Here is a 72,089-nt window from a genome sequence, read left to right on the forward strand (position 1 = left end):
GGAGTCGAAACCGCAAGACGAATATATAATGCCACTTGATAATTACAGTTCATAATCAGGGAAAATGAAGGATATTTTCCAGAAAAAGATTTTCCTTTGGTGGTTTTTTTTTTTTTTTTTTTTTTTGCTCGGTAGACTCAAATATATACGATGATTTGCAGTATATTATATATAGACGTGTGCACGTTGTGCACATAATCACGTGGCCTGTTGTGTCGTTCATTTAAACCCTTTTTGTTTAGGGTGTGTGTGTGTGTCTTTTGGTATATACGTTTGGAAAAGTATAGACAGACACGCATCATTTGAATCATCAATTGGCGCCCTGCCGCTATTTTTCCCTAATTTTTAAAAAAATACGTTAAGAGGAAGATCATCGTGGATTTTTGCCTTTAACACAAAAAAAAGGAAAGGGATGCTCCTATTCAAGCGTTTAATTGCCAGGTATTAACTGAGCCTATTCAAATATTGCTTCAAAAACGAAAATATAAAGCCGAAGCTATTGATATTCTAATATATATATTTTCACAACAATAGAGTCTATTCAATTGCCCCCCCCCCCCTCAAACTTGTCTATGTGTACGGTGGTATAAATTGATCATTTGCTGATCGCCCATCACTTAAACAAACTGCCGGCGGAAATGGTTGTTAAACAAAAGGACACAAAGAAGTTATATATATACACTATACATTTTAAAAAATCCAAAGTGATCTATATAGAATGAAAGGGGGGAGGAAAAGGTATAGACCCTAAATAGTTCCAAAAGACAGCCTCAATCATGTTCAATTAGCCGCCCCCCTCCTGTGTCTCTAATACACACACAGCACATTCAAAGACAATAGATTTTCGATATATATCCATAAGGTTTCTTTGCCTATTGTTCTTTTTCCTATATAGAAGAAGCCAATATCATGGAAAACGCAAAGGTATATATCTACAACAAACACAACGGCCTTTATTATACAGCAAACATCGGTGGGGCATTTCGTTGCCAATGCTGTTTATTTGTCTTTTTCTGATGTGTTGTGTCTATATACATCTCTATAGCGCATCACGTACTAAGAAAAGAGAATAACACGTATCGGATTAGATGATGTTGGCTTGTCTTATTGTCAAAGTTATTGCTTATCGGTATATGTATACAATATAAGGAGAAAGTGTATGGTGCTGCTTCTTTTCATGTTGTCCCTGCCGCTCTGTGTGTATAGCCGTGTCTGTATATATCTATTGCAACAATGGCTTGAAGAAATATCAAAAAGAAAGAGAGAGAGACCCCATGTTTGGAGTGATTAGTTATGGAAATGAGGCGTATAGCATAAATACAGCGGCACCAGGAACTTCACACAAGGCTCTAATCGTTTGCCGACAAGTTGCTGGGCCATGCATATTTTCCACCAATTCTCCCCCCTTCCCCCTCTTTTTTGTTTTATGTTTTCTTATCAATTCGAACCTTCTCTCTCTACTCGTCTGTTCCTTTGAAGAAGAAACAACACAAAGTCAGGTGTTGTGTGGGCTATTTTATTCTTTTGCCTTTTTCTTATTCTCCCCTTTACGCTTTTTATTGTATTCATTTTTAAAACAACAAGGAAACGCAGCGGATGACGACAACAAGTCCGCGCGTCAGAAACATCACAATCTCAATTACATAGACACACCCGCGGCTGGTCCGAAAAACACAAAAAATCGGCCCTCTTTCTATAAATTATACACAAGTTCACATCGAGATCTCATATATAACGCAACCTGCTCGCCATATATATCGACATGTATACGTTTATCTGCTTTCCCACAAGGAAAAGTATAGGATAATATATGCAAAATACTTTTATGGGAATAAGTCGGTCCGAAATTTAAAAAAAATAAGAGACGGGGGTCTAAACGGATCCGGGGTGGAGTAGACGGGGGTAAAAGAGGGGGCAGATGAGTTTGACCTTTTCATGGAAATGACTGCCCCCCTCCCCCTCTCTTTCATTCTTATAGATATTATATATATAGTATAGAGCTATTATATAGTATATACCTATATAGTTTTGTCTTATTGAATCGGTTAGACCCCGCCCGTCGGCTGCTGTTGCCGCCCCGCTAAAATTCGGAGAAGAAGAAGAAGAAAAACCGGCTTTCTTAAGGGCAGCAGCCAACAGCAGCGAGCGCAACCTCCCGCTCTTGTCCGGTGCGGCGGATCGCGTATGCAAATGAACGGATAAAGACTGTTATTAAAGCCCATTGAGAACGTTTTTAAAGAGACGAATGGACGACGAGAATAAAGGCCGAGCAAAACCCGTCAAAATGGCGGGGCTGCTGATGATGGGCCAGGCCTCTCATCTCTTTTCCACAATGATCGAAAAGGTTTTAGCCAGCATATAAACAATTCTTTCATCAGTTGAAGCCCCCACCCCCCACCCCCATCTAAAAACAGAAAACAAAACAAAAAAATTGTTCATTTGATTTAAACTGTATTCTTTTCTTGGTCCATCTTGGTCCTACATCCAACCCTCGTTTCTCTTTGATTATATTTGTCTTTAGAGCGCCTTATATAAATCACATTGTATAGATATAGGCCTTGTTTCATGTAATAGACAAGCGTTGAGATGGTGAACGGGTATTAGAACGCAATCAAAAATGCAGACAAGAAGAGCAACACTGACACTCACCACCGTGAACGGTATATTATATTAGGTCTTTTGTATCCCTCTTACATATATATAGTTTGTATGTTATATAGACTTGAATAAACACAGCCCTCTTTATACGCAGCAATCGATATGAATTGAAGATGGAAGAGCGAAAGGGCCCATGTCAACATGTTTCCTTTAGGAAAATAACAAACCAAAAAGCCCAATGGGAATCTATAGTATTATAGTTTTAATAGACGATTATGTAATCGTATACCTACAGTATGTTGATGTTTGTTTTTCACCCTGGCAATCTGTTATATAATATATATGTGGGGTTCTTTTTTTTTCTCTCTTTCTACATATACACACTTGTTGACTATTGGTTGAATTCTGAACCCTGTAATTAAGAGGCAACGTTTTCTAGCTCTTTTCTCTTCGTTTCGACGATGTTTCCACTCTATATGGTTGGGTTTTGTCGGTATATTTTTGCATAACAAGTGCCGCAGGTCTAGTATACATGGTTGTGTATCTCATATTCATCGGCGCCGTCCGACACGAGTTCAGAAAAAAAATAAAGGTTTTAGCCTATACGATGTACATAAAAACTCTGTTTCAGAATAAGGAGAGGCAAGTTTTCAAACTGAAATAAACAAACGCGCCCTCCTTTTCTAGAGATGTTTTTTTGCGTGTTGTTCTTCTTCTTGTGTATACTATATAGTCTACATAGGCTTTATAATATATATATATATAACGGCCCAGGTGATTATCATTTTCCGTGTTAGTCCGCAAGTGCCTTTTTGTGTGTGTGTGTTGTTGCTGCCTCGTCCGCGTGTTAAAAACTATGGCCTCTGTGTGGTTCGGCTGATGTGTTTAAAAAAAAAAAAAAGGCTTTTCTGTATATAACACGGGCCAGCCAAAACAACACACAGGTGTGTGTGTGTCTATCATATAAAAGTCTATATCATTTTCGGGTGTGTTTTGCCTTGTTTTTGTGCTTGTTGCTGACCTCTTGTTCATCTACTTCTGTTGATGGCACACGAAATATAAAAAATACAAAATAAAAAAAAGTGGGGGGGGGGTTTCTTAAAAGAATGTTTCGTCGTTCCATCAGTGATGCTGTTGGCAATAGAGCTCAAACAACGGTGATGATGGCGCTGGTTTTTCTTCTTTTTATTTACTTATTTATTTATTTTTGATTTAAGTTGCCGCATTGTCGTCATGGAGCGCAGCACACATGCAAGCGTCACTGTTGTTTTCGCCTGTTTTTGCGCCGCTTTTTAAGTGTGCAAGGCTCATTATATATTCACGGCAGACAGCAAACACACGCAGCATATTTCGTCTTGGCTAGTTTTTATTTTCAGAGGTACACATCTCTTTGCCACTCTATAATTCCGCGTGTGGCCACTAATGACATCACATCGTTTTCTTTTCTTTTGTGTGTGTGTGTGTGTGTGCGTGAATAACGTGTGTTTATATAGACACACAGAGAGAGAGAGCACGCTGGAAAATGTTTCGGCTGTTTCACAAACGACACCACAAGAATGACGTTGCCATACACCGAGATCGTATTGTATACCATAGAAAATGAATTTTTAAAAAAGGAAGAAGGACAAAAACAAAAGCCATTTTCCCATGGTTTTATTCATTTCGTGTGCCTCTTTTATTTTTTTTTTTCTTTTGGTAAATATTCCGTTGGGTCGTTGTCGTCGTCAAATAAAAAACAAAAAAAAAAAAAAAATACGAAGCAACTGACGGAATATAAAAATTTATTATTTTGGCGTCGTTTCGGTTGTCGTTGTCGTCGCCATTCGAAACGAACACAGTCGAACATAATGCGACCACATTTTATTTTCGTCGATTCTTTCTTTTGTCTCGTTTCGTTTTCCCACCGACGCATTTTTTGGCTGCCTAACGACGTCGTTTTCGAACGTATATGATAATATTCCACGTGATTTTTCGTGTCTCCCCTCTTTTGTTATTTGCTCTCGAAAAATAAGCAACGCGCAATGCAATTTCTTTTCTTTATTTTTGAAGGTTCTGGCCGCAAATGAACGACCATCTTTATACTTGTACGACGTATCAAGCGACCAACGATAACGCACACTCACTATATCATCATAATCATCATCAAAGTATATAATAGAAAAAAAAAGAAACGGGCGAATATATTAGAGACGTTAAGGTGTGTCCACACCCAGGTGGAGTATTTTTTTTTTAAAGAGAGGCGTATTTATAATATAGAAAAAAACAACATCTATATAGGCCCTCGTTTTTATCTTTTTTTTAGTTTAAGTTTGATTATATTTCTTTTTAAATACTTCCTCGTCATGATGACGACCCGCCATTTTATTTTGTCTGAATTTCCTCCCCTTTTTTCGACCAGTCAAAACGCACAGAACACATGTCATTTTTACACAGCAGCACAGGTCTATATAATATAATTAGTGTTGCGGGGTACATCTTCTATATAAGTTCTGGGACACGACAACACACCAACGTCTCTCTGACGGTCGTAAGAGTGTGTATATATATTATATATACGTTTTAATTACCGTATCCAGTGTACAGCTATGCCTTGTTGAGAAGGTGAAACGTAGGCTATACACACTTGTTTTTTTTATAGGCTATAATATGTATTGAGCGCGTATAGATATCCTCTTTAAACTTTGAGGGGTGCACCTCGTCGAAACATGTATATAACCGACGCCGTTTTACGGCTGAGTTTTTTTTTTTTTACTTTCTTTGTCTTTTATTTCACTTCATTTTAAGATTTAACTCCTTCCTGTGTTTTCTTTGTGTATATATGGACGCGCGGCATTGGCCAATACGGAGAAATGTGCGTTGTCAAGGTTTGAGTTCTCTCTTCGTTTGTGGCTTTTGTTTTTTCATTCCGGATTATCTATAAACGAATCGCATACATACAATTCAAACGGTAATAGATATACTATAATACATCGAGTTATTAGGCAACACCGGAAAATCCTGCTGCGAGCATTTCGTTCATCTCGTTTGGATTTAACGGACATCAGGAAATGACTGGCCCTTCGTTTTTCCTATCACGAATCGTGACGATGTGTGGTTTCTTTGCATCCACATCAGTGTCTATATAGACTATACATCATTATTCATGTTAAAAGTCATCAATAATTCGAAAGATTGTTAATATAATCCACTCGCTGTTTGTATTTACTGCGTTGGCAATCAAAAGTTTCTCTCTTTTCTAGTAGATATAGAAACTTTGATTTTGATTGTTGTGTCTATCGTGTTTGCTCTTTCGGCCAACAACAAGACGCTGATTGTTATACATTTGCATCAACCAGCAGAGAAAAACAGAAACAACAGACACATGAACAAAAAGCTCAGGGCGTGGATGATGAAGGCAAACACGAAATGGCTGAGAGCAGAGAACAAGATCAAACGCATTTGCATACATCCTCACGTTATGTAGATTATATATATAGTCTATATATAGTCTATACACAATCTTCTACTGTTTTACCTCTATCTATATTTCCAAACACTTCTTCATCTAAATCTTCAGTTTTATTTCATCCCGTTTGCAAAGATGTCGCCAATCTGAACCCCATCATCATGTCCAATGCCTTCTTTCCCAAAACAGTTCAATTGTTCTCGACTTTTGTTTATATATATATAATCCTTTTAATGCCCCGTTTGCAACCTGCTATATAAGAACATCTTAAGACAACCGCCATATTGGTATAGGTGACGTGTATCCAAATTAGATGCATTTTTGCCGAGCTTATTATATTTAACGAGCAAACATTGCTCCTGTCGCACTCTATATCTACGCAGCTATATACACCGATAGCTATTATATGTCTACACTTGCGATATATATATACAGTTGGTGTGTCTCTTATATATTTTTTTTTTTTTTTTTTTTTTTTTTTTTTTTAAAAACCCCCCCCCAAAAAAAAAAAAACAACTTATACATTTGACACACGGCACACAAACAGCAGGATAATATAACAAGGAGAGACCATCAGCAGAGGTTGCTGGGCGTTCTTTCGTTTTCCTTTATATGTGTATCTTGATTTTTTATTTTCGCTGTGTGTGTGTGTGACTCTATAGCGCCAACCCCAAACACACAAAATAAAAAAGAGAGTCTGCCCTCTCGGTAAAAGCTTTTTCGTGTTCGACACATTCTATATAAGTTGTTGGTTTGGTACGCGCGCGCTGCTGTGTGCTCTTGTATATATACGTTCCCTATGCTCTTCTCTCTTTTTTTCTTCCCTATTTTATTTTGTCGTATAAAAAAGAAAATACTTCGGCCTCCATCAGTCCACGTCGCGATGCCTTTCGTCCTGAAAGAAATCGAATTTTAAAATAAAAAAATAGGAAAATGTTTTTTTTTGAAAAAAATGGTCGGATCATTTCCTGCACAGCAACCGAAGAAATGAAAAGGGAATCAAAATTAAAATATTCCAAAGTGAATTTTTAAAAAAATCAAAATAAATAAATAAAATAAAGGAGAAGAGAGAAATGAAGAAATGATATAACCCCTCGATTGACGCAAGAGTCGGACGACAGGGGCCGCGCATATTCCGTGCGTCTTTTGTTTTTCTTATATTCTATTTATTTTTGTGTTGTCCGATGCCAGTCGTTGATGGGAAGCAGAGTCGGGCCCCAGCAGCTCCAGGAGAGAGAGGAAAGAGGCTATTATAAATGTATCTTTATACAAGAAACAGGACGTAGCAGGTGATTATTCAACTCAATCGACAGAAAAAAGGCAAACAAAAACAACAAAAAAAAAACGAAAGAGAGAGAGAGAGAAAGAGATAGGGCGGAATAAGAGAGCGATTCGATCGTTCCACGCAAAGTCTGATTCCCCTCTTAATATATTGAAAAGCTTGTTTGATTTTTCTTCCTTATTTATATTTCCCCATCTTTTTATCTTTTTTCTTCTTCTTCTCCTTTTATTATTAGACTCTATATGTCGCCCCATGTCCTTTTGTTTTCTGTATTTGATTTGATTTGGTTTTTTGTTTTGTTTGTTTTTTTGAATTTATTTTATTATTTTTATCGAACTGTTTTGGGGATTTTGTGTTGACAATTCCTATATATACCGCCGATTGTGGTATCAGAAGTGGATGGCTGAGCCAAGGTTCCAGGCCGTGGCATCTTCGGTGAATGCCGGCCCGATTCGTGCGGTTAAAGAACGACACTTGTTCTACAGCTGTTACACACAATTCGTCTCGTCCTTCATTTTATTTTTTTGTTGGTCGTTAGTTCCACGTCCGTTACCACCTGATTGACCACGCCCGTATAACCCCCCACAAAACCATCACGTTTGATACGAATAGACGTGCGGTTTGTTTTCGACAATTCAAACCAAAATTTATTTTGTATTTTTTTTTTTTGAACAAAAATAAAATTAGAATCCTCTCATGCAGAGCATTGTCGTCCCTCGTTATCTCTATACATATAGTTCTATCTATATAAAAAAGCCAATGAATATTGTTCGAAAAAGAGGACCCGCAGCAGCGGCTATATACATGGAAATAACTAAACATATCGTCGATGTCCTACATTTTAATGCGTATATATATACCTCTGGCGTCGATTGCTTTCTGATGATGATTATAGGCTGTTGTATATACGCGATCGTCGAATATCCTATACACGAAAAAGAAAAATGGTTGGCCCTTTTTATATTCTTTGCCTCTCGTTTCGGTTGTTCAATATCCTATACACAGACGGCACACGAATATGAAACGCCTGCGCGATTAGACCCCGTGCATGTGTTCAACCATCGTGTACAGATATATATTAGACATTTCCCATAGTCTCTCTCGCTGTCTATATATTTAAAAACAAAAATAGTCTATACCATAGGGATTGAACTGCGCGTGATGAGAGCTTTCCAGCACGTTGCATGTTTCTCTCTCTTTCTCTCAGGTATATTATAATAGACAACGGAATAAATAGACAATGAAGGAGGAGCAGAGATGAGGCGAGAGAAAAAAAGAAGAGAAATGCATCGTTTTCATGTTCCTTTCTCTTCCCCCTTTATACTCTCTCAATGTTTTTGGGTTTTTTGTTTTTCGTGTCACGTAATAGCAGGTATCCCGCCCATCTCTAATGTAACACACGCCGAGTGCTTTACCGTACATTACAGATCGAATGTTATATTTCAGACTATATATTCTAATGTGCGTCACATGATGCAGAAACTATATATACAACCATGTAGACACACAATGCAACGTGTGTGTGTACGCGTGTGTCTGTGTGTGTACAGATCGTTATACATCAATCGGGTGGGTTGAGAACCGAATGAATGAGAAAACTAATCGAGAAACAACAACGAGACATTACAGCTATACATATTCTTTCTTTTCTTTTTTTTAAATAACAAAAGAATATAATGATATATAGACAGAGAACTATACGTTGATGATGTATATAGGAAGTGCGGGTCGTGTCACCCCATCCATACCGTGGAAAAAATAAAACAAAACACAAAATGTGAAACCAAAATATAAAGATTACGATGTGATTGCTATTTTTTTCTGTGTGCCTTATCAAACATTTACATGTCGACGCTTATGTATGTCTGATGTGTGCGCACGTCTAAAGAATGGATAAGAAGTGCAGCACAGACGATGGGAGAGTTTGAAAAATGAACGCGACATATCGTCTATATACGTGGCCCAATGAAAATCGAGACGGTCTGCACCTGCTGACGAGGAGACAAACGTCGTTTCGCGTGTTGCCAAGTCGACACGCAAAACCTCAAAACTTGTGTGCATTTGAGAAAGACACACAGCACACAAAGAGGCAGTGGCTCTTGTCATTTTTGTTTCCCGGAAAAAGGCATCGGCCATCATCATCATCATCATTATTTCTCGAGCAAAAGAATTCCATGTATAGCTATATAACGTGCGTGTTGTTATCATCGGCCAAGAAATACATAAGGGACGACTGGAAGATGTGCCATTAAAATCGAACTTGCGAAACACCAGCGTCGTAATTAAACAAGATCATTATATAAGAAAGTACACGATAGACCTATACATTTTTCGAGGCAATCAAAACAAAGAAAGGGCTTGTTGCAACACGTCTGGATTCTATACATCGCAATGGCTAAATCATTTTTGGACACAAAAAACCATTGAAAACGTGATTCGAGCGATCCATAGATGAAATTGAAGACAAAATCGAAAAGGTTTAGATATGTTTGACACCTCACAAGTCCGAGGCGAGAAACGAGAAATGAAAAAAGAAATTAAAATAATAGTTCATCAATCTATTACTATACCAATAAGGAAATCTCGATGGTTCAAGTTAAGGCGTTTGCGTTTTGTTTTTCTTCATTCAGACACTTGGCCAACCTTATAGGCTAAAGGGATATACGGCCATTTTCAAAAACAAATTGGCTTGAATTTGATTGTGTTCTGATGTGGTCCAGCCGAAGGCAACTGCTCGACAACGTGCAGATAAAAGAACAAGGGGGGGGGGGGGCGACACCCGAATTTTTTGCACCATCGATTATGTAGTCTATAATACCGCAGTGTGTGTACATAGAAAAGGAGGAGGGTTGGACGAAATTGACGACGACTCACGCGGTACACACCCTCCCGGCGTGTCGTTTGCTGCTGCTGGCTCCATCTTGTTGGCGTGATTTTCATTTCTTGCTGTCGTCCCTCTTTTTTTTTTTTTTCAAATAAATAAACTGCCAGCACACGGAACACAGACAATGTCATTTCTATTTAATTTGAATTAAACGCCACTTATTCACTGACACTGGCAATCAATTTTCAATTTAAAAAGAAAAGAAAAAAAGGGAAATTTTATTCAAATACTTTTCACGCGTTGATTTCAACAGCCAAATTCCTTTTAATTTTGGTTGTTTTTTTATTCAAAAACAAAATAAAAACAAAATAAAAAAAATCCTATCGTTTTCTTCTGGCTTTTTTTTTTTGGGGGGGTTTGGATGACGATAGCCATCAATCTCTAACCGTGACCCAACCGATTTTCATATGCCAATCGCACAACCAGTGAAGAGACCGCTTTCCCCCCCCCATCGGATTTATTGTTTATATAATAATATTCTTTGTTTCATTTCCCCTCGCGCCACACGTGAATCACAGCCAACGCCATCTAGAAAAGACGCTCCAAAAATGAGCCTCTAAAAGACGGACGAGGGCCATCGTGATTTCTGCACTGGCCCTCAACGTGAACGAAAACGATCCCAGCATCCACATTATACTTTCATATCATCTCCCGACGTTCGCCCAAAAGAGAGAAGATTGTCTGATGCGTTATATTGCATAGATATATATAATATGATCATGTCTATGATGCCATCCACATCCAATGCAACTCTTGGCAAACGCATAGATACGGCACTTTATATGGGGGCGAATGATGCATCAGGTGTGTCTGGACATGTCCGCGCACGCAGCCCATTCGTCCATCGGCTTTAACCCCCATTATAGATTATCCCGCCTTCCTTTCCACCTCCGACCGAAAGCAAGCAGCAGAGATGGATCGTCTTTTTATTATTTTCTTTTTTTACCGTGTGTGGACAAGAGTGCGGCGAGGGGTGAAAATAAAGGAAGAAACAAACAAAAAGAATATGAATGTTTATATAGAAAAGAATAAAGGAAAGGAAAAGGTTTTTTTTTTATATTTTCTTTTCCTTTTTTTTCCTTCTCCGACCATAGTCCATGTCACATTAGCATAGATGATTGCGGCCGGTGGTGTGTTTTGTGTGTTTCTTCCCCTTGTGCTTATTTGGCACGCCCATTTCTTTTTTTTTTTTTTTTGTTGGTCGGGAATGAAATTTTTAAATATAATTTAAAAAAAAAAAAACACGAAACAAAAAAGTTGGAACATGAACGAAACGTCGAGTTTTTTGTTGGGTTGTCTATACATGTGTTTGCTTGAAATGAGGGGGGTGGTGGCAGAATAAAAAAAAAGTTAGGATGTTCAGTTATGTATTTTTTTTTTTTTTTTTTCGGTTGTTGTTTTACTCTGTGCCAACGTTTGGCTGTCATTTTTCTTGTTTTCTTCCAAAGTGCTGCGGCTCCGGATGGTTTTCACAATCACCTTTAGGCTCTTATAATACACCTGTTCGAATGCAATTTATACCAGGGTGACTATTGATGTCGCATCCATCGCCTGTGGCATCAACTGAACGCCGTCTAAAGAAAAAAAACAAAAACAACCCAAACAAAACAATCTGCCCTTCATTTCCTGATGCAAATTGTATATTAGGCTATACGTGTTGCGCTTATATACTTTTCTTTACACTTTTTTTTGCGGTACCTTTTGTTTTGTTTCTTCAAATTTAATTCATCCAAAAACAGGCCGTGTGCATGAGAAAAAAGTATATAGGCTAGGCTATGTATATATATATATACAGGTGTGCATATAATAGAATGGGACGCCAAATATACCTTTTGGCCAGACGTTAAACGTCCATTAGTTGGGAAAGGAAACAAAAAAGACGGGGGTAGGGGGGGTTAGAAAAATAAAAGAAAATAGAGGGGGGCGTCAAGCTAATAGAGACAGACATCACCCTCTCATGCCGAATAATGATGGGGTTGATTTTCTTTTTTTTTTTTTTTGCGGGAAAAAAAGAAAAAAATGCAAAACAAAAGGAAGAAGCTAAGGCGATTAGGGGGGATGGTTGGAACTCATCCGTCATTATTAGACTAGACAAAGGTTGCAGACTTTTGGCACCCGCTTCTTTCTTTAAAAAAAAAAAAAACAACGAAATATTTAATTTGCCGCCTCCACTTTTCAATTCGCCTCTTTTATTTTGTATTTTTGCCTGTATAGATCTATACGTCCCCCCCTTTTTATGCATATTATACATCTAGACTTCAATTATTCTTCGTTCTTGCGTGTTTAGTTTTTTTTTTTACCTATATCGCTTCACAAAAGAGCAACAAACCAGACAGCAGCGCCATCATCGTCCACATCGAATATGTCCGCCCGTGTTTCAAGGTTTTTTTTTGTTTTTTTGGTTAGGAAAAAAAGAAAAGAAAATGGCGATAATTTGAAAGGGAGTGTTTGATGAGGGTGGTTGATGGTTTCTGCCGTGTTATACACTACATAGATACAGACGTGCATATCCATTATAAATATCTTGTACACGAATCCTATATATGTATATACAGTCTATATAGAGGTATATAGACAAGAAGAAACCATAATTCTATTTTACTATTTTCTTGTTGTTGTTGTTGTTGTTGTTGTGTATAGACGTGCGTGGGTTTTTTTTTCGTCTTTTGTTCGTTCTGTTATTTCTCTTGTATTTTTTTTTTTATCTTTTGGTTTCTTTTTCGCTCGAGTAACAAAAGCACACGGGACTTCCTGTCATTATAAATTCATTCGGTGCGGTTTTCCGCGCGCACTCTCTGAGCGCCCCCCTTGCATAATAAACAGATTTACACACAACACTAGACTCGACTTATTATTTTTTTTTTTTCTTCTTCTGAAATCTATACGTGTTTGCTGTATATATACACTGCGGCTGCCTTCATGTGTGTAACGTAAAATAGACATTGTGAAAGAAATGATCTCTTATATTATATTGGTGTGTTGCCAAACGAACGCAGTAGTATAATATAGTCTAAAGGCCAAATGAGGAAAACAATTTTGGTTTTGGGTTTTTTTACACGTTAAACAGATGCAGAGTCTATCAAATAATTAAATGAGGTTCGTGACGTCAGCGTCCAACAAAAAATGGAATTGATCAAATCGAAAAGCGCGTGCAACCGTGAAAAATGATAAGAGAGACGGGCAACACTTGTCATCGCTTTTCATTTGTTTTTGCGTCTAGATATACGAAGTAAGATCGACTTCACGTTCTGTAGACTATAAACTGGCCTTTCAAAAAAAAAAAGAAAATGGAGTCCATTGTGCGGTGAGTATTAAAAGTATATTTAATGGAGCAAACTTTAGAGTCCATTGGATTAACGTTTGTTTCTGTTAGCGCGGTTTGGCCCGTGTATATATAGTTGTTATTCAATATTAAATAGCCTTAAATGGCTGGACTTGTTGGCTGGTCGTACTGAAAACGTGCTAACAGGCTAATTACTAAGTCATTTTTGCGGGACACGATGGGATAGAAAAAAAACAAACAAAACAAAACAAAGAGTTCTCGACTGAATATTTTAGTATGTACAGCAGGTAAATTATTCATGGACGAAAACAGGGACGTGCAACATGTACAGCTACACAGCCAAAAAAAGAAGAGGTTTCCCACTTAACATTTAGGACACTTGAAAGTGCTGCAACGTGGATGTTGAACGAGTTTTCTTTCAGTTTGAAATGATTCGCCAAGCCAAATCGATAAAAGTGTAACCAAAATTAACGAAACTGATCTTAACTTATAGCCCTTGATGGGTGGTCAATTTTTCGCAAAAGGAATTGAGAAACAAACAAAAAAGCCATCAATGTCACGTGGAACCATGACAACAACCAAAAATAAAAGGTTTGCATGGCATTTTTCATTAAATCAGTTGTGATGTGTCAATACAATGTAAAAATATATCCAAGGTTCGAACGGTGTCCAGGAAAGTTGAAATATAAAGAGTCGGTGTAGCTACGCAAATTCAAAAGCAAAAAATAGTATATATATGCAAATGATCAAGGTCCCTAAAGGATCAACTGCAAAAATTAAGAAATTTGCTGAATCGACTAATAGAGTTGATGAAACAAGAGTGGCAGAATTCTACCAGTTTATGCAACAACAGCATTAGGACGTTACAACAAGCGTATCAAGTCTATTAAGATGGGGCTGCAGTGCGGGAGACCCGAGTTCAAATCCCATCACAGTCTACATTTTTTTTTCTTCAAAATCTCTTATTCGTTTACACTTTAATCCTACTTAAGGACTAGATTGGCAACTTACACTTTCGAAAAAGTGTATCCCGCAGGTGTTTCACTTAATAGCCTGTTTTACCCCACTTTCAAGTGAGACAATTATTATTTATTCCTTTTTGTTTTCACTGTGCGGCATTGCCTGTTATGGTATACGTATATACCAGTTAAATAAATCGTAAACACTTAACTGTGAGACGCATCATTTTCTTTTCCAGTTTAAACCTTTGGAATTTGAAATGGCTGTGAATTACCGATGGATACAACGGCCGGAGGTCGTGACCTCGGCCTAGAGGAAAATAAGCCTCATAGGCCTATATATACACGGCCAATTTCGCGAGAATGCACAGCACCGTATTATAGTCTACATTGAAATATAGGCCTATACGGCGGGCGTCTATATATAAATGCGGAATGAACCTTAAAAAACGACACAAAAACCTTTAATGTAACCGCGTGATGCCATCCTTTTTCACGTACAACATCTATAAACTATGCATATACTATACATTGTCCGTATATAGTGAATTATCTATTTAATCCAAAAGCGCGGGCGAGCATCAGAAAGGGGACGGTAGCTCTGTGTTATTCAACAGTTTTTCAGGATGCACACCCCCGCGGAGAGTTGATGATGAGACACGCGTAAATGCGTCGATGGCGTGCCGCTGTCGCCGTCGAAAACTCTGTCCTTACAAACACACGCACACACGACTGAATTATGTTGAAAGCAATATACTGTATATATATATAAGTATTTTCTATATTAGGCTACATATATATACGAATATAATCTCAAATGATTTTAAATGTTGGTCTACTTGATTCGGAATAGAGGCCTATATAAATTGTTATCCTTTTAGGCCTATTTTCCTCTGAATAATATAACTTTATTTCATTGCCTTTCCACAGCATGTATATTAGGCCTATATTACTAGGTTGGGTTGGTATATAATGGTGCAATCACTTTGAACCGCTGAAAAAATTGAATGAATTAGAAAGAAAAGTGAAAAAAACAAAAAAACAAAAAAACAAAACAATCAATATGCAAGACGAATGAAATGCGAGAGGTTTCTCACACGTGAGTGATTCATGATAACCTTGTCTTATTTTTGGAGAGTTGTTTGCTGGTTTTTTACCGAGCCAGGCAATGCACGTAGAAACTCACCAATTTAATATCTACACGTGATGAGAATGAGTATAAATATTAATCACAAACACTCATAACAAATTTTAGAAACTGGGACTGCCATTTGATATGCAAACTATACCGTTTCTGTATACGCCTATAGGCCTATGGAACTGTGGGAACAACAAAAGCCGACGGTAAACAGAAATTTCAAATGGAAATATTAAAAATGTGTTGTATATAAATTTGAATGTATATTCACAATTGAAAATACTTGACTGTTAACGACACATACACTGGCTCTTTTGATTCCGTTCCGACGTAGATAAATATTCTTCCGGTCGTCACTCGAACGCGTTTTGCTATTGCCGACAAACGAAGACGAACTGTAATTTGTTTCGACGTGTCATATATCGGGATTCCAACTGCTGCGCACGCCAATAGGTGGTGGGACTGTGTTTTTGTGTGAAAAGGAACGCCTCCCAGAAAGAAAAAAGATATTTATAATAAAAATAAAAAATAAAATAAACAAAAAACGAACGAGGATCTTTATGTACGGACAGAGTCCCGGGGTTGTGCTGGCGCCGTGTCGGGGTCCGTGTCAACACGGGACCCGACACGGCCTGCAACAGCTGTACCCATAAGCGGTCTATCGTGTGCTGCTGCACCCACTCCTCTTTCACCACCCTCCGACATGGGCACAGTTGTGAGGGTATGGCGAGGGGAGGATTGGCTTTGGCAAAACGAAAAGAGGCAGTTCTCCCCCTTATTTTTTATATAGCTCCGAGCTTATACTTTCACCTGACGGCTCGTATCCACCCCACTCTCTATGGTTGCCTATGTCCTTTCAAAAAAAAATAAATAAAAATAAAGAAATAAAAAAAAAAAAAAAGAAGGCTGAAAGCTGAGAACTGGCGAGCACACAGAGCTTTGACTGGTGATTGGCCGCGACACGACGTAGCGCCTGGCCCGTAGGCGGAGTCATCTATTATCTTGTAACCTATCACCATCTCTTCATCGTCGGGACTTGTGCGTTTTCTTCCCCCCGTGGGTGGGGTTGTACAACACCCGTCGTCTTCGTGTTTGACTGCATGTGATACATCCCCCCCCCCTTTCAAACAAAAAAATCCGCCCTGTGTGCTGTGTGTATATCATGTCTACTTGTTTTTTCCTTTTTCTCTTGTTTTTTTCATCTCTCTCTCTCTTTATATGTCTATACCTTGTCGTCGACTCTTTATCGCCAAATGCGCACGCGGGAAACGAAGAAAGACTATTCCCTCCCGAATTGAGGGGGAAAAAAGAAAACAAGTTTTGTGTTCAGTCTTATATAAAAGCAAAAAGAAAAATGTTGTTTTACATAAATTTCAGGCCTATATAGACGCGCGTATAGAATCACGAGCGCGCACAGACTTTCATCATCATTTTTTGTTTCTTTTTTTTTCTGACGGGGGTCATTGAATCCCGCGTGAGTTGTTTTGTTTTATCCACCCCCACCCAAAAAAAAACAACTTTAAATGCCCCCTCCATTTTTTTGTTTTGTTTTTTTCTTTTGTTTGCGTTTGTTCTATGCTGATTGCCTTTGGGCTTTTTGCCCGAGTTTCTATATGGATGTATAGATATATATACAAGGCAAGCCACACGCAGGGTGTCCGTTTCTGGATATAGCAGCTCCACGGCGTGTCGTGCCGCCGTGTTTAACCCGTGTTTTTCTTCTTTGCCCAGGCTGATACGTTCTATACACTCCCTGGGCGCTCAGTGTGACGCGTATATCTTTCTTCTGTCTGTTGTTGTGTGTTTGTGTGTGTGTGTACAGTATATATATATATATACCCTGCTGTATTTTGTTTTGTTTTTAACGACACTCACGCGCCACCAATTCTGTAACAGACAATGGCCAGCAATTGTTGTGGAAAATTAAAAAAAGAGTTTCACGAAATTTAGAGAGATAGCCCTCGTGGACATGTATAGGATAACGAATATATTATAGAATCTTGTCCGTGTCCTTTGTTGTATGTAAACGTATGTAATATAATAAAACGAGTTTCAATTTTCCTGTATATCTAGGGGTTTTGATTGTCTTTCTTCACAAGGAGAATGGCCTGATGTCGATGATGTTCACCAATTTCTCTTTTCTTGTAGATTCTATAATTGAACGTTGACGGTGGCAATTGATTTCGCGGACGGTCGTTTATTATTCCTTTATTAGATTCATATTTTGTTGTTGTTGTTTTGTTATATTTCCCCTATCGCGTTCATTGTCCGAAACGTTTCTTCTATTATAATACACAGCACCGTTGACATATTTCGTTTCTTGTCCCGTCATGTGATCTCGTTCTCCATTTGATTATTGAGCGCCGCCCGCAGCCTCTCCCTCTTCCTTGCTCGCGTGAAACGATTTCACGCACACGTCGACAAAGACACAAAATCCGCTCCTCCTTCCTTCCTTCCCTTGGGGAGGTGTCCTTCCTCTATCTACCCCACCCTCCCCCCATCCCCCAAAAAAACAACAGGGTGTCGCAAGGAAGAAAAGGGAGGGAAGTGTGGGCTAAAAACGGACGAACAGCACACAGACACGGCTGATGTGTGCACACATATACAACCAAAGCGTCACACACACACACACACACACACACACACCGCATATAAGAGAGAAAAGGAAAGTGTCTTGATGCTCGCGCTCTCTGGCTGTGTGCTGTGTGTGTCTGTGTTAGCACACCGGGAAAAGGGAGGGGTGTTAAACAAAAAAGGGGGAGGAAAGTGGGGTTGGGAGAGGAATAGGCGCATCCCAAAGGCACAAGCGGTTCGAGCAAAAATAAAAAATCCCAAAATCAAACGAAATAAAAGTTTTTCACCCAGGGTATATAGGCTATACAGTCTAATCTAAAAGGACAGCAGTGTGTAGGCTATGTATTATGTAGTGTGTGCATGCTGTGTGTGTGTGTGTAGGCTAGTGTATGGTATAGTGGTATATAGCATACACACACACACACGTATATATAGTGAGTTAGTGTGTGTGTGTGTGTCAGAGGAAGGAGGAGGAAAAGTGGTGGGAGTCGTTATAAGGACCGAGGGGAGGTTTGGGAGGTTGAGTGAGGTTGGGGAGGATTGGGTGGCAGAAGAGAAGGAAGGGGAAGGAGGGGAGGGTTGGGACCCTTCATAGAAAATTATGTCGTGCAACAGTGAACAGTGATCGTTCGGACGCGGTGCCCACACCACACACACCAGCACTTGGCCGTGTGAGTGCGCCGCCACATCACATCGACAGCAGCAGCAGCTCGAAAAAGAAAAGAAAAAAAAAAAAGAGCAGAGCAGCGCCCCGGCGCGTCTTACACATACACACACGCAGACACACGTGAAAGAAAAGAAGAAAAAAAATTATCGAATGAAATTTTCTTTTTTTTAAATATTCAACTGGCCTCATTACAACATTTCAGTGCGTTTTATGTGAATGTTTTGTGTGCTGCGTGTTTGCTTCTTCTTCTTTTAGTTGAGTGAATGTGTGCAGTCGTGACGACATTGTCGGATGTGAATCAAGTGACCCTCCCATTCGTCGACAGTTTTTAGAAGGAAAAAAAAAACAAAACAAACGAGGATCGGCACAAAATAGATACATTCGTTGTCTTGTTCGACAGGCCGGGACGCCCGTTTAGTGAATCACTGTGTCTCTTCGAGTGTTGTTGTTCTTCTCCTTCTTCTTCGTTCCTTTAGATTTTGTTCGATCGGCAAGGCGCCCCCCTTTTTTCTTTATTTTATTCTTCGTCCCGATACGTAGAACAACATCAGAAACGCCGTGTGTGTGTGTGTGTGTGTGTGTGGGTGCTTCCCTTCTTTATATATACCTATACATATATATACAGCACTAACACAACGCGAGGCACCCTGTTTTGCATATTTGGCCGCAAGGAAGAGTCGAGTCTCTCTCTCGTTAGTTCGACACTAAAACGGCCGACGGCCATCCAAGAGGCAACTTGACAAATAAGAACAACACGATCATAAATAATAAGAGAGAAAACAACATCTCGGCATATTATATCGAGGGGCAGATGCGACTCGCATTTGATGGTTCCCGATCGTTCGTCAGTGGTTGAGATAAAAAATCAACAATCGCCGCGTGTGCGATAAAAGTGGCCAATATTTCGGCACGCCTCCGCCAAGTATCAAAAGTTTGGCTGAAACGGCGAACTCGTTCGCTGTTCCGTGTCGCAGTTTTGCGCGTCGCAAATGAGGCCGACCAATTTGACAGAGACGTTCGAATTAAGAGCTCCGTATTAAGAAACGCGTGTTTATGCTGTGTTCTCGGTGTTCGCCTATATCTGCATTTGGATTGCGCCTCGAACCACCAATAAAAAGAAACTCGTTTTGCCCCCTCAAACTGATTAACGGTGTGCAATTTGAGCTGATTGTAAACACAGCAGCACGGGTGAAAAGAAACAAGTGGAAAACTCGTTTGATTTCGGGGCAGCCGGGGAAGTCTGTTCTCACCCAGAAACACGTCAGCCCGTTTGATTCATTTCAAGCATTAAAACATAAATAGGCGTCCATATTAGCCTACGAGAGAAGGTCGGTAAAAAACAAAACAAAACAAACAAAGTGTTGCTGTGTATAGATTATTGGCGTGAAGAAGAAGAACTGTTTGTGCTGAAATTGTTTCGTACATCAAAGTGTGGGCAGCAGCAGGGCGGGCGTTGGGGCGTGTGCCATGGCGCAATTCGGACAGCACAGCACGGTCAACGCGATCAACAACGGCACCAGTTCGACAACATCGTCGACAATGACGACCAGCAGCGCTGCTGCACCGGCCAACAGCACGAACTCTGCCGCCGGCTCAACACCGGGCCACCAGGTGAACGAAACACGCGCTCATTCAAATATATATCCTATATATAAGAAAAACTATATTGTGCGCATTTTTTTTTTGGGGGAGAAAGAAAAACAGATATGCAAATGAAGGGGGTGGCCAAGAAACGTTTATTTCCTCATCATCGTTTTTGGCCTATAATATGTACAGCAGTTGATATCATTTCCTATTATCCCCTGCCCTCTCTCCCTTGCGCTTGATAATAAGGCGCCAAAAAATAATCAAAACAGTCACGAATGATTCGCATTATTGACTTGAATTTTAACGCGCACATTTTTCGTTGATCTTTTGGCCATTTGGCTATGAAGGGTGCAATGAGTAGCGGCAGTTGCAGTAGCAGCAGCAGCACTGGTAGCGCGAGCAACGAAAGAAGTCTTCGTCTGATGGCTTCCTCTTCTTCTTCGGCGTCGGCAACGGCGGCCATTTCAACAACGACGCCCTTGATTTTGTCTTCTCCCCGGACACCACCGACGCTAGTTGCGCCCTCGTCGGGATGTTGTTGCGATGGCAGCCGGCCGTTAGTGCCCGATCCGCTGACAGGTAACAAACGCGCGCGTCCAGACAAGTCTAGACAAATCCCACCTATATGATGTATACATTTAGAAATTGCTATATAATTGTTGAAATGAAATGAAACCGATGGCACAGGTCAGCCGATTTGCGCTTGCCAATTGGAATCGGGTTCGGCCTCTTCGGCCTCGACAGCCGCCATGTTGTTGGGTCTGCCTCGATTGAGCAGCATGGCCACGACGACGACGACAACATCATCACCGGGCGCCACATCGGCGGTCGGCCTAGGCCTCGGCCTCAGTCTTTACCATCCTTACCATCACCATCAGCAACAGCAGCAACAACAACAACAAGCGCACGACCTGGTCCACCATCACCAAGCGGCCGCCGCTGCCGCTGCCGCCGCCCATCAGCAGCAGCAACAACCTTTCCTGACCCCCGATCAATCATCATTTTACGCAGCTGCTGTAAGTTTTGACGGCCAAAACCCCGTCTTTGAGGTACACTTTCGTCTACACACAACACATATAAGAAAAATATTATTCTTTTTTTTTCTTTTTCGGGGGGATTTGAATCTTTGAATATTTTAACCTTCAATTTGACGATTGTTTTGCTCAAATCATCAGCTTTTTAAGTCTGAGTGAAAGCCATCAAATAGTGAAGGGCTATCGGCAAAGGGAATTTCTATGTTCTGCGTTGGGCCATCAGCTCAGTGGGTGGCTCTCCTAAATATAAACACACAGCACGTCTATATATCCATTGATTCCAACTGCTGCTGTGGCTTCTGTGTTGACTGCCATCGGCGACAGATTAGCATGGAGAAACGATCACCTTCAAAAACGTATAGATCAATCCATATGTGTCTTGCCCCCCCCCCTTTTTTCTTTCTCTTTTCACATATATCTTACATATATCCATCAGGTTTGCTGCTGAAATGGGGGGGGCTTGGGGGCTATATACGCTCCCCGCAGCTTCTTGTTGCTGAGGGGCTCGATTGAATGTCAAAATTCAAGCTATGCGTGTATATATAAAAGAGAGAGAGAGAGAGAGAAAGGTGATCTTTCCGTTAGGAGATTTGACGCGCCTTCCTTTTTTTTTTTTTTTACTTTTTTAAATGGCCAAAAAAAAAAGGAGACAACTTAGCGGACTCTCCATAGCAGCCGGGCCCATTTTAGGTGATGGCCGGGAGTATATATTATATCTATTGAAAAGGTCACGAGGAACGATCAAACGACATCGATGGGATTGATAGTTTTTTTTTTTGTGCTGCCGGATGGGAAAGGTCTTCACAAAAAAAAAAACCGATTCCTATCCATCTTCGTATAGAATCGAAAGGAAAAAAAGTTTTTGCATTGAATCGAGCCACCATTTATATTGGTTCGATTTCCTATATATTGCAGAGAGAGTTCAGTTCCTCGTAATAAAACTTCGTCTTTTCCATCCGACGTGTCCCCTTCCCCACATTTTAAAAGTCCTCCATTTGCTATTTAAAAAAATAAAATAAATTCGGCTTAAATATATAACGGGTCGTTTGACCATACGTGTGGCCATCAGGTCATTCAGCAGCACAACTCTGTGGCCGCTATATATTTAAAAAAAAAAGAGCCCGCGAGGCCTTTTTTTATAAAAAAAGAGAGAGTTTTGGATGGACTTTTTTCGCTGGTTGCTTTTAACTTTTGTGCCTGCGTGTGGTCGATGCCAATCTCTTCTTTGGCCTCGTCTTTTTCAAAGTATATATCTCCTTATGCAGCATGCAGCAGCGTCTTCTTTTGAAGAGGATTATCTCTGACTATATGGGCACACTGTTTGTCACACAAACACACAAAGTTCTTCTGTTGACTGACGATTATATTGGGAAAAAAAAAAGAAGACACAAAAACAAAAAAAAAAAAGCCAAACCCCCCCCCCCTCTCTTTCTCTGTATATGAAAGATCTCGTTGAACCGTGACGGACCTTGTTTCAAGAAAACAATGGCCTCAAAGTGAAAAGAAACAGCAATCCGTGGAAAAACAGACAAGACATGGACACAGCACACAACCCAACCCCCCCCCCCCAAAAAAAAAAAAAATAAATAAAAACGATTATTGCATATATTATCGTCTTTATCGAAAGACAGCAGCGAAAAAAGAAGAAGGGACAACATGTCTACTCTTTAAAAGCAGATTGCGTCTTGTTTTGCGCTGAACAGCACATCAAAGATCCAATCGGACGAGATGGAATCCCCGAGATTCGCTAATAGCCCCTCTTTGAAATGTTTATTTCTATATGGTTCCTCTCTCATCTCTATTGAAATTCACCTTTTATTTCTTTGAAACGTTAAGAATTATCAAATGAAAAAAAAACAAAAAAATGTTGATGACATTTGGCTTTTGATAGATGGCATCGAAAATCCGATTTAAGAAAAAAACAAAACAAAACAAAATTCTATTAGAACAGACGCCAGGAATGTCGGTCCGGGAATGATGGCTCCCCCCCCCCCTTTTATTAAATATTTTTTTGCTTTATACGTAACGGCATAGAAAAAAAACATTAAAAATCTAGGGGAAGGGTAAGGTAAGAAAACGTCTAGTCCAACAGACGCCCGTCTGCTCTTCGTCCGGTTTTTTTTTTTTGAAACCTTGGCCATCACCACCTTGAATAATATGTACAAGTCAACCCTATATCTCTTATTCTTTCTTTCTTATTCTTTTGTGTTTTGACGTATTGCCTCGTCTTTATGGCCCAGCTTGAATTCGGTCTTAAGACTGCATCTATATATTATATATATATCTAACGGCTGTATATATCGTCGAATATAACGAGAAACGCTCTTCAGCTTTTGTCGTCTGTTCGTCAGTTCTTTTCTTATATATGGCCGTCTATCAATCATTATGATTGTCAATTATGCCTTTTGTTCCTTCCCCTCCCCACCCTCTATTTTTTTCACGTTTTTCTTTCATTTTTTTTATTTTTTAAAAACCGACAACTCGTTCAGTTTAACTGGGAAAACTAAAAATCGAATGGAGATTTCACCGATGTATATACACAGCCAATCAAAGTTGGGCGAAAGTCAAAGTTTCCCCGCTTCGTTTAAAATTTAAAAATTTAAAAAAGATAATTAAAGCATCACTCAACAATCAGCTGGGTGTTGAGCTCCGGTACAAAGTGCGCACAGCGCCGATATTTAGACACATCAGCAGAGGACTTGAAAAACATACAAGTTGTATGGCTCATCTCGCAGCTTATATAGATATATATATAAATACTATATAGCGATAATATAGATGTGTTTATGTGTGCACAAGTTCCATTTTTTTCTTTCTCTCGATGCGTGTGGCCTGCCAGTCGGCAGATAATAAAAAAAAAAGTCTTTCGATAGTGGTACACACACACGCGTATCAATAACGCCGCGCCCAAAAACTTGCTCTCTTGTCTCTTGCTCGACTCGATTGTTGTTTTTACATTCCCCATGTTCTTTCGTTTTTCCTTTCTGTATATTATCCATTTGCTGATAATATGATTCTCTGCTGCTGATGTGTGTCGTATACATAGACCACGGAACACATGCATTTTTCGCTTTTGAAAGACGCGTTTCGAGTGTGTGTTTCGTCAACCAACACAAGCGTTTTCTTCTTCCTTTTTATTTTTTATCCTTCTTTCTAAACGTCTTATATATGACGGCCGCCTTGTCAAACGAAATCAAACTTTGCTCAGATTATTGACTCGGAAAAATGTCTCTATCCGCCTCGTCCTTTTCCTCGTTTTCCTTTGGAAACAGAGAGAAAAAGAGAGAGGAGAAAACTTTAAAAAAGGGAAATACATAACCTACAAAAAAAGCCAACGTGAAATGCATGTCCCTTCTCGTCAACGTGCGATAAGCACACGAAGAAGAAAATCGACGACCTGTCCGTTTGTTTTGCCTGATTGAAAAGCCTATAAGACTATACATAGGCTCTGTGTATATGATGCTATTACATTTCATATACTGCATCACAGGGATGCGGTGTGGCCATTTCGTCAGCCTTGGTGTGTGTGTGTGTGTCTTGTTTTCTTATAAATTGCGTTCGGGACTTTGATTAGGCCACACGTATGTGTATATAGGAAACTTGTTAAAAAGGCTCAGCACGCAGACTGTGACTATCACAAGAAACCCTTTAGAAAATGTATAATGTCGTCGAGACAAATGGCGACTGGCTGGCGCCGATTGTGCCACGTTGATTTTGCTTCAGATTTTTCTATTCATTTTTTTTCGTTTGTTTTTTTCATCGTCGTTTTCATTGTCACGTTCGACAGTGACGGAATACACACAAGCGAAAGAAATCGCCATAAAGGCGAAACACAAACTTGGAAGAAACACGCGGAATTGTAAAATGTGATATATATATTTACATCACCACCAGCTAAAACTGGATCGGGCTGCCCGTATCTGCGTTGTGTACATGCGACCTTATTAAAGGTGTCCCCGCCCATATCCCACGCCGCCATCTTTTTTTTTTTTTTTTCGCTTAACGGACACGAGTTCTATCTCTTTCGAAATTGATTCTAATTTATCTATAAACTACCGTGATTTATATAAATGCCAATTATAATTTATTTATCAATTTTTTTTTTAATAGAACGCGGGTCACGACCTCAAAGATTCCGCACTGGCGTTCAACGGGGCGGCCGCCGCCGCCGCAGCTGCCGCTGGATGGCCTTATCCGTCAATGTATTATCCTTACGATCCGGCCATGTCTGCCTATCCCTTCGGCGGGTAAGTTTTCTTTTCATTTTTCAAACGAATGTCTTGAACTAATATTAAAAGACATTAGATGTATAGACTTTGAATTGTTTTAGTTTCAAAATTAAAAAAAATTGGGTCCCTACAAAATGTATGACCTAATACATACGGAGTAAATAGGGATTTGGTATAGCCTGAGGGAAGTGAGGGATATGTAGCAGAGACTGTATAGCAATCAAACATGGTGGACTTGATGATCGTTCCGGATATAATAGATATATACGATATATCCTATACGTATACCTGTGTGTAATAGCATCACACACAGCAGCACACCTTATATGCATTTGTGGTGGGGGACTTCACATTTCAAACCCCCTTACCCACCCAGCCCACCACCACCATTTTTTCCCTCTTCAATTTTCCACGATGTTTGTCTGATTGTTGGGTTCGTCTTTTTCTTGCCTTTGTCTATAATCTACGTGTTGTTGTTGTTGTTGTTGTTCCTTCCTTGCGGACTGCTGTGTTTTGTGGGGGCCACATCGTTGGGACCCCCGTCGTCTTTCTCCTTTACCCTCTCCCACCTCTTTCTTATACATGGCAGTTGTTTTCCTCAGCGACGACGATGGCCATTTAACGAGTACTCTTGCGCGCATCGCTTGCTGCGGTTGATGACGGCCTTCCTTTCCCTTCTGCCATCACGACGACACGAAACCTGAAAAAGAGCCACACAATAATAACACGACAAAATAAAAAAAACACGCTAGAAAACAAAAGCCCTAATGGCCACAACAACAAAAAAGAAAAAAGGGGGCTCTCCTCCTCCCCCACTTTTTTTGTTTTCTTCGTCACGCAAAGGCACAATGTCTATAATACTGAGAAAAAACAAAAGAAAATGGATCAAAATCAACAGGGTATCTAGAATTTTATTTGATATAATAGAAAGACCTTGATGGGTTTGCTGTTGTTCTATCCATTGCCAATTGACACACACAGACACCGTTCTGTGTGTATATCAAATTTTTTGTTTTATGTTTTCACAACACACGAAATTTGATAGAATCATTAAAAATTCATTCCCCCCGAATTGCGGATGACCAGAGCGCACGCGTGCCGTTCCGCCAATTCTACTGGGTCCCTTGTTTGATTCGTTGATTGTCGTCGACGCTCACAGCGATGTGCGAATGGGTCAGACAGAAGGAAGCGCACAATAAAAACATCCAACAACAAAGTGCAGTCCGTTGTTTCTTTCGTGAAATCATCGTTCACACAGAGGGGGATGACCGTGTTGAACACCAAACACGCAACTTTGCATCGAAAGTTTCTCGAAATGCAACAGCATTTTATGAAAAAAAAAATGGTGGACAAGGGGTGGTGGCCAGTTGCGGGTTGTCGGATCGCAGTCAAAGATCTCGAACAGGAGCAGCACGGCATTGCGTGCTGGACAACTTGTCTGCAACGACGAGCACAGGGTGTCCAGCACGCCCCCGTCTCTTGTGTGTGTGTGTCTGACGGCCGTCATCATCATCTCTCCGTCCTTTTAACAATATCTCTCTCCCCCCCCCCCTGCCTTCTTGAAAACTGTTGTTGTTCAAACTTTCAACTTTTTTGTTTTTCGAAAAAAAAAAATAGGAAAAGAAACGAATGCGGGGAGGAAAAAGAAAAAGACACGCCATGCCAAATGTCTTTGGCCGAGATGGGGTCCCTGTCGGCAAATGAGTTTTGCCTGTGCACATTGGAAATAAGAGAATCTCAATATTATTACGGTCAAATATTGAATAAGCATATCCCTCCCAAAGGCCAGTTGTGTGTGTAGACACATTTGAGAAAGGCCGTATAGACACAATGGCGTTCAAACACGACCTTTCTAGCAGGCCCTGTATAGACATTTTCATAAAAGACTGCCCACGAAAAAACTAAAATAACACATAAAAATATATCGAAATCGTGTAAACGTGTCGTCTTGTTCGACTCGAGCAAAAGAAAAGAAAAAAAAAAAAGCCGACAGAGTGGCCTGTCGAGGGCAATATCTTTGTGAAACCGCGAAAGAAAACAAACGGAAAACGGAGGAATTTCGTATACAGCGTATTACATTACACACGGCAACGGTGCTTGTGTCTGTGTGTTTAGGTATAGACAAGGAAAAAAAAAAAGGCTGTTGTCGTCGAGTTAGTTGCTTTTCCCCTACATATATACGAGAGCTGTCTCTTCAAATAAAAGAACCCAAACTAAACAGACGTGTACATAGCTATATGAAAGACACACAGTCAGACTGGCTGATAAGCTTCGTCTTTCGATGATGCTGATGCGCTTTCATGCGAGAACCACTCGACATTTTCTTTCCCTCCCACCCCACTTGCTTCCCCTCGCTATTATATTAAACAAAAAAAACAGGAAATGATCGTATAATCAACCCGAATTGATTAGGTACGGAATGGATCTGAACGGTTCGCGCAGGAAGAACGCCACGCGCGAAACGACGGCGACGCTGAAAGCTTGGCTGTCTGAGCACAAGAAGAACCCGTACCCGACCAAAGGCGAGAAGATCATGTTGGCCATCATCACCAAGATGACGCTGACGCAGGTGTCGACCTGGTTCGCCAACGCGCGCCGCCGGCTCAAGAAGGAGAACAAGATGACGTGGGAGCCGAAGAACCGCAACGACGACGGCGATGACGACGACGACGGCGATAGCAGCGACGCCGAACCTTCGAAAGATCACCACAAACGGCCGTCTTCAGGTCAGTTTCTTACATCATCATACATCTATTATTTAAAACGCTGCAAACTATTTGGGGCTGCGACGTATATTAGGGCGGCGATTCGAGGACAAAAGACACTGGCCATTTGTTTATTGAGTTAACACAAGTTGATGGACTATATCAATGCTCGTCATCGCGCAGACAATTGACTGACACGAGTCCGATAAGTTTCGCCTTTGATCCGCTTTCGGGGTGGGCTGTGTTATCAGCTTTTTATTTTTAAATGCCTCCAGTTGTTGTTGACCACGTTCTTATACATTAGCCTACAACGTCTCTCGATTGTGTATACAACAACTGTGCAAAAGTCACAAGGTCTCCCATTCCATAGCTGATGTCGTACATGGTATACACTGACGATCGAGTACAAGGATCAACCGTTGCTCACCTTTTCAAATCTTATTCTCTTGTTTTTGTTTTTTTTTTCTTTTTCAAAGATGATAAACAAGTTTTTGGTTTTTGAACTATCGTCGTTTTATACGATAAGCTCGACATGTCACCGACTCTTTTTCGAAACTCATTTTTCATTGGGCTCAGTTCGAAATCGAACCGTTGGCCGAGACCCCATCAATGGCCGACATCGTTTTCATTATTTATCAAAGATCACGATGCGAAATCAACTTTGATTCACATCGTTTTCAAGCTGAGCTTCAACCCCCAACTCCTGTAGTTTTTTAAAAATTATTATTATTAAATATAGATTTATATTTTTTTAAAAGAACGCGCATCATTAATATTTCATTTATTTATTATTTCCGATATAGATGATAGACTATTAAAAATAAAACAGAAAAAGAAAAACAAGAACCTGCTGTGCTCATTGATGGTTCGTCCCCCCGTAGCGAATTCCGTGTGTAATCGCTTGTTTCTCTTTTGGAGGGGATTCCAGCAAAATCGGACAGGGGGCCGGATGACTATCATCGAATTCTTTTTCCCACAGCTTTTGTTTTTCATTTGCTGTTTTGACATGGTCAAATTCGGATGACGATGCGCTTCCTCCATCAAACAGACGCAAGAAAATAATAAAAATATTATCATCGATCTAGTATAGGGGGAAGGGGGGGGGGGCCACTAGCAGACACTCCATTCCGCTCCGTCACGCACGATTATATCATATGATTTCGTTGATATATAAACCTGTCTAATGTAGTTTGAAAAAGGGAGAGAAAGGCCTATCTGTATATATAGCATATAGAGAGCCTATAGACATAATAGAAAATGAGAGGCAAAGTCCTAATTAGGAATTGATGACTTGTGTGTTAAAACATCTATTAGAGACTATAGACTATAGGCGTCATCATTAATCACGGGTTTGAGATGATCTCTTTTAATCAATTGCCGGGCCTTGTGTTATATATAAATACATTTGTGCAGACGGACGGGAGGCAGTTTTGAATTCGGTGGAGAGCAACGCGGCTCACCATCGGTCGTGGAACGGCCTGCCGTCAGCCGGATCGGGTCACGTGATGGATGACCACCACCACCACCTCCACCACCACCACCACCAGCAATTGCATCGATTGCACAATCAGCGTCACCATCGCGACAGCGAGGACAACATCGACGTCATGTTGGACAGCGACGAAGAAGAGCTGGATCTGTTGAGTTCGGGCGGCGATTCGGCCTGTCTGTCGCCGCCGGCCGAACACCATCCGCATCACCTGGCGCATCATTTGACGTCGACGGGCGTGGCGCACAGTTCCTCCTCTTCGACGACGACGTCGACCAATAGCAAACCGAAGATCTGGTCACTGGCCGACATGGCCGGCAGTCAGCCTAGTCATCAAGCGGCAGCAGCCACGGCCACCGGCGGCTCTCCTCATCACACGGCGGCGGCGGCGCTGATGCAGCAGCATCAACAGCAAGCGGCGGCCGCGGCGGCCGTCGCAGCCGCCGCCGTTTTCCCTTTACCTTTCGGCCCGCTGTCGCAGGCCTTTGGTCTCCGATCGCCGCACAGTAGTTTCATGCCTCCCAACAACAACAACAACACCAGCAACACCACTGGCCCAGGTTGGTTCAATTCTCGCGTGTTTTTTTTAAATTTGAATTTGAATTTGAAACGTTTTGTTTAACACGTTGTTGTTGTTGCAAAGGTGGTGGGAAATTGTTCTCGCCGCGATTGCCACCGTCTTCACCTTACCTGGACGCCGTGACCGGTTCACCTTACGGTAGGCCTACGACCGGTGTCTACCGGTACGCGGCCGGCGGAGTGGCGCCGGCCAATCCGGCACCAGGGATGGCTAACGCACCGTTGACTTGCGCGCCATCTAATAACACGTCGCCCTATAACAGTGTGAGGAGTAGCAACTTGGCGGCCGGAGGAGGCGCAGCCGCATCGGCCGGTGAGGCGGCCTCGATGGCGTTGGCCTACAATCAGCTGATGTCCAGCATGGCTGCTCATTTCCAGCAGCAGCAACACCTTCAGCATCATCACCAGCACGGCTTGGGTGCAGCTGGCAACGCTGCCAGCACCGCTAAATTAGGAGGTGCCTCTTCTGCTACCTCACCTGGAGTCCTGGAGAACCTGGAAAAATTAGCCGCACTAGCATCGGGCGCTTCGTCCTCCTCGGCTAACAATCGCAGTGATATCAAGAGCAGCGTTGCCGGTAATTGAACTTCACCCAATGAATGAACATTTTTTGTCTGTTTTTTTTTTTTTCAAATTCCCCAGTTGGGCGCCATTTTTTTTTTCCTGCAAAACGAGAGACACTCGTGCAAATGTGTTAACCAACATCACCTATCACGATTAGTTCCTTATTTGTTTGATTCTATTTCATTATTATTATTTGATTTGCGAATTTTTGCTGCCGTATTCCAAAACGTTTGACTTGCCATCCGCTGATTTCTTTTTCAATTTGAAATTTGAAATGAAAAAAAACCAAACAAAAAAAAAACAAACAAAAAAACTAAATGAATATCCTTTTTTTTTTTATTATTGCCACATATTACGTGCTGTTTTTTGTGTGTGTGTGTCTGCCTCCGTCTTACATGTCCACCCCCTTCCTGTTGTTGATTGTTCGCTGCGTGTGTGCCCATCACTCGCCATCGTTTCTGTACAATAATAGGCCCAATATTCGATCATCCCCGCGTCATGTCTCTCTTAGCTTTTACGTTTCCCAATCATTTCCTTCCTTTCGATGATGTTGAACCCGTTTTCTATCGGGTCTTTTGCATTGAATTTCTACATTTTGAAAATTTTTTTTTTTTTCGAGGCTCCCCCCCATCCCCCCTTCTTTTTACCTGAGCGGTCGTCGAGGTCGGAGATCTCATTCAAGCGAAATAACACACGGACGACGTCGAATGATTCGGCAATTTTCAGACGCTCCTTTCCCGATCGAAACGGCCCAAAAAAAAAACCCGCGCACAATTTTTTTGTTATTTTTCATTTCCCTTTTCACGAAAACAAGAAAGAAAAAAGAAGAAGAAGAAGAAGAGAGTTTACAAAATTCGATTATTGTTTCATTCTAAACAAAAAATAAAATAAAATAAAACAAAAAATTTAAATAAAATTATACAAATGGGCTTCAAATATAAAATTGTATAATGTCTGCTGTGTGTTCAGGGTTTTCATATACCATCGATACATCGGACGAAACGATTTAGAATATGTAAAACTTTATTTTTGAGTGATTTGATTGGCCGAATCAAATGCGATTTTTTACATTTTTCTTTAGGGTTTCCAATTGATTTTGTCAAGTCGATATAGGTCACGTTGATGGATTGCGACCATCTCCCAGTTCACATGTTCCTAATTTCTCCCATCTTACATATAGAATAATTCGTATATACCTTTTGTGAACCATATATACCCTCTCGCGCAAAAACGAACCAAAAAGAAAAACAAAACAAAGGACAAATGTCTGTCCTATTTTGGATTTTTATGCCTCTCTCTTTTATACGAAAAAGACAGACGTCAATCGATATAAATAGAAGACAAAAATTTAAGAGCTAATAGACATTTTGTTTTGGCTATATATATACATATATCGTGCTGTGTTTGTTGCATAACCGCATGAAAACTGATGCGCTGTTTGTTTCATGTGCGTGATGTACGTCAATTTCATCATTTTTTTTAAGGGGGAAGGGGGGGGGGGGCTTTTCCGTTTTATCATCACCACATTGCACATCACGGTCTGTTTTCCCACCTTTTCTTTCGTTATCTGCCCCTCCCGGAAAACAACAACAAATTGAACGCCAAACTATATTACATATACGAATGTACATAATATAGGAGCGAGTTGGGAGACTTGGCCATGGCAAAAACCAATCTAAATCAATGAATTATGTAGAGACACGTGAAAGGCAGCAGCCATTGTATACACACATCATCAGCAACTGGCAAAAGTTTATATTATTCATTTAAAAAATAAAATAAATAAAACGAGGATATTTTTCGTGCCCATTTGTCACCTCAAACCTCAAAGGAGTGATGTGGAAATGATGAGAATGACGCAAAACACATCAAAAATCATCCCAAATCGAGCTGATTAGATCATTTGTTTTTTTCTCGTTATTTTCTTGGCTTTCGTGTGCGAGTTCATTTCTATTGTCGAAACGAATGATTGAAGCTTGTTTACAAATATGTTTGCAATTTGAAATGAATTGTAATGTTTTTGTTTGTTCGTTTTTTTGTTTTCCTTCGTGCTGCTGCGCAATGAGTCCGAATTGTTTCCATATCTCTTTAGCCTCTAAAAATATCTTTTTTTTTTTTTAATTTCATTGTCGACCTGGAGATTTCTTGCCCGGCAACTATTGTTGTAAAAAATACAATTTCTTCAACCAAAATCTTATAATAGAATTGATTCAACTCACATATGGTGTATAGGGTCTATAGTATAATTTTTAGATAAATAAATAGATACAACAAATAATACAGACAAGTGGGCAGATGGTGGCCATGTTAATGAGGCTGACTATTATCAAGGTAATAGATAAACATTAAGCGTATAATCATGCTGTTCAGCCATCAGCCTCTGTCCGTCGTGTTCTATGTGTTCCTTATTCTGAAAACAAGGCGTGGCTCTTATCAACAAGAAATTCCTTGAATGCCACATCTTCTTGTAACATAGCCTTTCGAAAAAAAAATTCAAAAAATATACGTTTGAATAGATCAAGTGAAATGACTTGACTTTTGTTAAGTTTCAGCAACCAGTGGTTTACGTGCCCCGAGGCCAAGCCAAAGAGTTTGACGTCTGCGTCGTCTATTTAGGCAGAGCAGAACATCGTCTGTACACCATATACCAGTATCCTATATATATAAAACACATATATAAACACTCGTTGAAAAAAACAAAAGAAGAAGGAAAAACAATAACAATTTGGAAACTAATGAGCGACTGTTTCCCCCCCCCCCTAAAATTTGTTGTTGTTGTTGTTGTTTTCCAAAAATATAATGGGCATTCCGTCGTCCATATATTTTCAAGTAGATGATGAGACTCTGGTCGCGTGCTGTTCTAACCCCCCCCAAAAAAAAAAACTAACTAAAAGAAGATTTATTGTTATATTTGAGAGACTCAACAACAGCAGCAGCAAACAACAACCCGAAATGCCAAGGAAATGTTTCATTCTATATGGTCTTTCTCTTGCTCGCTATATTACATAACAAGGTCCTTATAATACATCTACTGTATATGTTGAGAGTGTCGACAACAGCAGGAACGAGTAAAACAGCCCCGGTGGCAACATGCCATTTACCGAGAGTATAGGTTATATATACCCCCCCCCCCCAAAAGAGAAAAAAAAAAAAAGGAGCACGCCGGCCGTATAATATGAAGTGCTGCTGTTTATATATATATGCGCTTCGCTGTTTGCGCGCGTGTCTATATCTTTTAAATGCCAGAATTCAGTTGGAGAAGCACAACAGAGTAGATCCATTGCAAAAGAGAAGAAGGCCATTACTGAACGTGATGTTCTCGTTTGTTATTTTCGGTGATTGCGTTTAGACGCGCGATCGTTCAATGATGTTTGACAGTTCAAAGAGGCTCTTCAGGTATATATACTGTAATATATACAACAGGTATATAATAGATCTGTTTTTTTAGATATGAACGTGTAGCTAATATATAGGAGGGCAATGATGCGAGTAAACCGAGATCGATGTTCGTCTTTATTTATAGATGGGGGGTAAAATATGAAGGTTTTTTTGATGGGCAATAGACCGACCCCTCCCGCGCGTCCGCTACAGTCCTCGTGGAACTAATGGAGCGAATCAAACGAACGAAGCAACCAAAATAATATGCTAAACCATATCTATATACCGCACAGTGAAGAGGGGTGGAGATGAAGCACAACCCCCCCAAAAAAATCTTGTTTTTTACTTCTTTTTGTTTTGGCTATATAGAGTACATTGTTATATACATCTAATATAATAAAACACGCCAGACGAGTCTCTGCTATCGTCATCGAAGCGTAACGGATTGAACCTCATCAACAAAAATGCACGTCTCCAACAGAAAGAGAAATTTATAAAACAATTGTTATCTCTATATAGTTATATTATGTACACACCGAGACACGAGATTCGCACACAAAACAGATACTCATTAATCACAAAAGAAAGGGACACAACAACCTCTTGTTTATGTACAGCCTATCTCTCTCTATAGTCACACACATAAATTAGCCAAATACCTCTTTTGTTTTTCTCTCTCTATATTGTTTCTTATTGTTGCCCTAATACATGTATATAATATACACATCCAATTCATCTATATCCCCCAACTATACTATAGACCTTTTCTCCAATGTTATAGGCTCTTTATTCTCTCTCTGCGTGTTGTGTGTTTAAGATGAAAACGGATATATATAAACAATAGGACTAAGTCGCTGGAAAAGTCCCCAGTGTGTAACAGCAGCATTAATCTATCTACATTTTGGCTAGCGAGTGTTTGAGCCTCGTTGACTATATAGATGTGACTCTCTTTTGTCTGTGTGTGTGTATATATGTGTACGTACATATCCAACAGCAGCAGCAGCAGATATACACAGGGCTTTATGGTCAGGGGAAAAGGCCAAGTTTTCTCGTCTAGAAAACTTTTCGTCGGTAAGCTTTTCATTTTACGGCGACGTTGAAGTGATGGGAGGGTTGGCAAGAGACTTAACGAGCTCCCAATCTCTCATCGTCATCATCATCACTAAGAAGCCAAAGGGAGAGAGGGATATATATACAGGGCGGGGGGGAGGGATAAATAAGTATATGGGCTCTGTTAAAGAAACCAAACTCACAGCACATATACGCACTTTATACATATATACACACGCGTGTGTGTGTAGCCTGTATATATAGGTCTATACACACACACAATCAACATGATATAGGCCGACGTTCTTTTTGAGCCTGTGTGAGAGGGCCAGCTGATTAAATGCCATCTAATCAAGACAAACGATTTCGTTCCATCAACGCGCGTGTCGTCCCCTCGCCGAAAATGTGTTGGCTTGTCTTTAATCTTTAGTCCATCTCGTCGCCGCATTGTCGCCTCTTATTTGCTGCCCCCCCTTTTTTTAAAAAATATTTTCTTTCTCCGAATGTGTGCCATCTCAACGTCTCCAGACTAATACACACATACTTTCCTTCAGCTCATCATTAAATACACGTGGGCATTATTAATTCGTGAAAATAATCTGCCTCTTATTCGACCTTTAAGATTTCAATCCTCTCGTCGTCGTCTGAGATGTGTTCAATTTGTCCTCAAACTGGACAACGTTTTGAACTTGAACATCTCCTTATATAGGCGCCTGTACACTCGGGGGGGAGTGTATAGGGGAGAGTGGGGGTAATTGATACACTTTTTGGTTTTTTGTATTTCTTGAAAAAAAAACTGAAAAATTTAATATAAAAATTATATAGAATTGTAGCTTATTATCTCAGCTACTAAAGGATATTTTTTTTTATGAGAAAAGATTAATTTTAATAGAAGTAAATTGTAAAAAACTGAGGTCGCTTCGAGTGTTTCAATTGCCATGGTAGCAGGGCAATTGAAACGGTGTGTCGACGCAATTGCAACGTGGGTTTTCCCATAAGGAAGCTTCTTCATACCCACATAAAATGAAAATCACGATATCTCAGCAGCCACAACTGCTAGTGTGATCAAATTTTACCATTAGGTACAATGCGATTTACAGATTTTTAAAATATACTTAAAGTAGATCGTAATTTAGTTTAAAATATTTAAATAATTAAATTTAAAAAAAACCCATTAAGATACATGCTTTTTTAAATAAATCCCAAACAGCGAATACAAGTATTATAGTTGTGTTAACATGATGATTTACATTTGTTTAAATGAATTACGTCAAATACTTGCAAAAAAAATGCAACCACTCGCAGACAGGGAATATAAACAAAGTGTTTCAATTGCCCTGCAATAGGGTCATCGTTACATTTAATTATTTAAAATTATTTAAGAGTGCAGGGAAAAATTAAATGGCATTAAATTGTAGAAAAATGAATTGCAAATCATCTGAAACTAATTTTATTACTAAAATGTAGCGTTTTAGGGGTTAAAACAAAAAAATTGAAAACGCAAATTTAACAGACGGAGAACAAAAAACAGTTTTTTCGGGATATCTTAAAAATTATTTAATAAAAAAACTCGTAAATTTTTCTAAACTTGTAAACCCCCTCATTCTATTAACCCTAATTTTTTCAAGAAAATTCCTCTTATACGGCGAGAGAAACAATTTTTGTTTCAATTACCCTGTGTCTCAATTACCCCCACTCTCCTCTATAATATATGAGTAAACAATATATAAAGACGCATATTTACACGCATTGTGATTGTATTATATAAGTCAGCCGATTGGTATACAGACGCCCCATGTTTTTGGCGTCGCACAAACGTGACGGCCGGATGATGTAATGGGCAGATGCGATCGACGTTCGATGACAAACGAGTTTGCGCAACCTCTCCATGTATCTCTCAAGAAAACAGACATTTCAAAACCAAACACAAAGTTTCATCTTATACCCATATACACGAAAAAAATGCGGATATGCAAATTTGATGAGAGACCTTCCGCTATATACATCCCATAGCTACACGAATGCAGAATGAATTTCGTTGGTTTTCAGAGTGGCTGAATGGAAAAGGCGAAGGAGTCATCGTCAAATGGCCAGTTGTTCACCGAGTTGGTTACATCATTAACGTCTGCTGTGCATATGTATTATATATACTGCTGTTGTAGTATATTAGACTGGTCCTCCGCACGCTATTCCACTTGATAAACGAGAAAAAGGAAAAAAAAGAAACAGCAGACTTGTGTATAACAATATACAGAAACAAATAAAAGAAAACGCAATATTATATACATGCAGTATATTACACTGGATGGGGAAAAACAGAACAAAAGGAGTGATCGATCCATCATGATGGCACATCTTCCGTGACACAACTATATGCTGCAGCCAATGTAGATGTTATACATAGTAGTCTACATACTCACCTTCAATTTTTTTGTTTGTTTGTTTTGTTTTGTTTTTTTCCTTGTGTGCTGTGTTACACATTTGTGTTGTTTTATTTATATTTTTATTTAAGAAGAGAGAGGGGGGGAGGGCGAGTTAACATTTTGTTTCCTCCGGACATAATAACAAAACTCTATGCAAGAAAAAACAAAACAAAAAAAAAGGTGAGAGAGAACGGGATATAGCCGGAAGCTAACCCTAAAAAAAAAAAAAAAAAAGAAAAAGAAAAAGAAAAAAAACATCATCAGAGCATGTATAATTTAATGGGATGGGAAGTAACGAGATTATATAGAACGGACGTTAGATATGGATCGTGTCGTGATGTGTGCTTTCGTTTTTGTGTTTTTTTTTTTTTTAAATATCCAGCGGTAAGGGGGGGGGTTGTACACGTCTCCCGCGTCCACACAACATAATATAAAACTCATACATTTTTCATTATAATAAAATGATGAAGTTCCAAATTTAGAAAAACAAAACAAAAAGAAATGTAGACTAGCGTCATATATACGAATATAACCTTTTTTTTTTGGGGGGGGGGGAAGGGGTTAATGTATACAATATTTGTATTTATATACAGTAAATACGGAAGTCTAATCAGTTGGAAGCCATCTTTGTATATACGGAGATCTAGCAACGTACGGAGATCTAGCAACGTGTCTTTTTTATTTAGATGGGGGAGACTGATGATGTATAAAATAGAATAGCAGATTGCGATAATATAGAAGATGTGTGTGTATACACGCACATCTATTTACTGTACTGGATATATACATCCGCATGCATGTCACATCTCTCTCTCTCTCTACGTGTTGTAGTCTCACCATTTTCTTTTCTCTCCCCCTCTCTATAACCAATTTTGCGTTTGACCTTTTAATTTTTTAAATTTTTTAAATGATTGATCATGACCATTGTTAGCGCTGTGATGTATAGAACCCTCTGTATATATACACATGTACACGATATATTTTGGCGAGTTTTAAAAAGTTCATTTGAATTCCAGTGATCCCGCCCACACTCACGCACTCCAGGGACTTGTGTATATCAAACTCTACGTAGTATATACAACATGTTACATCATTATATTATACATGTATAGAAGCTATGTATGCAGGCATATCAACGCTAGATCTCATGAAAATTAAAACAATTTGACGTGCAATCCAGTTCTCTAATCAAATAAACTGGCTCTTCATTTAATCAAAGACCATCAAGCACCAAACTACTTGTATATACACATCCACATGCTCTTTTATGGTCCTCTTTTTATTTTTTTAATCCAATCCTCACCACGTTCTCTTTTGAACGCCCCCCTCCCCTCTGTTTGATGGAATGATTGGCCTTGGAGTTAATAAACCTAAATTATATTTAAAAAAACAAAACAAAACTGGCTCCATTAAACAGTCACCAAACGTCTGATTAAAGTCTATAGTGCAGTGCCCAGCAATTTGGTTAGATTTAAACATATATAGACTATCCTTGATATATATACATATTATTTATAGGTTTCGATCATAATAAATGGCCTAATTACCGAGTGGTGATGATTATTTGCATATAATCGGTGTGTTGACCGTATATGAGGCGGCCAAATGATGCCTGTCGATAACAATCGAACCCTGCGTGTGTCACAGAGAAGAAACAGTTTAAACGAAACAAGTTCAAATCAAAAAAAAGGTCTAATGTGGGAACCAAAGGCGTCAAGACGTGTATAGACTGTTGTCGTTGGACTGAGAAAAGGGCCACTCATCGCGTTATATAGCCTTACACACACACCAATCAAGCGAAGAAAACAAACAAAAAAAAAACACAATAAATACCAGAAAGAAAAAAAGAAAAAAAACGATTCTTTTCCTTGTCTAATTGGAAATGAGGCGCTGATTGAACGATATTTCTGATGGGAATAAAATAAAAAGACCACCGTTTATTTGATTTCTTTATTGGCTTCATTCATTTCAATTTTTCCAATTATGTTTTTTTTTTTCTTTCTTTCTTTCTTCCCTATTAAACAAATCAAAGTTCAGCTTTTGAATAATTTAGATGAAAGTTACAAGATTTTATTTTTATTTTGTTTTTTGTTTTTTAAATAAGAAATAGAAAGGGATGACCGCGCCAGAGTCCATTAGTTATATGGCGGCAGTGGCGACGGTCGTGACGGATGCCTCTTCTTTTATTTTTTCAAAAATAAAATACCAACATTTTTCTTGTATAGACCTAAATATATTACACATCCATCGTTTTATTAAGGCCTCTACATACGTAATGGAGTCAACTTTATTTATGGAAATATAATCAGCTAAATGATTGTGTGCAACACCACAATTGACCGTAATCAGCGCAAATTTCAGCGGAATCGTTCAATTCACATAGAGACCTGATGGCATTTCTTTCGATAAACACGAAGGCCACATCACAATTATATACAAATCGATTGATTCTTCAATCATCCACAATGTCCTTGTTGCTTTTTTCCAATCAAAAGACACGCACGTGATGAGTGAGGCATGAACCAAATGAGAGATAGATATATCCCATATGTTATATATATATACGTTGTGTCTCTTCGTTTCCCCTCTTTCTCTCCGGTGCTTGCTCTGTGTGTGTTATAGACATACCGGTCTGGTTTGGCTTGTTGGCGGCAGACAGGTCGATGTTATCAATACCTTTTTCCTTTTCTTTTTTTTTTTTTTTTCTTGTTTTTTTGGTTTTCTGTTTCAAGTTCTCTTTGGGGGCTTTTCGGGCTTCTTGGTTGGTCTCCAATATATCTTTCTTCTTCTTCTTCTTCTTCTTCTTCTTCTTTTCTTTTTGTTTTTTTGTAAATGTCTCTTCCCTTCCTCCGTCTCGTTTATAGATAGATTTATTCATTATATTTATTGGTTCTCTTCGTTTGTCGCTCTTCTGTGTTTTGTTTAGTTTTGTTTTGTTTCTTTCTTTCCTCTTATTCTTTGTGCTCTTGTTCGTCCGGGTAATTAAAAAAAAAAAAAAAACGTGAACTTCCAAAACCGAAAGCGAAACGTGCATATGGCCGCAAGCCAAACCAGCGTCTTACATTATATTTGAAGACAGGAGCATTGTTTCATCTATAATTGAATTATATATATAAAGATATAGTCTTATTTCTTTTGTACATTCCTATACATTTAAACAATAATCATAATACAATAAAATACTATGGTATTTGTCTTTCAAGTCTCTGATTTGTGACGTGCACAATGTCACGTGAACTATCGTGAATTTGATATTATAACAACATTCTCTGTGAATGTATATACATGTTAAAACGAAATCAATGAATCGAACAACTCTTTGCCTCGGCTAATGGTGAACAGAACTCTGTTGCCAATTAGAACATTTGTGCTGTGTGCTTGTGCACATATATACATATCGATATATCTGTGAGGATATTAAAAAAAACCAAAAAAAACAAGAAACAAAAAAAAAACAATGAAGATTGGGACGTGAGACAATGTCGTCGATATAATAGGGCGACGTTTGAAACCGGAACAACTGGTTTTTCTGTTTGACGCATTATCTCAATGCGGTTAGTTCTAGTTAATCTAATGAATACGCAAAGGCATAAGTGGCCCATCATTTTCAACGACTTTTTTTTTCCTTCATTTCTCTTTGTGTGTGTGTGTGTGTGACACGATTATTTATAGGCTATATATCCATCTATATACTCGATTATTTTCATTTGAATTCCAGCTTTGAATATAAATCCTATGTATACATTAAGAGGCATCATATATATACCATAACATAAAAGAAAAAAAATAAGATGGAATGATAAAAATACTGTTTGTTTTCAAAGGCCATCGTTCAAGGTGAAAAGAAAGACGACCGCAAAGGGGCTATATCACTTTGCCTTTTTTTTTTCTATTTTTGTGCTGCGCGTCCAGCATGTTTGGCTTTCGGGGACAACAAACAAGCGCAGCCAAGCGCGCGATTTTAACACATTTTTTTTCGAGTTTGTTTCGTTCGCAGACAAGTGGGCGGTTTCATGATTGTCCGACAAAAACCCCAAAAACAAAACAAAAAAAACAAAACAAACAAACAACAAAACAAACCTGATGCCAAATAGAAACGCCCTTCTCGTCCATATACCCGAAACTGGATGACGAGTCGTTTAGACGATGACCAGCAGCGGCTTTATTTTATATTTTTTTTTGGGGGGGGGGGAACCGTTTTGAATTACCCGCCTTGTTATTTATTTTATTTATTATTTTTTGAAAAGAAGAAGAAATCTATCAACGACACAGGCTCGTGTTACAATCTGATGGGGAATCAACAAAATCAAATGGGAAACGGAAATTATATTGGCACGCGGGACAGAGGGAGGTATATAGATAGGAGGATCTTCCTGTCGATGGCTAAAAAAAAAGAGGAGAGGGGGAAGACAAAAAACAAAAAAAAAATAATAAGTATTTTAGAACGAGATGGATCTTATAACGTTTAGATATATAGAAACGGAACCGCCTCTTCCTCGTCGGTCTCTGATTAAATCGGCTCACTTTTCCCTGGCAGTTTCGACTCTTATTTGTGTGTGTGTGTGTGTGCTGTCTCTCCTCCCACATCTGCCATCGTCTTTCGTGCCGCCCAGCTCCGGTGTTTATACGATGGAATCGATCAGCATCATCTCAGAGTTTTATTTTTTAAAGAAAAGAAGAAAGAAGAAGAGCAATACACAAGAAAAAGTCATAGTTTTTGATATATATATATTTAGTATATTATATACAAGGAAAAAAAAAAAGAAGAATAAAAAAAAAAACATTTGATTTCTTATCGAAAAAGAGAGAGAGAGATACGAAGTTGTTTTGGCAGTGACTTTGGGACAACGGCGCCGAATTGGAACGAGATGCCTCGTTTATACAGACGCGCTCCTCCCCTTTGGTCGACCAACAACAGACTCAGGTTATATACCCAATAAATAGTCTCAGCAATCTATAACTTTTGTATAAAGGAGGGGGATCAAATGACGCGGAGGGGCGACGTTGCATGGCTTTATTGTTTCACATCTAATCTATTTCTATTCTATTTCTTCTATGCTCGTGAAATTTGCGACATTCAAGTGGACTCGGTTTCCTCTTTATCGAACAACGTCCAGTTGATTGTTTTCAACGATGACTTCAAAATCAGCATCATTTAAAAAATAAATAAATAATTCCTTTTCTTCGTCCATTTAAAATGATGCGATTAAATATCATCATCGGCATGTCAAAAAGCAGCCCCCCCCCCCCTACGTCTAATATATACAAAAGAAAAGTGGTGTAATTGGATCCTATCTATTTTTCTGTTGTTTTTTTTCCCTTTTCCATCGTCTGCGACACACAAGACGTCTGATGCTCCCGCCCGGCGTCTCGGCTGACACCGGCCCCACCTTTTACGTGTTTCGTCGGTGGCCCGTCTCTTTCAAAATAAATCTCCCTTTCTTGCACATCCTTATATATATTTTATAAGGAGACGCAAAACTATATATATATACGTATAGATATATACTACACGTGTACATCGTATATACTCTCTTATTCGTGTGTGCATAATATCTAAACCTTTTTTTTTTCATTTTGATTTCCATTTTTTCGCCGACAACGCTGCCACTCTTCTTTTATTTCACCTCGAATTCGGTTCCACTCTTTTGCCGAAGGAAAAATAATATTTAAATAAAAAGAAAAGAAAGAAAAACGTTTTTCGTGCAACCAGGACGAACATCATCACAGATGGCCGTTGTGCCTCTTTTTGAAAACGTCATTGGCACTATTAACCACGCCCGCGCCAGAACGATCCGTCACATTGTCCACTACATGATAAGACTATATATATATATAAAAGATCTACATCAACTTGCCAATAAAAACAGGCCCTGTCTTATCGTTTGAGATGTGCTCATGCATATTCAACGGTGAAAATGAAAATCGGCTCATCACAAGGGGGTTGGGGGCCGTGTGTTTAATATGTGACGAGGAGCTTTAAAAGCCCGTATATATTGCTCTCTCATTTCCCTCTCCTTTGTGTGTTGTTACAGCAAGAACGGAGAGAGGGGGGCGAGAAAGGTCCACCTTCTCATATTGAAGGCCGCAGTCAGTTCGGCTGCATTTCTCTCCCCTGTTTTCAGTTGTTTGCATTAGACTACAGATAGGCTAGAATAATAAAAGAAAAAAGAAAGAGGGGACATTTTCACACTTTCGGGTGTCTCTTCGATAAACGTTGATACACACACACACATGAGTGAGAGGGAGTGGTTGATGAGTGGGTGTGTTGTGACTGGGAGATAACAATCCCAGCTCAATCTCGTGGAGGAGACACACACAGACACACACAAAAAGAGGGAATCAGAGGGACATTTGCCTTATATACATTCAATATATATGAGATCGAACGTGTTATACTGATCCTGTCATTTCAATGACAATAAAAACTCCCTCCACCTCTTATAACTGTATATAGACAACGTATATATATACTTTGATTGCATTTTCGTATAGAATGAATGATTCCAAAATCCGAAAAAAAATCAATCAGATTTGATTATTAAGATTCTGCATTGACGCGGCAATGCCGCACCTATAAAATGTTATACAATAGACACAGCAAAACGTAGCCACCGACGTCGATCTGTAATAGACTACAATGGCTATAAATATTATCCATTTATTTTGACACCTTTCCTTTCTTTCAAACTAAACATCCCTCTATATACACATCGACTGCGGTCGATTAAAAACTAAAAAAATTATATCCCCTTCTTTCTTTTGATCTCTTTTCAGCCAAATATAAATAATATCATATAGCTATACGTATATATATAATATGTACACAAAAAAGAGGCTTTCTGCAAACAGACGATCGTATAGAAAAATATATACGTATGCTGCAACCCACTATTGATTTCCATTCTTCACGTGTGTCTGTCTATATATAATACACACACAATATGTCGTATATGGACAATAGACAAGAGATCACGGCCTCTCTCCCATGTATATATATGTAAAAACCGAATTGCAGAATGCGCGAGATTCGCCTCAAAAGAGGAAATGAATTTTCCTATCAAAATACATCGAAAAGGGGACATTATTAGTTTAGATGCAGCTTGACTATTTCCTTTTTTTTTTTTTTAAGGTAAGGGGGGGGGGGTTGTGTCCTGTGTTGCAAACGATGGTCGTTAAGTTGCGCTATATAGAGTTAGCCTATACAATAATAGCGCGCACTAGGGGTGTGTGTGTGTGTGTGTTTACGATGATGAAGAGGAGCTATAGGCCACAGCACAAAAGACCAGCAGAGATATAGTATATAGTACATAATACATTTATATAAGAGGATATATAGATATAGAGGAGCATCGGTGTGTATGTGTGTAGGGTTTCCTGTCTGTATACAATAAGCGATGCTTCTGGTTTTTTCGACTTTGATTGTTGGTGCTGTGGCAGTTGGCAGAGAAGATGAGACGCGCCATGTATAGTTTGGAGAGAGGTCAATGGGGGTCAACCAATGGGAAAAACAGCATCCGCCCCATCATCTGCGTCGCTTTTGACTTGTGGGTCAACAGTTTTCCCCTTCACACAAAAAAAAATGTGCGTTGCATTTTGATTGAAATAATGCGACCTTTAAACCGTTCGAAATATTTGGCGCGCTAATTCAAAACCAAAGTCTTTTTTTTTTGAAATTGTTTGTTGACGGTGTGCGTGATCTATACACGCATACACATTCAACGAGCTGAAGCTGTTAGAGGAGAGCCAAGAGGAAGGCAATGTCATCATCATCAGCTGCTGCTGTGTCTGTTGTGTTGCTCCCAAATAACAAAACACAGAGGGGAGCATCTATAGGCTACAATAAGCCAGAAATCACACACACACACAGACATACTTTTGCTTACATGCCAAACCAAAAACTATTTTTTTTTTGTTGGTTGCTGCCCTATATGTGTGTGTGTATCTATGTGTCCTTCTCACGCTCCTGTTGGTTAACTGCATCAACGTCGTTTTTCTTCTTTCTCCTTTTATTTCCGGGGGGGGGTTAACCCCGGCCCACCACGTCAACTCTCGCACACAATAAAAAAGAAGAAGAAGAAGGCGACACGAACAGCAGCAACAAAAAACGTTATAGAACGCCAGAGAGTTCTGACAATATATATATATATACACGCGGGAATTTATACGGCTGTCATAACAGCGTGTCGCGCGTGTGTGCGACACACACACACACACACCAGCAGTTTCTTTCTTCTTCTTCTTTTTTTTTGGGATGCTCGTTTCCAGTAGAGTGGCACAAGCCAGGACGCGACACTAACGAGGCCTTTCCTTGCCATATAACTTTCGTTCTTCTATTTTTTTTTTTTTCAGAAGTCTATACTCCCCATCACTTTGCACGAAACAAAAACAAAAATAATCAAAATATGTATATAGATTTAACACACGACGCTTTGGTATGCGCGTGTCACTTGTCCCCCCCATTTTGCCCTGATTTTCTTTTCAATTCTGGTAAGGGGGGACAGTTTAAAAAAGAAAATGTGGGAGAACTTTTTGGATCTTTGTGACATTTCTTCTTAATCTCAAAACATCCGTCATCTTAAACTATGAAAGAGGAGAAGGGGAGTGAAGGGGAAGGGACAGTTACGGACGCGCATCGAGTAGATTATAACAAGCAGTAAAGGGCCAAAACGCTAATGAAGTCGCGCACTCGTCACCTTCATTTCTCACGACGGGCGTGCGCGTGTGCCCGCGTCGGGAGTGTCTTCCATCATCATCATCGCATACAACACATAAAGATATAGCATATATACACACAGCAAGAAGTTTCTTGTGAGCGCGTTCTTCCTCTTGTTATGTGCTGTTCATTATCTTTGAGACGGGGGGCGTGTGTGATGCTGAAGAGGCTGGCCGAAATGTCGACACATATTTCCGATGCGTTAAACATTTCGTGTGACAAGACAAGAGGACAAAACAAAAATGACGAGTCGTCATATGGCATGGCAGCCGAGCAAAATTCATTTTCTGCCATTTTTTTGAGCCTTTTTTCAATATATTGCGTGGCGCGTTTGTGGAATGCGTTCCAGGAAACATGGCCGTTGCCAGTTATGATATATATTTATATACACACAGCAGCAGCACATTTCGACCTGTGATCATTATCTGCCTGATGTTATTATATACTTGGTGTTAGTTAGTTGTTTGGTATTTGCTGCCATACACACACAACACACAAGGAGATGGGCCAAATAGTTGATGATGTGTTTATATCCTTTTTTTTTAAACAGTTCCAAACTTGCTTGTCTTGTATTTATATTTATCTTTTCAAACGCTCGCGAAGGATTTATCGTTTTTCTTTCTGTCCGACATTTTTTTTTTGTTGTCAATTCAACGTATCGATTCGTAATGCTCGTCGAGAAACTATAGGCGGGAATAATCGAATAAGGAAAAAGGAAAATACTGTTGGCGTGAAATCCCCTCGAGATTGGCCCAACACGATCAGACCGATGTATCGCTCTTCGTCGTGTTTGTGGATCGCCAACGACTCCGTCCTTATATATATACACATTGTATACATCAAATATACAGAATAATCTAGATAGCTTTTGTTTTTCTTTCTAAATCCAACAGCTGATATAGACCTATACTCTCGTACTTCTTCTATATATTCTCCTAGGATTTAGCTTTCGTATATACACAACCAAACGGGATTGTGATAAATAACCTTGTCTATACTCTATGTTATCATATATATTTAGTGCATATATAATTTTCACGTGTAAACGTATAAAAAACTATGTGAAACACACCGTGACAATCAAATTCATTACACGCAACTATAACCAATATACATCCAAGGCGAAAACTTCTAAACGAAAGAAGAGTTGACGATGAAATGTTTGATTGATTTGCCATTGTGATTCGAAACTGTCTGTTGCGCTCGTGCCACCAAAAAAAAGAGAAAAAAGAAGGCCATATTATACCAAGTGAGATTAACGACGTTGTTATGTTTATTTATAACACATATAGCATAAAATACACGTTAAATATATATCTGTAGACACAGATACAGAACGCGTGTCCCCACAACGGATGAGGAGAAACGACGAGTGAAAACGACATGAGGGGTGTGTGTGTGTGTCTGTGCAGGATATTTTCTTATATATGCAGCATATATATATATAATATTAGACGAGGATTATTCTTAGCACACACACACACACACACATACGACCTATAACTGTACCAGCAAAAACAGTTTTTGTTTGCCCCATGGGTCTCGCTCTGTTTTAAGCTTTTAGATAATATGCTCTTGCCTCTCGCTGAAACATCAGCACCCCTTTTTCCTGGGGTTCTTTTTATTTTTTCAGACCCCTTGTTTTGTTGCAACATTTTTTTTTCTTCTGGCCCCAGCACACACACAGAGACACTTAGGACTCTTGTCTGTCACCGACGTCTTCTCCATTCTTCATTCTATTACTCTTTTGGCAGTTGCTTCGACGCCCTTCAAGAATGTTCTTTGACTTCTCTCTTCCGAGAGCTGAGGTTTGCTTTCCACTCTTTTGCTTGTGTATATATTTATCTGGTCTTTATTAGCCTTCGTCACGAGGGAGAAGGAAGGGAGGGCCCACAGGCAAAGAAAAACATCAGCGTCTATATTTAAATAGACGCGTTCATCTGTATACGATTTGCTAATGGAATGAACGACACGGTGTCGAACAGCGTCGCAACCCGTTCCGCCACGTCTAGACCCGTCACGTCATCAATAAACCAAATGGAATGTGTTCTCCTTTCCCCCTTGCGCGGAATTTTTATTTTTATTTATTTATTTGTGTGTGTGTGTGTGTGTGATTCATTTGTTTATTTCTCTATATCGACCAGGTGTGCAAAGCTAATCATTTCGAAGGTATGATAGGTACATATAGGCGAGGGGAGGGTGGTGTCATCTGCTCATCGCAGTCATATAGGAGCATATGTGTCAAAATAGATTTATAATTCCGGTATACATTGTATTACTATATACATAAACATTCCGGAAACTGATTTATGAATGGACGGCCCTCCCCATCACACATTCTAACTTTCGATGCTTTTATTATGAATAAATGAAAATAAAAATGAAAAAAAGGCTAATATAAATTGAAAGAGATTTGTCTGATTTTTTTATGTGTATTGGACTGCATACAATAAGCGGAGAAAAGATATAAAATATACAACAACAACAAAAAAAGTCGGTGGTTTCTCCTATGATAATACGAAAGGACAAAAGAAATTGCGACAATCATCATTTCCTGCTTGTCAGATCGTTCCTCCTCCCCCCCCTCCACTTCCATATATATATAATCCAGTTAGGAATGTGTGACACGAACGTTAAGATGTGTCCCCCTCTTGCCATAGAGATCCAGGTGACGTGTGCATTATCGGTAAGAAAGTCATCGCTTAAATTTTTTTTTTTTAACGCGTGTGTGATTGCCGAAACCCTCCCCCTCCTTGTCCTTTTGTTATAACCTCCAACATCACAATGCATATAGTATAACCCCTCCTGTATATATATATATATAGGCTATACGTTTGTTGTGCGTTATAACATTATAGGTGATGGGTCAATTTCGTTTTTGAGGTTCTCCATCAAGTTGCAACGGAAGAAGCAACACCGGAAAAAGAAATAAACGGATGAAAAGGAAGAACTGACAACATTCTTTTTCCAACGTATTATACGTGTGTGTATATACATATCAATAAAATAAAAAAAAAGGTGCCATTGTGCTGCTGCTCTCGAGTCAAGAACGCGGACTTGGACGATATGTACAATTTCACACATGTAGAAAGAAAACGAATTGAAAGGCAAAAGAAGATCGAGCCAAACAAAACGAAAATTCTTGCAGCCCAAATTGTTCTCAATGGATGTCTATATACGCCACATATATATATAGGCCGTGTTAGACACACACACACACACACGCACAAGAAAAGAAAAAGGTCCAAAAGAATGTCACACACAGTTCCATTGACGAGTGACTCGAAAGATGCGTCTTGATGAATGAAAAAAAGAAGTCCTTGACGACATGCCCAGGATGCCATTTCGAATCTATATAGTATAGAATACATCTCTTCTTCTTTCTTAACCTCGCTCTGTTATTATATACGCAAATGCTGTCTAATAGTAAATAGACGGAAGAGAAGTCGGCGGGAGGTCAGCCGTTTCCAAAACACGTATATTTATCCATTCAACTGCTATATCAAGTAGAGGTTAGTCTATAGCTATATACGTATATATACATAAAAAGAAGAAGAAGAAGAAGAAGAAGAAGAAGGGGGAAGTTTCTATAGACGTGAGTGAAACAGTTTTCTGAAAGGATCCAGTTGGTCCAACAAGAAGTCATGACTTTGACATATCCAATGGCAACACACAGCAGAGACCCCCTGAAAATTCACAAGTAAAAAGGAAAGAAAAGAGGATCAAAACATCGAAAAGAATCCCCTTCCCCCACCCCCAAAAAAAAAAAAATTGAAAGAAGAGGAATGAATAGCTTTTCTTCGTCACGGCCGTTGCCAGTGTTTGTATTTAGCCTTTCAACTTTCCATGCTCGTCTCTTTTTAACTTGTACTTTATATAGATTGAGCCTCGCACACACACGTCTATATGCACATTTGAATATACGTGAATATCAAAAAAGAAAAAGGTAAAGGGAAAAATAAAATATAAATAAAACTAGAAGTAAGGGGGAGGGGGGGGGGGACAACGGTTGTATATGTATAGATGAATGAAATATATATATAGCTCCTCTCATCTCCCGCTGCGGTGTTTTTCTTATAGACCACCGTGCTAACTCGTGTATATAGGATTCTTTTTTTCTTATTATAATACTACATCCGATTCATTTTTCGCTGACTGCAACACACCAAATAGAGCAAAATGGCCTCACATTTTTGTTTTCCCCCCCTTTTTTGATGGGTGGGAAGGGATATGACGATACTATTAGACTGTTTTATCACATTTTTCTTTAGAAAACTGCGTGTGTGTGTGTGAACCTGACTTTTGGACTTGTAGAGAATGTCTATACGCATGTACACACGCATAATAGCCGGGGAGGAATATATAACATAAAAGCTGTTTGGCCTCACGCAGCCCCAAGAAAGAAAAGACCTCGAGCTTTGCAGCACCCCCTTCGAACCCCTCTCTCTTTACATTATATATATATACCTTGTGTCCATTGTAAGACGGATCAGCATATACGTATACACAGCAACGTGGTTGCATTGAAATGAAATGAAAAATATTTAAAAAAATCTTCATTGCTGTGAAACGCATTAGCTCTGCCTTGTTGGCACTCCTCAAAAGCCATCCTTCCTTTTGACTTTTGCTTGATATTTTTAGTTCTATTCCTGTTCAACCATATCACAATCTCCTCTCTATATATAATTTATATGCATATATAACACTCCTGTATACATGCTGAGTACTGCGTCCAGCACCGAGCACAACTTTTAGACCCCTCTTCTTTTTTGTAAGTTCTTATTCTCATTTCTCAACATCAATAGATTCATATACCTTTAGTTAGAGTATAGTCCTAACCTTTATTAATTTTTTTTCCTTTTAAATATTAAAAGCAGGTCTTTGTTTACTCGTGGAAACTTGAGAATAAATCATTGGTCTTGATATATACGTACAAAATATGGCCGAGTCCGGCCTAATTATATATCAATGTTAGAGGTATTTATATTATTACCTTTAATTATGTATGCGTCTTTGAATCTCGCAAGGGACGTGTATATATAGCAAATATACGCAATCCACTGAAACGCCTGTTTTCCCCCCAACTTGCATAATGCATTGCATTTTAAAAAAAAACATCGTCCGTTTCCAGACACATGAAACTATCAATGTTTTCAAAGAAAAAAAAAAAGAGTCTAATCGCTTTGATGTACTATATTAGCTATTATATATACAACGACTGAGGTTTTCTATATACATCCATACATAAAAGAAGACGGCAGTTGGTGATGAAAAGCCAAGAAAAATATAAAGACACGTTGGCTGCTGTGTGCGAGCAGCACAAAATGTGCTGCATGTTGCGTTGCATCGATCTCGATTCTCGGAACGTCGATTCAGCAAGAAAATAGAAGAAAGAAAAAGGTGTCAGTTGATGGGTTTTAACACCGACGTTATATACATTCCCTGCGCTACTGCTCGGCCCCACGGTTCTCATTTGTTTTCTCTACATACATATATCCACCGCGGTCTATTTAAGAAAGAAAACAAAATAAATGCTTGTTCACTCTTTTCTTCGAATCTTCGACTCTTCGAACAAATGATTATGCAGCACAAAAAAAAATGAAGGACGACGTGTATTATGTATAGATATATCTTTTGTACATTATAGCCTTTCAAATTCAATTGAAAACGATTTCACAGATTGCATCACAGCACGTCCTAATGAATGATGAAAATGTGTGTAGAGAGTCGACATATTATCGGGGGTGCTGATGCGCAAGTCATTGGCGGAAACCTAGTCGAGTCCAGCAATTGATTACGCTTATACATATAACACAGACCGTACATATATATCTCTACGGCATTATACGGAAGCCTATAAGGAGCCCTTACAACTGATTTTATTTTTTTTTCTTTCTAACCCTTCGAAAAAAAAAGAAGGTTGGGGAGGTGGCCATCTTATTTAACAAAAAAAATGTGTCGCGTCGTCTTGGTTCGGCCGCCATTCTGTCTGTCCCGTTTCCGGGGAGAGGGGAAAGGAGTTACATTATATATAAAAAAAAGAAAAAGAAAAAAAAACTATGGCCGTGTCTATAAGAGAGCGAGCGATTTGATTGGCGACGGAGCCCGGCGGCCGGTTGAACATGATTGGACGACACGACAAAACGTGCGACAGACAACCGACATCCTTGATGCGTCTTTATATATATACGTTCGATATATATGATGGTGTATATCCTGTATATATTTATGTTTTTGTATAGGCTATATATACAGATATATATCCCCAACTATTTTATTTTTTTTTTTCGGCCTCATATAACCGAGACGCGCATTTTTTATGTCACAAATGGCCGCTGCCATTTTTCTTCTGTATAACTCCATTTCATATATATATATACACACACACGAAAAGGGGAACACGGGAGGGACGAGGAAAAGGAATACAGGAGAATGGAAGAGAGGAAGAGACGCGTCTATTGATTTTCACTTCCTTTTCACGGCTGGGGGGAGAGGAAACAAGACGATCGGTCCCGCGAGAGACGTTCAATGTTTCCTTCTGCGTTCCGCGTTGCTCGACAACTTGGAACTCGGCCCTCGTCGATAAATTCAGTATACAGAAAAATAAAATATAGAAAATAGAAAAGACGATTCTCTATACACATCACACAGTCTGGTATATGACACACTGTGTGTCTGGTGTGTATAGTAGGCTACATACAAGCGCCGTCTCCCCAACCAGATTCAATCATTCCCTCCTTTTTTGTTCTCCCATTTTCGTGTCGTTATCAAAGGCTTCTCTTGTTCTCTTATAGGCTGCAAACAAAAGACAAAGAAAAAAAATAAAAATTCCATAATAAAATGAAAGAAGAAAGAAGATTGGCTGGGCAACGCCCCTATACTGTGTCCTTTTGCGCGCAGTGTCGTTGTGTGTATATTAGACCTATATAATGTTTATCCACATATATAGGCCTACAGCAGTCTTATAGTATATACTATACTATATACATCTAAACTGTCTCTTCTTTCATGTTTGTAAGCTCCTCCTTCAGTCGGTAATATTATCCGTTCGGTTTGTTGATAGTTTCACGTTATCCAGACCGCCATTAAAGACTTGCACATATAAAGGGAGGTGCCTATGTAGACTATCTATGTGTGTCTTATATATATATACCTATTTATGCATTCAATGGCGATGAGCTGCGTGATCCGTTTGTCTCCTCTTTGACACTTTTGGCCCCGTTTTCTATTTTTTATTCAATAAAAGGAAAAAAAAATGTATATAGATGATGCGAACGTTATGGTTAAAGCTTTATAGATACAGCTGTGGGGCAGGTCTTATATTAAAGGCGAAGAAGGGTGACGATTCGATAATAGGGGAGGATGCAAAGGGATCAAGTGATTTGCATAAATTGTCAGGTTTTCTTTTTTTTTGGGGGGGGGAGTCTCTTATAGAGAGAGCAAGTCGATTCAAATCCGTCTAGAGTGGAGCTATTAAAGAAAAACACATATAATATGTAGGTGTGCTGTTCAGTAGCAACCGAAAGTCGATAACGGGCGTGGCTGTTACGGTTCGCTTGTATATAATAAGAGTCCACTCATCCGTTTTCGCCTCGACGATGAGCATCTTTTAATCCTTTTTTTTAAGAGAGACACACAGCAGAGAAAGGGCTCTAGAAAAGAAAGAAGATAAGAAATGGCCTGTGTGACGAGTTCAAGTCCCGTCAAGTGCTTTTCCTTTTTTCTAAACGCCCGTCGACGTCCGATCGCGACACTTGCTGTGCATAATGCATGCATTATAACGAACTCCACTTCTCCATTTTTTTTGTGTTTTTTCAAGACTGTCCAGCCGCCCACTTTTTCCACTGAAATGTGGAGAGTAAAAGACGTCGATTTTTATTTCTCATTTCCCATGATTTAAAAAACAAAACAACAAATGGAAATCACCCCGTTTAAGGGCGTATATATTATAATATATAGAGCGCACGCGTGCCGAAGAAAACTCGATGGACCGTATGAAAAGCGCCAAGAAAACAAACACGAAACAGAACCCCGAAGACCTCACACGCCACGACCTCTTCATCTTGTCTGAAACAATTTGAAATAATAAAAAATTCTCTCTCTTTCTCTCTCTTTCTTTCGTTTTGCCACACACACACACACACAGCATTGGTGTATTATCTATAACAATTTAGCAGCAAAGGGGTCATATAACCTCAGCTGTCTGCCTTTTTGACTTGTTGTATGCGTATTATCTCTCGACATGATTTGGCCCTTTTCTCTTTGCCAACCGAAACTGAAGAGGGACTTCTGTTTTGTTTCTCTTACGTACAAAATGGAAACGGCCGGGACAAGGGGGAGAGAAGAGCTCAACACGGAAGCAGATAATCACAAGTGGCGTATATGTATATGCAAAAAAAAGAAAGAAAGAAGGAAAGAAAAAGGATTGTGTTACGATGATCCATTCGCCGACGACGAGCTACTCAGTGGCTGTTTAACGTTAAAGGCGGGCTCTCTGAGTGCATGTGTATAAGAAGCGACAGCCGCAGAAGCTCATCGCTTTCTTTCTTATTGGGAAACCGCTTTAAAAGGTCAGCTGATCCTTACCAAATGGCCCTGATTTTAAAATTTTATTTGTTTTTTTTGTTGTTGTTTCGTCTGTGAAAATAAAGGCCCAACACGCAGCACAGCAATTTCAAACTGTCGGAGAGTTTTTTTAGAACGAGGCACCAGCGCATATATATGCGGATTGAATAAACAGCAATTTATTCCATTTGAATGAATTTATTTGGTTTTCTGCCTAATTGAAAAATATACATACGGCCACGTGACGACATCTGTTGTGAATGGAAATATGTCAACTGTTGTATGTGCTGGCGCTCATGAAAACCTTTTTATTTATTTATTTTTTATTTTTTTTAAGGGGCGGGGGGAGGGGAAATAAAAATGATCTTACACACCATCAGCATCACAGTTTAACCCGTAAATACGACGACACATTTGCCTCTCGGTTTTCGAATGCGACACCGAAACATGGTCGGTCCTTCCTTTTCTATACAAAAAAATAAATAAAATTGTGCTGCACTGAAAAATTAGACTCACAAAACTCTTTCCCTTCCCCCCACTCTTTTTTTTCGTGTGTGTGTTATATGTGTTCTAGATAGAAATGCGTGTGTATATAGCGCCAACTCGCATATGTACATCGACACGCACAACGCCATCATCGTCGGCTGCTGTGCTGCTCTCCTCCAATGCGCTTCTGTTTGTTCTCAGCAGCTTCTACTCTCTACGTGCTGCTGGGGTCTCGAGTGACGGCCAAAAACGCACCTCCTCGTACAGTTTCAACGGCTACAGCTGATGTCTGCTATATCCTTTTTTTTTGCCGTACATAGCAGCTCATAAATTTCAACTCGTCCCCATCTGCCTGTACGTGTGTCGCAACGTAGTTAGACATAAAAGCGTCGACAATTTATCCTTCTTAGTTCAACTTCCTTCTTTCTTTTTTCTATCTCAATTTTCTCAGTACAAACATCAGCGGGGGTGTTTCCGCTATGTATTTTTTGTGACGCTTTCAAATCATTTCTTATATACGTCGATATAATATAATGACGGTGTTAAATGTCGCACGATTTTCGCCGTTTTCATGTTCTAATTTTAGTTTCGAGAAATGGAATGCAGCTCAGTGAGATGATAGGCAAACAAGATGGCGCAACGCGTGCATCGAAAATGTGTTAAATGATGGCCCGTTCGTTTCCAAATGCCCAATAGCGAATTTCAATGTCTTATATCCGCTATGCAGGACATGTGTTGATTACCGATGTTGCAGCAACGTCGTTAAAAACATGCACGCCGTCAGCGTTTCAAGACGAAGCCATGCCCACAAGCCGAAGAGCTTCTCTTCTTATATAAAGACAATCTGCTATCCTTTCAACGGAATTGAAAACAAACATAACCAACACAATCAGTTGTCTTAACTCTCTTCCTCGTTTTCCATACATCCAATTGTACACATAGTAAAATAAAGAAAAGAGAGAAAAGCCAAAATCACGACAGATTATATAACTGTATATATACTAAATATGGTTCAAGTAATACAAACAGCACGAGGGGTTAAAGAGATGTTAACGATCCGTTCACAACTGGAAATGTATACAACGTAATGAGCCTCTTCTTTTATCTCTTTTCTTCTCTTGTATATTGTGTTCACCTCTTCATGGATTTTCCTTTTTTTTTTTTCAAATAGCCGGAGCTTATGGTGCAACAACAACAACAACAAAACGCCATGACTATTGAGAATATAATCACAACAAATGGATTTTTGCTTCTTTTCCTGTACATATTGCGCTGCTGTATGTGTTCCATATAATGCGCGCACCCGATGATTCCATGTGAAACGCTTTCGAAAAACAAGAAAGGCCCTCCAACAATTGCCACTAAACGGGTAATAACAAACTCGGGGTGCAAGAGGTCGTTTCTCTCTCTCTTTCTTGATGTGCCTCACACAATTTCAACCAAAAAAAAAAGAAAGAAATAAGGGGGGAAATGTATGAGAGAGTGACGCGACTATAAAGAAGAAAGGTGAAACGGAAGTGGCGTGATTGAATAAAGAGGAACACACACGCAGTCAAAACAGGCGAGCAAAAGAAAAGAAGTAAGAACCGTTTAAGCAGAAGAATGATGACGTTATTTTCTCTGCTGTGTGTAAAGCCATTCCCCCCCGCCACCTTCTTTGTGTGTGTAATACTAGAGGTTCTGCTGCGTGTGTATGTGATTAGGCTCTCTGGTTTTGCTGTTGCAAGAGATATATTATATATAAAGGAGGGGATATATACATAAGAGGACGCTGTATTATGTATATATACCTCATTACGTCACCATTTGTCTAACTCGGGTCAAACAAATGTCTCCCCTTTCTCTTTTCGATTGGCCTCTTCCTCCCTCTTTTTTTTTTATAAATGTATTTATTTGATCTTATCCGGATTATATATCTATACAACTTGCATCACTCGTCTTCCTTTTGATTTTGTTGGCTTGTTGACCGCCAACTGGCGGACCAAATTCGAGTTCTATAATAAAGCGAGTCCTGTTAAAATGAATTCATATTTCTTCCTTATTATTATTATCTAAGCGTCAGTTTGTTTAGACTGTGGCCGATGAGTCGAGGGTCTTTACGTCTATAAGACAGATGCTTTATATTATACACACAAGCACAAAGGGCCTTGCTAATCGCGCGTGATATATGATAATAAATCATATTATATACTGTACATTGTATATAAGAGTCGGATTGTCGTTGCACCAAAGACATTCGAACCTTGAAAAATGTGGGGGGACAAACATCATCAAGAAGCACAAAGAAATATGGGCTCCGCTGTGTTGTTCTACAGACATTGATGGATGCGCAGATTGATCAAGAGAGACGGATGGCACACTCTCACCTTTCTATTTGTGCTCTTTTATTTTATGTTTTCTTTATATACGTTTATTCCCATCTCTCTCTCCTTTTTATCACAAACTCGTCCTCTATTTATTTTTTTTGTTTATTCCTCAAATCAATAGAATATTGGCTTGGAAACGTATATAGATGTATCTATTGGTTGGAGTGGTAAGTTCATGCGTTTGGCACCTTTCACAGGCAACGCACAAAAGCCGATCCTATACACATCAGCAGCTTGCAGCCACCAAAATCCAGCACACAGTGATGAACTATATAGGCGACTATATAACTCTACATGAGAAAAAGACATCACCTTTTGGAAATACATAAATAAAGAAAGAAACTGGTTCTCTCAGCACACATATAAGAAACATCTTCTATGTGCCCATACGAAACTGGAGAAGAAGAAGTTGTTCTTCTTTTCACGTATATAGACCTACTGTGCTGTTTAGGAGAACAAGAAAATAAAAAGGGTCGGTTTTGGGTGTCTTTTTTTTTGGTGTGGTATATAACCCATATACCCGATATGGTATATGGTGATCTATTGGACATGTCCCCCCTGCCGCGAGAGACTTGGAAACATATCGTTTGAAATTTTTTTTATTTTTTGGGGAAAGAAAAACAAAACTCTGGAGGTCCTTTTTCTTCTTCTTCTTCTTTTTTTGTGTGTGTGTGGACAAGTTTCCGTCCTGCTGCAAAAGAACCCAAAAGCTCACAGTTGAATGACGTGCAAACACTCGCGTCTTTCTATATACGCCTATATACATGTATATAGTTGTTGAAACTTCTTTGATCAGTAGATAGCCAAAACTTTTGCCATGCCCACCTCCCCCAACTGTTTTCTTCACATTTTTCACGAATAATATGCATCTTTTTTTTTTTTTTGAAAACCAGACGTTTTGGCCAACATGAATGTCTTGTCGTATTTAGTCTTTTATAAAGAGACATCTGCTCATTGGCCCCTTTTTTTGTTGTTGTATTTTTGCTGCCTTTTGATCTCGAAGAAAAACATTGTCGGAATGACATTGGACAGCTCCAACCCCACAATTGTCCTGACAACTTGCGTCATTTTCGTTTCCCACAGGCCAGTCTCGGCATTATTTAAAAAAATCAAACTCTATTGATTTATTTTTGATATAAAAGCTGACGGACAATGAAATGAAACACAAACATTCGAATCTGTTTAAACAATTAACATAATGTGTTTTTTTTTAATAATTAAACTCATTAAAGTCAAGGAATTTTGTTGAATAGACTAGAACTGAATTTGCAGAGGAATTTTCGTTTGAAGTTGAAGGAGGTGGGAATGTCGGTATAAGATGCGCGCCGGCGCGCGATATAAAACTTGGACGTCTGACGTCGTGGCGTTGACAGTGCATGAGAAACATGGCCGACACGTAGTACAACAACAACAGGGGGGAGGGGGGGAGTATATATCCAAGACATGTATCCAACCAAGAAAACACGAAACAAAAGAAAAAGAAAAAAAGGAGTGAAATAGAAATCGATCAGTCACAGCGGCGTGGGACCCGCCCAAAATGCGCCGCATATCCAATCAGATTCGAATGGACTTACAAAATAGCCAAAAAAATCAAATCAAATCAAATAAATAAATAAAAATTGAAAAGAATTTTTATCGATTTAAATGACTCAGTTAAACGATGAAAACATTTTAAAAAACCCACCCTCAAAATAAAAACCCCTTAAAAAAATACAAACACACACAGAAATAATTTTTTTTTTAAATATTATTATTATTATTATTATTTATAAAGCAGTAACTGGCGCATCTAATAACAATACTGCACCGTATGGCTATATAGAGAGAGAGATGTATATAGATAACTCACTATAACCATTAAAGCGGTACCACCTGTGGCGAGCCTCATTCTTTCTTATTCGTTTTCCTTCTCTATCCACATCCCCTCTCTTAAAAAAGGGGGGAAAAGAGAAAAAAAAAAAGAAGAGAAGGGATCTCTTTAGAAAAAAAAAAAAAAGTGAGCTTCTGTATTGTATATATACGGTTGGCCTATGTGTGTGGTTCGTCGCTGTTGTGCCCATTGAAGAAAGAAAAAGAGCCAAACAATCAATAAAATGGCTACTATACTCCCCCTCTAGAAAAAAAGAAAAAAGAAAATGTCTCTTTTCTGTACCTCACGGATGAGCCAAAGACCCCCCGTCGATGCGGTCCATCGTTCTTGATAATAGGCCGCTCGTTTGACGTTGTATATGTAGCTGTATATATGTATATATGCGCTATAACAGCACACACACACTGACACGTCTATACATGCCTGCGCTGCCGGTGGGGTGGAAAGGGCGAGACGAAATCTCCCCTCGGCAGCCGATTTCGACACGCTTATTTATATAGATGATTCGATTATCGGCGCTGATTATCCGCCAATTGATTTGATTTCGACGTGACAGCACGCCCTTCTTGACGCCCCTTGGTGATGGTGTCGCTATTTTGTTGATCGATTGCCAAAGGTGTGGTGCAATTCAATTCTTTATGAAATGTGTATATTCACTAGGTTCTAATTGTATGTATATGAAGTGAATCAAAGTTGAATAGAACATTGAGAAATATAGAGATCTTTTTTAAGGACCGTCTGTTTTGCTGATGTCTCGTGTGAAATCATCGATCCGCGCTGCGTTTGGTGACCAATACGGAAGCCGGATCCAAGTGCACACGACACTGATTGTTCATACACACAAACTTTATATATACTTTGCAGCTAACACACACACAAGGCCAATGTATATTTATATGAACGAAACAAAAATACATACCATCAATTCTTTTTATTCGTCGACTAAACTGAACCCCCCCGCTCATGTTGTGTGTGTGTGATATTTCCTGCCATGTCTCATTTTCCACAGGGAACCTCTCGCTGTTCAACAAATACAAAAAAAAAAGGGCAAATGGAATCAACGACAAAAGAACAAAAAAAAAAATAATAATAGCAACGAGGAAAAGGGAGAGATATCTCACCCAAAAAAAAGTGACACGTACCACACAGAGGCGACACATGTGTTGCCTACAGCGCACAGCATTTCTTTCCGTGATGTGCATATGTTGCTCGCTTCTGTACCTCAGCCAAACATGCCTTTTAACACACGTATACATCCCCCCGTTTTTTTTTTCAAATGGATCAGTCTCGTTTTTTTTATTTTATTTCTCATTGTGCTGTTTTTTTTATTTTAAAATCATATATAGATTTCGTTCCATTATTTAAAAAAACCTTCAACCTCTCAAAGTGCATGGGGATGGATTGGAACGCGGCCGGATGAAATTCCCGGTATATACACACGGACAGCAAGCTGTTGAACAGCACACAAGCCCCACATTGAAAGAACATGGGGAAAAGCAAAGGTGAAAAGCGGATTTGTCAGGATCCGTGAAATGGTACGAGGGCTAAAGAAAGAAAACCTTGAATAATGTATACAGTTGAGGTATATATATATATATATAAAAGACAGGCAGCCGTGTATATACACAGCACACAGAGAAATATGTCAAAGACGCCACCAGAGTTGAACATTTTTTTCTTCTTTCCTTATATTCTTTTCTGTGCCTTTCCGTTCTCTCAATCATCGTATATTCACAATACTGTACACACACACAGAGAGAGAGAGAGAGCCTCTTATTCTTTGTGTGTGTGGCATCGAAGGAATTTCCGGAAACAGATCAATCAGATTTTGGATTTTTTTTTTTTCATTTGAAAATCGCGCCCTTTTTTTTCTACATTGGATTTGTGAGGAATATAAAGGTCTATATACTTGATTCCTTGTGCCTATTTTTAAAAAATAATAATAAAAGTTCGCCCCCCCCCCCTTTTTTGTTGTATTTGTTGTTGTGTGTGTGTGTCCCTCCCACGCCCTTTAGATTCTGGATGTCGCTCTCGCCAAGAAAAGAATCAAGACAAAAGAGGAAAACAGATGGGAGTACATGGGCCTTTCATTTTTTCTGTGTGTGTGTGCGAACAATATGACATGCATCCGACAACTTGTAGAGAAAATCTATTTAGAAATAAAAAAAAAAAAAATTGAAAATGACGGATGCGCGGATGAAAATGGGATTTCAATTTCTGAGAATGAAAATTTGAACATTCTTGTCTTTGGTGTTTTGAACAGGATCTCTTTTATATATATCCGGGCTCACAGCAGCACATCACACAAGGGGGGGGGGATTTCTTGCTTTTGCCTTTTCATTATATTGTGTGTATGGCCTACAGACTACATTGGTATGTAGATCTTATAGTTGTAGACTATCTACAAGCAATGGGAGTCATTCTCCACGTTAGTTCAGCGGACACTGATCCCTCTCGCAAGTCAAATCGCAAAACAGCAATACAAAAAAAAATCCTTTTTTCTTTTGAAACTTATTTTTATTCGTCAAATTGAATGTTTAATGCCATCAAATGTCGACACGTTGCCCGCCATTGTTGTCACGCAGGAATGTCTGCATCGAAACATTTGTTCGTTTCAACTTTATTCGAATACGACGAAGGCCTCATCTTTACATATACAAGATGGACATCCCCCATTTAAAAAAAAAAAGTCCAAATTTGGTTTAAATTCATAATATAGATCGTGAAATCACACACAGAGTGCTGCCCCTCCATCTTTATATACATATTTAAGCCTTTATGTGTATATGAAAATCCGTGCGACAAACCAAACTATGCTAGGCATGCCATCAGCCATTTGAAACGAGAGGCAGAGGCTCGAATAATAATCGTGCAGGAATCCTTCTGTCCAACTTCGATTGCCCGTATATTTAATACAACAACCATTTCGTCAGAATTCAGAAAAATAAAAATAAATCAATCAAATCAAAATCCATTTACTATATATACTTCATCATCCCCCCCTTTGAACACAACAAATATATACAAAAAGATTAAATACAGGGATATGATGGCATATTTCAGAGTATTCAAGAAATAAAAATTCCTTTCCAACGAGGGGGGGCTGATGGACTATAGACACAACATTTGAAAAAAAAAAAAAAAGACAGGGGGGGTTTCAACAACTAAAAATATTCCAATACATCATCAGAATAATATGTTATTGTCCGTAAAATATATAAGGCTCTATATAATGCATCAGCCACATTCCTGAGGGCTTTCTTTGAAAACAATTTGTGTGGCCAGATGATGTTTTCATCACCTCCCAGCAAGATGGCCGTTTTTTTTTGTGTATCTATGCCTCGATCTTGATGCCATAAGATCGTCTTCATGGTTTGTGTGCATCCCTAATATACGTATAATAATGTATCTATACACACAAACTCGGTAGCATGAAAAACAGCCTTTTTTCTCCCCTCCCCTGTATATTTGGTGTGACAAATGGATTGTGCAGTTCTCCATCATCAGCTGTGCTGATGGAGATGGAAAGAGACGAGAGATTCCATAGCACAAGCTCTTCAGAGTTTGTTCACATGTACTGGATGATGTATAGATGTGGCATTTTCTTCTCCTTCCTATTGTCAATCGTCCAAGATAAACATCGTCAACATTTCCACAACAACTCTTGTGGCCCACGTACATGCAATCCTATATACGTCGTGTGTATATGTGGACTATACATTTTCAAATAGAAATACACAGTTGGCAGAGGAATTAAAATTCAGGAATGGCGTTTTTTCACAAGCAATTAAGGAACTAAACATAAACATCTTGGACATTTCTATATAGACTAAGCCTATATAGATTGTTAGCTTTTGATGCACTTTCTTTTGTTTTCTTCCTCACAACCCTCCCTTTTTTTGTTGATGTTTGTTATGGGGGCTGACGTGGGGTGTCCATTAAACTCTAATTAGTGAGAGAAAAAAACAAAAAACGAAAGAGACAGAACTGATTGTTAGTTGGACATTGAGCGAGTCGACAGATAAGAACGCAGCAGCGTACATGTTCCAGTCGTATGTGGCAAACAACAAAGCATCAATATGGGAACGGTTCTTTTCTTGAAAGGGATATAGTCTACATAACAATGTGTCGTTTCCATCAACAGTGTCATCATTTGGTCGTCAAAGAAACGTTTGCTTCACGCTGTAAGAAATGGCCAAATAATGTGGGATTGGTTTTGTTTTGTTATTGAAAAGTTGTCAAAGACAAAAGAACGTTGAAACGAACAAACATGTGTGTGGCCTGTACAGTTAAATCAGAATTTGATGTGCGATTGAAGAATATAAAAGATTTGAAATGGATGAAATGTTATAGACAACAAGTGGGGCCGATATGGTAATCGAATGGAACCAAGCACACCCCAATTTGATAATGAGACGCTCATTTCCCTATTTCCTTCCTTTCGAATGGTATCCAACATTCACATCTGACATCAATGCGGTTCGTTCCAGTTGAAACCATACACTCGTTTCCCTATATACTTCTTATTATTTACATGCATAAATCAAAACAAAACAGTTTCACTTTTGCTATGTCATCCCAATCCTTTTTTTTTCTCCTGTTTTTTAAATTAGTTCCTCTAATCTAATTTTAATTTCGCTTTTCCCCTCCACTTTAATGTTCATCTGACGTTGGCCATTTACATATACAACACACGTATACATTCGTCTGCCTTGTTTTGCTTTTTGTTCTTCTCGAAAAGGGCGTGGTCGACTCGTTATCAGCACCTCGTCCACGATCGCCGTTCGACATCAAGAGAAAAGAGCCGCGCAAAACGCATCAACGTGGAATGTGTATAATAGATGCTCCATTCTCTTTTTCTGCTGGCTAATGACGCAGCAGCGACGTGTGTGTTCCCCATCCCTGCTTTCATCTGTTTTGGTTAGCTAATACTTTGTTTTCTTATATACATCTCTCTATCGCCCAGCAGTCAACTATGTATAGACTATACGTCCATTTGACATGAAATGTGTGGTATATATAGGATTATATATAGACGTTCCAGCACTCGATGGCTCATTTTCTGTTGTTCCATATACTTTAATATCCGTATATAAATCGCTTTCTGAAGAGGTCAAACAGACAAGTATATAGATATATAATAGTGTCTTGTATAAGGGGGCCCGTCACACTTTGGTTTTGTTTGTTTGATCCAGCCGGAGTGATTATACCAACACGACACCAGTTGCCCCTCACAAAAAAAGGGCGTGGCATATTCTTAATGAGCCAAAGTGCTTTCGTCCATTTTGTTTTTTGAAATTGAATTTCGTTGCTCATTGTACATGTTTATAGAACATCAAACCGCTTTCCGTGTTGTTGTTTGTGTTCGTTTCACGGCGCGTTTGCGTGCGTGTGTAATTCTCTTCGTCGTATATAAATACAATCAGCACACATCGGCACCGAGAACACAAACATAGCGGACTGTGCTGTGCTGATGTGGTGGTGGACACGACACAAACAACGGCCAAAAACAGAGGAAACATGGAGACACACGCGCTATATGGAGCGCTAACGGGTTTGTCCTTGTCGGACATTGGGCAGTTCCAAAAGATATTGAGGAAGAGGGGGTGTGTCATGTGGATATTACTGAAACTCAATTTGACATATAGAAAAAAATAAACGGCAAGTTTGCAGCTCTGACACGAGCCAAGCGCATAATCGATGAATGAGAAAACGTTATGAATATCTCGTGCGTCTATAGTTTGAAGCTTTTGTTTGTTTTTTGTATGCAGAACAACTTACGTCTTTGGCCATCAGGACGTGTGGGTGGGTGCAGCAATTCATTGCGAATAATAGATGCAAGAAAAGAGGCTCGTCTGGAATAAAAAGGAAAACTATAATATATATTACGTGGAGTGTGTGGCTTTAAGTTGGGCCTATTAATAAAAAATCGAAACCTAAATTAAATTTGAAAAAAAAAAAAAATTTTTAAATGACGGCCATCTCTCAACCTGTGCAGGTCTGCCGCCAGCAAAACACATCATCGATGCATGAGGAAACGTTTCTCGCGCACTTTTGGCTTGACCTTTTATTATTATAGTCTAATAGCTAAGATACATGCAGAATAACTTGGGTTTTTGTGCGGAACGCCGGAGCATCAGTTCGTTGCGAATAAACGCAAGAGAACATAAAAAAAGGAACGAATAGCGAACTACTTTAAGTGTTTACGTCTTCAATATTGAGAAGAAATGAGTGGATTTGTTTCAGCAAAACTCAGTTGAAGAAAGAAACAAAATGACGTCTAGATCTTCAATAAAGTTTGAGCTCTGCCACGAGCAAAACAAATAATCGATGAATGAGAATTACATACGTTATTAAATTTCTCTCGCTTCCGGCTTGAAGATTTCTTAATGCGGAACAAGTTTTATATAGACCTATACGCCTTTTTGCCGCAGAACGCGCGGGGGCAGCAGTTCAATTCGAATATAGACGCTATAGCAAAGCACTATATATAACGTTGAGTGCGCTGCTGGTTTTTGGCTTATATTCAGCTAAGAAATTCATAATCCTCCCCCAGTGTATATATACGTTATAGAGTTCGGGCTACATCGCCATCAGATCAGATGTCTTGAAACGTTTTTTCATTTTGAAAAGGCATTATATATAAGCCATGTGTGTGAATGCCTTCCGATAACAGAAACACAGCAAACAAGTGGCCGTATACAGTAGGACGCTTATGAGGGATTCTATATTACATCATTTTCAGGATGTTTTTGCCATTTATGAATAAATGAAAAGGAAAAAAGGACAAACGAAATGAAAGTGTCTGCGCGCACATCGGCACAGACAACACATAGTCTATTAGGTCTATTATATTATATGTGGAATTCAATATAAAAGGTAGCCTATAATATAAAGGGATAAATAAAGATTTGTTTTGTTTTATTCTTTTAATTTCACGTGTTTTGTGCTGTGTGCTGCTGCGTGTATTAAAAACAGTTGTTATACACACACACTAAAAGTGCTGTATGTGTCTCTTTCGCTCGAAAAATCGCCTTGATTTTGTTGAGATGGAGGGGGGGGGAGATATAAAGTACAACATGTTCGCATCCTTCTGGCAATGTCTCCAGAGAATTTTATGTACATGTGTGCCGAGAAACTGTGAGAGTGAAGCCGGTCGCTTTAATATAGCCGACACGCTGAGTGCGTGTCAATCAACTCGCGTGTATATATAAAGGTGCCGTTTATATATCCATACGGGAATTGACTTCCCCCTTATTTATTTATTTAATTTATTTTTTGCATTTTCATTAGAGTTTGTTTTGATTTGATTTAGACTTTTAAAAGGCGATTGACACGTTTTTCAGTCGAAATTATGATGATTAGATTACATAACACGGCATAATAGATTGTAAAGAATGATATTTGAGTATATGATAATTAGAGTTAAATGCTTTATCATTTGCGTTTGTCTAAATAAAAGACGACGAAGAAAACAACAAATTAAGGCAACTGCGGCTGTGCCGCTCTTTTGTTTGGGGGATATTTTAGATTGACAGGTCCAACTGGCGCTCGTTAATGAAACGCGAGAATATATTTACACAAGAGGATATAGCTAAAGGAAATAAGAATCCCCATTTTGAAAAACAAAACAAAAAACAATTGGATGTGACAAGCAAAAAATAAAAAGAATCAGTTTTAAAAATCCCGCCATTTTCATATATAATTTCAAATGATTGTCATTATAGGCTATACATAACTATGACTATATAAACTATCTACGAACCGATATACCAATTTGCACAGCCACGAATTCTATTATTTATCTATTTTTTTTTTAAACCCCATCTAAAACACAGCCTCTCGTATACACAGAATTTCATTTCGCAACGGCGTGTCGCCGTTAAATCAACAGCTCGTTCAAACGGCCTAAACTGACTTTTGCCACCGACGCGTGGCGTCTCTCTCTCCTTCCCTATACCAATATCAATTACCATATACAGTCTAAAGAAAACCAGCCGCTCTCTGTTTCCTTCTTCTCCTCCACACTACACACACACACATACACACACAAAATAAGGAAATAATCATTAAAAAAAAAGAACGTTCAGTTTCTATACACAACAAAATGAAGCTGCTGCCGTCCTTTTCTTTTTCTTTTTTCTGTTCCTCCTGTTGTTGCCAACTATAAAAATGGGGGGGGGAGGTGGGCGTCGTTGTTTGCTGTCTAAACAACTGTCGCCATCCTCCCTTGAATAACACACGAGTGGAGAAAAGAGCCAACTTTGTATATAGCGACACGGCGTCCCTATAACACCGACGTCTATATAGGACATAGGCTTATTCCGACTTTCAATTAAATTCGGTCTGCTCGTCTATCTCTCGCTCTTGATGGACTTTCGTTTGATATACATTTTGTGCTCTTCCTCTCCGTTGGCTATATATAATTTCCCTGCCCTTAATTCCTCCCTCCCTCCCGGTTTTTTTGCGACCAACGTCCTTTCGAGTGTTTCGACGCCTTTTTGAGCTTGTGATGTCATCACGTCTTCTCGCAACTTGTTTTGATTAAGAATGAAGGAGCTGAGTGGCTGAGGCTGGGATGTGTGAGACATTTCGTGCATTACAATGGCAGCACGTGGCGGTTAAGCGACCGATCCACACGAGTCTCTTTCATCTTTTTGGGATAGTTTGAATTGCATCAGATTAATCGTGAATCGAATCGACGTCAACGATAGACAAAAGGTAAACTGGCCTTCTAAATCAAAACCCTAAATTTTTAGAAAATAAATAAAATTATCCAAAATACAAAAATAACGAATAACAACTACACAAAAGATGGCGTCCTATACAGCTTATAAACAAAGAGGAGCTATAACATTCAAATGAGGTGACTTTTGCTGCTGGTGGGATCTATCTCTCACGATCGACATTATCATATTATACAAAGCCGGGATGAGGGGAGGTTGCAGCTCTGTGTGTGTTTATATGTAAACAGCGGCGCACCGCCGCACCATCATCGATTCCCTTTTTATGCTTTTCTTTCTTCTTCTTTTTCTCTGTGATGTCAACAATCCTGACGCAATATCCTGCAACTGCGTGGGAGTTGAAGGCGATGGAGTGGGTATGAAAAAAGGGAGAATATATCCTATATACGATGCAGCAGGTTCTTATCTCTTTGAATGCAAACACAGCCGCACGCAAAAGTGATATGGAAGCCAATGTCCGACACGCGCGTCCTCAACACACTGCTGTGTGTATTAGGTCTGTATATATGCTAGCCCTATATATAGAACTTGCACGTATGTGACTCATTGTTTTCACACGTGAGAGAGCATTTCGTCTCATCTCAATATTTATTTCTTTTTATTTTCTGAATATGTACGAAAACGTTATTGCGCAAGCGTTTGCAATATATACCATCGTGTTGCTTCTATATAGCAGATATACATCGGCCGAGATGTTGTGTTACAAAATACAATTGAAAAATGATTGAAGGTGAACCAACGAACGTGGTTTGATTTAAAACTTTCATTTCATTGCTGATTGTGTGTGTATAATATTTATAGGACTTTGATGTTACATTGAAGACCCCTCGTTATACATATACTCGTCCTCCCCTCCTGTTTTGCTTCCATCTATATTCTATGCAAATTACATGTATATAGTATACCTTTCGTCACACCTCCCATCCATTAGCACGGCTCCCCCTGGTTTTTGTTTTTGTATTTGAAATAAATATAAGCCTTTCAAAAGAGACACACACACATCTCTATAGCCTACCAGCATACGCTATATATCTAGATATATAGGATATACATTTTTGATGCCGATGTTGTGCATCACGCTATACCTCGAACTGTGTGTGTGTTGCTCTTTTGTTTGTTTGCAATGCGCGCTCTTCGTGCTGTTATTCCCTGATGACTTGTAGATATTATATAGATGCGCACTATAGCACATATGTCATACAAACATTCACATATTGCATATACACTTTATAAATATAGATATAATATACATAAAGGTTGGGGATTGTGCGAGTATACGTTCCACGTGTCCAGTTCTTCTCGATTATTTTTAATGGAATTATTTGCCATAGAAATCCCTTTTTTCTTTATATTTTATCTTTCGATTTTTTGGGGGGTTTGTATTTAACAAATTCATTTCTTATTCGGCCTTAAATTTGGCAAATTAGATAAGATTAGACGACGGCATCCATGGAATTTAGAAAAAAAAAAATGGGGAAAATGATGTGTGATATATGTATCAGGCATCGAAATATAATATAACGTAGAGGACATGTCGCCAAATTGATCGACGGTCGTTAACAACATGGCGACCAAACAGCCAATAGAAAAATGTTTTGTAAACCAGCAAAATTATCTACTCCGCCCTTTTTTGTTGTTGTGTTTTTTGTTTGTTTTCTGGGAATGATATCTATACACAATAAGACAACACGACGTGAAGACAAATGACAAACGCCGACGTCCATGAAAAAAAGAAAAAAAAAACAAAATCCACCATTGGCAAACTGCTGCGCATTCATTTCACAATCACATGACATTATATTTTTATTTTATTTTTATTTTATTTTTGTTTGTTTGTTTCGCTAATAAATTAAAATGACAGATAACCATTTCAACTTTTAAAAAAATGCATTCTTTTGTGTTATATTGCGCGGTTGATTGCCTCCTAATATATATGGTCATATTCAAATCGATTTTCCACCTGTGATGTATAGAGGCTCTCATCAGGTGACATTAACCCAACCTATATATACGCACAAAATATTAAACTATATATAACGATATAATATAATAAAAAAAAAAATAAAATATCCTCATTTCATTAACGTTTTTATTCCGAAAGAAAGACAAACAAAATTGATGGTCAAACAACAAAACAGGTCTTATTATAGCCTACATTATTAGGACAGCACTATATACGCACGTCAGCTGTTTTGTGCACGACAAAAATACAAGAACTGGGGCCTGCTTCTTCTAAATACAACAAACAACAAAAACTAAAAATTTTCAAAAGAATAATAAAAAAAAAAGAAAGAAAAAGAAGAGGAGGAGGAGGAGGATGAATGAGGGGTTAGAGAGAACGGGCCCAGCGACCGCATCGTAAAGCCGGTGACAGAACACGAGTTTCTACTTAAGATCGTATAGAGCATCAGTATAGGCCAAAAAGGAAGGGCCGAACGAGTGCTGTGTATTAACCGTATATCTTTTTCTTTCTTTTTTTTTTTATTATAACAGGCGCTCAACACACATCACAGCAGAGAAAAACCGGCCCTGGCTACTATGGGTTTGTCGGTTGTGTGCTGTGTTTATTTTATTTTTATTTTTTTGAAAGAAAGAAGAAACAGAAGAAGAAGAAGAGGCCACTTAATATAATATAAAGAGAGAAATCTAATAGACGGTGTATTGAAAAAAAGAGCGCGGCTTCTCGAACTTGTGGGCCAAGGGGAAAGGCTCACACCGAGTGATGGAGAGCGCGCGAGGTCTCGATGTCTATCAAAGGTCTGGCGGTCCATTCAAAAGGTATTAAATCGGATGGAGGGAAAGAAAAAAAAAAACAAAAACAAAAAACAAAAACAAATAAAGATAAAAAGGGAGAAAAGAGAAAGAGACACGGAACAGAGCAACAGGATGTGCTGTGTATGTAAATCAAAAAGAGGCGGGCGGAGGAATCAAGTCTGGGAATTGGCGCCATTCCTCTCTATCTCTCTCTCTATATTACATACATTATATTCCTGATTGTGATGTGTGTGTAATGTGTGGAACAGATGAACCGGAACAAGAAGCGCTAATATACCATTTCCCAACCAAAGAAAAGAAGGAATCAAATCAAAAATGACCATTTTCCATCTATATAAATGGCATTTCTTGCCGCGTCATTATACATCTTCCAGCAATCACAAGACATTTCAAAAGCCTTGCACGAACGTTCGTGAATCATTCGTGCTAAATAGTTATATAACCCCTTCCAACAATTTATACATTATAGACTAGACACAGCACTTCATATATTTGAATCTACATCACAGTCAGCGCTATGCACAAATGAGCTCAGCACACAACGCACATGAAACAATTGCCGACCGCATATAGACTTTTTGAAGCATCTTATTATTATTATACACTTGTCTCTGAGACTCCCTTTATGTATTAATATCTTCACAATACAGATGCGATCTTTTCGTATACCGTTTTTTAATTCAATCAAAAATTGAGCAA

General features: G+C 39.1%; 1 protein-coding gene and 1 long non-coding RNA gene across 3 annotated transcripts; one reads left to right on the plus strand and one right to left on the minus strand.

Annotated features, from left to right (window-relative positions):
- Positions 1 to 15,367: 15,367 nt before the first annotated feature.
- Positions 15,368 to 16,301, minus strand: LOC123472299. Its single transcript, XR_006646692.1, has 2 exons — positions 15,741 to 16,301; positions 15,368 to 15,648 (listed from the first exon to the last, which is right to left on the minus strand). It is a non-coding gene; the product is annotated as an uncharacterized LOC123472299 (long non-coding RNA).
- A 2,470-nt stretch (positions 16,302 to 18,771) lies between these two features.
- Positions 18,772 to 33,209, plus strand: LOC116923246 (homeobox protein caupolican). Of its 2 annotated transcripts, none has more exons than XM_032929715.2 (7): positions 18,772 to 20,441; positions 20,765 to 20,996; positions 21,105 to 21,466; positions 25,562 to 25,698; positions 28,093 to 28,406; positions 29,799 to 30,434; positions 30,518 to 33,209. In XM_032929715.2, the coding sequence occupies exons 1-7, from the start codon at positions 20,298 to 20,300 to the stop codon at positions 31,036 to 31,038; spliced, it is 2,346 nt and encodes a 781-aa protein (XP_032785606.2). In that variant the 5' UTR covers positions 18,772 to 20,297; the 3' UTR covers positions 31,039 to 33,209. The 2 variants fall into 2 exon arrangements, with proteins under 2 accessions (XP_032785606.2, XP_032785607.2); XM_032929716.2 differs by having other exon boundaries at positions 21,105 to 21,433.
- Positions 33,210 to 72,089: the final 38,880 nt, after the last annotated feature.

Source organism: Daphnia magna, linkage group LG5 (genome assembly GCF_020631705.1).
Source record: "Daphnia magna isolate NIES linkage group LG5, ASM2063170v1.1, whole genome shotgun sequence".
NCBI lineage: Eukaryota > Metazoa > Arthropoda > Branchiopoda > Diplostraca > Daphniidae > Daphnia > Daphnia magna.

What these genes read in the sequence shown, in the direction of transcription:
- LOC116923246 (XM_032929715.2), top strand. Translation starts at nt 20,298, where the DNA reads ATGGCGCAATTCGGACAGCACAGCACGGTCAACGCGATCAACAACGGC. An exon ending in AGTGCCCGATCCGCTGACAG is followed by an intron (nt 20,997 to 21,104) that starts GTAACAAACGCG and finishes CCGATGGCACAG; the next exon opens with GTCAGCCGATTTGCGCTTGC. An exon ending in CAGCAACACCACTGGCCCAG is followed by an intron (nt 30,435 to 30,517) that starts GTTGGTTCAATT and finishes GTTGTTGCAAAG; the next exon opens with GTGGTGGGAAATTGTTCTCG.